General features: G+C 35.5%; 2 protein-coding genes and 1 pseudogene across 2 annotated transcripts in view; all 3 read right to left on the bottom strand.

Moving 5' to 3' along the window:
- Positions 1-17,280: 17,280 nt before the first annotated feature.
- LOC138330727 (sodium- and chloride-dependent glycine transporter 2-like) lies at positions 17,281-37,064 on the bottom strand (annotated as a pseudogene).
- Positions 37,065-45,529: 8,465 nt separating this feature from the next.
- LOC138332148 (uncharacterized) lies at positions 45,530-49,521 on the bottom strand. The gene is made up of 4 exons (XM_069280133.1): positions 49,368-49,521; positions 48,872-49,019; positions 46,590-46,726; positions 45,530-45,699 (listed from the first exon to the last, which is right to left on the bottom strand). The coding sequence occupies exons 1-4, from the start codon at positions 49,408-49,410 to the stop codon at positions 45,611-45,613; spliced, it is 417 nt and encodes a 138-aa protein (XP_069136234.1). The 5' UTR covers positions 49,411-49,521; the 3' UTR covers positions 45,530-45,610.
- Positions 49,522-54,109: 4,588 nt separating this feature from the next.
- Positions 54,110-68,198, bottom strand: part of LOC138332150 (peritrophin-48-like) — a 16,669-nt gene continuing 2,580 nt past the window's right edge. The window contains exons 2-4 of the mRNA XM_069280134.1: positions 57,167-57,314; positions 56,152-56,288; positions 54,110-54,275 (exon numbers count right to left, since the gene is read on the bottom strand). Of these exons, the coding sequence (XP_069136235.1) occupies positions 54,190-54,275; positions 56,152-56,288; positions 57,167-57,314 (371 nt within the window). The 3' untranslated portion in view covers positions 54,110-54,189. The remainder of the gene's footprint in view (positions 54,276-56,151; positions 56,289-57,166; positions 57,315-68,198) is intronic.

Raw genomic sequence — 68,198 nt, 5'->3', positions numbered from 1 at the left:
AGCTCCGAAGGAAGGCGTCGGGACCCTCCCTGAAATAGCTCGTGTTCTGTTGTGGAAATTTAACGCAGAACCTGCGAAATAATCACATAATTCTAGGATGTTTTGTGGTCGTTGTATGTGTAACATTTCCAAAATCAAAATACCGATTTAAAGCAGGAGCCATTATTTAGAGACTTTTTCTATGTAGAGTCTCAGATTGCTAACTTTGTAAGTTATTTCAACTAGGACGAATTAAACAGAAAACTGTGATCGGGAGAAGGTATGCCGATTTTTGCCTGTTTGTCTTGTTGTTTCACTTAAACGGGACCAATTCCATTAGGTTATGAACAAGAGGCCGATGGCCTTAACGGTCATCTTGACTATTGGCACAATACAACACCTCAAAGAATAAAGTAAGTGGCACACAGTTAAGGCAATCCAAAAAAACCTCTTTATTAGAAAAGTCCAGGTCCATGATAGTATTTGATGAATTAGACCATGAATGAAGGTCCCTTGATCCCCACCATGCTGCAAATCCAATTTCCAGTCTCAAGGTAGTCATTCATGTTACAGGCTCAATTCTAATATCAGGTCTCTATAGGCCTTTAAGTTATTCACACGAAGTCGTTTAAAAGATTTTAGCCTATTTGACCTGAATGAAGGTCAAGATAATTTATTTGAACAAACTTGATAGCCCTTCATCCAAGCATGCCGCAGACCCAATATGAGTACCCTGGGCCTTTTGGTTCTTGAGAAGAAGTCGTTTAAAGATTTTAGCATTTTTGACCCCTGTGACCTTGAGTGAAGGTCAAGGTCCTTCATTTGAACAAACTTGGTAGCCATTCATTCTAGCATGCGACAGACCCAATATCAGATCTCTAGGCCTCTTGGTTATTCACAAGAGGTCATTTAAAGATTTTACCCTATTTGACCCCTGTGACCTTGAATGAAGGTCATTGTCCCATTCATTTGAACAAAGTTGGTAGCCATTCATTCTGTGCATGTCACAGGCCCAATATCAGGTCTCTAGGCTACTTAGTTTATTCACATGAAGTCGTTTAAAGATCTTTTAGCCTATTTGACCCCTGTGACCTTGAATGAAAGTCAAGGTCATCTGTTTGAACAAATTTGGTAGCCATTTAATTCCTAGCATGCCACAGACCCCCAATATCAGATTCTCTAGGCCTCTTAGTTATTCACAAGAAGTTGTTTTAAAATTTTTAGCCTATTTGACCCCTGTGACCTTGAATGAAGGTCATTGGTCATTCATTTGAACAAACTTGGTAGCCCTTCATACCTAGCATGCACAGGCCCAATATCAGGTACTCGTGGGCCTTTACTTATTTATGAATGAAAAGTCGTTTAAAGATTTTAGCCTATTTTGACCCAAAGATTAGTGACCTTGAATGAAATGGTCAAGGTCATTCATGTTTGAACAAACTTGGTAGCCATTCATTCTAGCATGGTACAGGGTCAATATCATCTCTACTCTTAAAAATTCACTAGAGAATTAATTTAAAATTTTTATAGCACTATTTGACCCCTGTGACCGATGAATTCAAGGTCATTTATTTTAAACAATTGGTAGTTCATTTATCCCAGCATTCAAGGCAGTTAAAAACCTAAAGGACAATTAATTGAAGTCTTTAAAAGTATTTTGACCCCTACCTTGAATCATTGGTCAATTAATTTATTTGAACAAATTGTATAAGCCATTTTAAGTACATCCTCAATATCAGCATGGTACTATCACGACGTAACTATCCATACCCTGAATATCAATTTTATTTATGAATGAAACATTGGAGCCACTTCAGAAGAAACAAAATGTGACCAATCACAGGCTTGCAGAAATCATTTTTTGGCTACATCCTCCCCCCCATACTCCAGGTCAGTTACTATCACTGACGTAATATCCACCCCATGGACAATATACTCATAGTAAAATTGGATGCAGTTCATGAAGAAAACAAGAGGCCAAAGAGGCCTATGGTCACATGAGTATGATACAGAAAGAAACATTGCAAAGTTGGTTCATCAAATCTTTAAAAATGCATTTTATGAATTAAAAGAAATATTTTACCCAAATCCTCACCCCCTTGGGTATGGACAAATCATGGATTGATTGGTTAATAGGAAACACATTGCCATATCATAGAATGATAATTCTGACAACATTTGACTCATTTTCTTTACATGACTCAATACCCAAAAAATCACTGAGTAATTCCCTATGGACTATCTATAGTAAAACTTGACCCTCCCTGAAGAAAACATGACCCCAGGTCACATATTAATTCATAATTTTGGCTACAGGAATCCTTAAGTACCTTTCCATCTATGAAGAGTATTTGACTATTCTACCATAACCACAATTTTACGATGAAGGTTTTTGAAGTTTAAAAAGCCAATCCTATTTGACCCATTTTACCCCTTTTGGACCCACTCCTCAGGCCCCTGGGGTCAGTCATGGAAAATTTGTTAATAGGATTCAATGACCATATCATACTGATAATTCTGACACATTTGACATTTTCTATTACAAATGACCAAATAATGTTCAAAAAATGTGTTTTACCTATAATAAACTATAGTAAATTGACCCCCTCCCCAGGGATTCCATCTAATGAAGGACCCCTTAGACCTTTCTATCTATGAAGAGTATTTGATTCCACTATTTCCGAATTTTAGAAGAAGATTTTTGAAGTTTTAGCCTAATTGACCCCTTTTGGCCCCAACCCCTCAGGTTCCTAGGGACCATATAATTTGACAATTTTTGATTGACCTTTGGCATTGAAAGGTCTCTGCAAATTTAGATTAGGTCACTTACAAGGTTCATTCAGGTGACCTCAAAAATGAGTTTTCAATATAAACTTCCTTTGACCCCCTCCCAAGTGAAACGTGACACCTGAAAGTATTTGATTCTACCATTTCCGAATTTAGAAACAGGTTCCTTTGAAGTTTTAGCCTATTTGAACCCCTTTGATCCTGACCCTGTGGCCTCTGTTGCCTGCAGTTTCACAATTTTTATTGACCCCCTGATTTTCAGATGTAATATTAGCCAAGGTTCCTAACTACCACAGTAATGTTTTCCTGAGCAATGACGAAAAAAAATGCTTTTACCATTACAGCTGGTCAATGAGTGATAATGTAAAATGCATGGGTAAATTTATTCCAGTGACCTAATAAACCCCTGGCATAACCATGGAGAAGGATTAGGCTATTACTCTGCTATTTTCTTAAATAAAGGGAAGACTTAAAACTTGAATGTGGCATTTTATAATTGTCCCTATGTGACATACAATTAAGCAAGGAGTTCATCATAATTGCTATTGCTGCCTGGAATATGCATTTTCATGAATAATCATGCAAAAGTCTCTGCCAAGCTACCCCAAACATTTTATCAAAAAAACAATGTAAAAAAAAGCTGGTAATAATAGACAATATCGCCTGGCTGGCACTCATATTATGTACAAATACATAACATTTGGCGTAGGAGAACAAGAAATGTTAAACAGTTTTTTACATTAAGAAAAAAATGTAAAAAAATAAATACTACTGCTATAATCAAGTTAAAATAACCATAAATGTATAAATCCATGGAATATGATGTTCATAATAAATGTAAAAGTCTCTGTACTTCATACCATTTTTATCGAAAAACTAAACATACATGTAATAATATACATATATGGTATGTCGGACACTGAATGTGTATATGCCTGTATTATTGTTATGTACTATGTAAAATGTCTTGAAAAATAAAAAAAAAATAAAATAAAAAACTGCTATAATCAAGTTAAAATAACCATAATTCATTTAATAAGGATTATATCGTTTCATTATGACACGGCATCAAAGATTTGAAAAAATATCATGTACTTATACATGTACATCACGAATAATCATGTAAAAGTCTCTGCTACCCCCATTTTATCAATAAGAAACTGTTTTTCTCATGTAGATAAAAAAATGTCAAAATATAGACAATATTGGTCTGACTGAATACTCAATCCATAACAAAACATATATTTCTCTGTTTTCGCAATTCTTTTAGTGATATTGAGCATTTTGCTAGAAAATATACCTTAAAAAATAATAAGCCAATTACCTCCCTTTATCCAATCCCAATGAAAACTGTTCATGTGAACATTTAAAGAATATAAAGTTTTTAATTTAAAACCCACGTACCCTTTTACAAGTAAGTCAGTTGTCATTTTCAACCCTTGATGGTATACATGCATCTGATCATACTTACATAAGATATTTAACAATATAATGCTTTAATCAAGAAATGCCTTGGAAATGTATAATGCTAATTGGAATTTCATGTTGGGCAATTAGGGTAATGGGTTATATTAGGTGCCAATCTTTCTAATTATCATAACATTTATGAGACCTTTTATGAGAACTCTATTCGTGGGGCCACGGTGGCCGAGTGGTAAAGTTGTCCCGACATATTACCACAAGCCGTCCACCTCTGGGTCACAAGTTCGAATCCTATGTGGAGAATTTGCCAGGTACTGACAGCTGGTCGGTGATTTTTCTCCGGGTTCTCCGGCTTTCCTCCACCATCAAACCTGGCACGTCCTTAAATGACCCTGGCTGTTAATAGGACGTTAAACTAATAAATTGGAAAAAAATTAAAGAACTTAAATCCTTGATACTCTGAATTGGATATCGAATTGGAAATAGACATATGGTACCAGGTAATTAAATTATTTTAATACGCATCCTTGATTACTGCTGAATGATATGAAAAAGTTTTGTTTTATTAATCATCACATTATAATCAGCATTTGTAGCTTTTATTCATTGCCATTAAATAGAAATGAATTACTATTAATACATGGTACATTAAACTTTCATAGTATTTTTAAGTTTGTTTTGTTGAATTAATCATATTTAATTTTTATATTGAGGAAGAAATACCTATATATTGATATAATATAGTCTGAGTACTAGTATTTATCAAATAATTACCGTTTCCAAGTGTTATTCATCACAGATTTTAAAAAATGTTTGCAACAGCAAGCAAATCATATATTTAAAAGTCTATACCTTAACCGAAATGACTTTGTCAATTATCATTTTTTTTTTTTAAAATGTTTTTTTGATTTAGAAAAATTTTGAAAACCTTTCTCAAGCTGATGAGGCTGTTACAAGTTTGACATTCACTACTGTATAGTGAGTGTTATAACTAGGTCTCCTTTTACCTAGATATTCTTAAAGGCTCGTATTTTTAAAAAAAACCCAGAAAAACTGTTGTTATTTTGGAAATAAAATGTCAAAATATCCTTAAAGGCTCGTGGTATTTCAAATTTTATAAATTTAAGTTTAATAAATTTCAAATGATGTAGCCATGAGTGTAAGATTCTATTTATCACATAACTAGTATTAATCAAAACATAGTCAAAACTTCAGTGATTCTGACAGGACAGTGGCGTAGGAAGATGAAACGTTAATGTGGGGGGGGGGTCCTCAATAATTTCAAAGGTCCTCAATATCATATAATTTTTTTCATAACACCCCCCCGCCCCCGCGCCCCGCACCCACAGGAGATACTTGATTTACTTTTTTCATATATCATTACATATAATTTATTGAACATTCTTTATTTGAACAATTACCGTCGATTAACTATTGAATCCTTGAGGAATAGCCAGGGTTTAAGCTTGAGTCAAAATTTCAAAATAAAATGTAATTATCAGGCATTGGACGACGATGACATTTCCGGTTAATTTGCTACAGAGATCATTTTCACATTAAATTTCCCCTCAAAAAAATAAGAAAGGATTTTTTTGACGATAGTATAATATTCCTTGCCAGGAAACATTTTTAGTTTGATAGTTCTCCAGTGACTAATGGTTTAAAAAATTTTAACTTGATTATAAATGGCAATTGATTTTTAAATGCATTTTGTGCTAGATCTATTTTTGCCGTAGAAATTTTCGAAATTTTTTTCCGGGGGTCACCAACTTTTTAAAATATTAATTTTGTAATTTTAACCATTAATTTTTAAGCCTTCTTAACATTTTTTTCGATTTAAAGTTACCTGCATTTAGAAATGAAAATTGTGTTCGGTGGTCATCTTACCATTAAAAGGAACATAAGCTTATCTGAACATACCGGATTCACACCATCGGCACATTGTTGTGTAACTCAAAATAATAATCAACTGGATTTAGTCTTTGCTAAGACATATAAACAAATAAATCTTTTAAGAAGCATTTTTTTGAAATACGGTATAATCCCTTGATGGAGTTTTTGCAGTCTAGTTCGTGTGTATTGAATTTTCAATTAAAGGTTTGAACATTACACCACCAATGTTTTAGAAATGTCCAGGTTCGGCAAAATATTTTCTATCAAAGATTCAAAAATTCCTTTACCCTTTTTTTTGTTAAAATTTGATTTTTAGAAATTTTTAAATTTAATGGGGAATTTCCATTGTTTTTGATTAAAAAGTTCTAAAATCTATGCCAACTAGTATCCTTACAAATTTTCAACATTGATTTAATAGCCTTGAGGGCTTAGGGCTCTCTGGGTCAAAATTGGGATTACTTTGTTTAGTTTCAATTTCTGTTTTATGTAAGAGTGGCGAAATCAGGCTTGGATTCGACGTGTCAACCGAGATAATCATACAACATCACAGACGTCATTAATATCTACGACGCCACAATAACGTTCGTCTTACAACATTTATGACATGACCGTATATAACATTGCTAAATGGGTCAGAGTGATATTATACATGTATGCTAATTTTCACAACACGGGTCAATCTGATGATTCCTGTCGGCATCCTAATTAATTACGCAGCAAATGTAGTTGTCTATCACTATACACACAACACAGCAAAATTGTGAAATGAATTTTCATTAATTATTGCCCTCACACCCACCATCTGTACAGTAACTTAAGCCTAAGCAATTATTATGTGTCATGTAAAACTGCAGTGCATACAAATGTCCATATCTACATGTAATAATGTAATCAATCCATTGTCAAACCCACAAACTACATTGTACATTGTTACCATTTTTTTCTGGTTTGTTTTCTTTAGTTGTCTAATATTCAGATTACTTAAAGACGTTTCGGTACCTTCTGAAAGTCATTTCGCCCTGTTCACTTTATGATACCGAAAAGACTTCCGCATGTACCGAAATGACATGTAACGAAGCTAAGCGTTACGTACGTTACATGTGAGCCTACGCACTACCGAAACGACATGTGATATATTGCATGACTTTATGGTTTAACTACTAGCAATTTAATCATATGCTCAAACAATATATTAGGAGATACATATATTCAAAAACGGCATCTGCCTCAAAGTCGGTACAGTTGTCAGTTTACGTGCTGTTAAGCCACGATTTAGAACACATGCATGGTTCTGTTGTCAGACAGTCACTCGCGATGGTGATCATAAACAGACTGTAAACAGTACCTAACGTTATATTTGCAGGCCTACAAAAACAATCAAATATATCTGATAATACTAATATCCACCGATAATGATATTGATGTCTATAACAAGTAAAATGAACAATTACTTACCTGATAATGCCGGATTTAACTTGAACATCAAGGCGGCTTCAACGTTTTTACTCAACCGGATACAAACAATACACATTCCTTATAGGGGGCGCGATAGTCTGCGCCATGATTTTGTGCGTTCGAGACAGTACAAATAGATTCATTTCACTGTTGCACTTGTTGGGCGCATTTTGTAACATAAATTTGATGATTAGTGCATACATTATTTACTCATTTTATAATGTTTAGTCACTTCTACAGAAAATTTCAAAAATATCACTCATTTTTAAATGGTACATTTGCCGGTCCAATCGTTCAGAATAGCTCAGAAGGAAGGCGCCTGGGACCCCGAAATATCTCGTCTGTTGTGGAAATTTACCGAGAACCTGCGAAATACCACCTTTATTCATGGCTGTATTGTGGCCGTTGTATATAACATTTCCAAAAGTAAGAACTACCGTTTTGTTCAGAATTACAAGGACTTTTTATATGTAGACGTTCTAGCTGGTCAGCTTTATTAGTTAATTTACTAGGACAGAATTAAAACAGAATCCCAAGTGGTCAAAATGTCGATATTTGGGAGGTTTTACACCAAAAATATCTCGTCATTTTGAATTTTCACAGCTACATGGTGATTGACTTCATTTATCGATTAGATCACGCCGAGTTTAGCAATTACATTCATAATTTCAGCAAAATAATGCTCGTTGTTTCCTTATTACTCAAATCGCGAAAATAAGCAGGTTGATAGGTTTATTTAGCCGTGTTAACATTTCGTTCTAGAACGAAAACTCTGTTATAAAACAGTATGTTGTCGTCTAGCTTCTCATCTTTATCATGACTAGTTTCATAAAAGTTGGGGCTATTGACACCTGAAGGAGTGTCCGCGGATGAAATGAAGAGAAGAGAAAGGGAAGATAACTCTTGTTGTTACCCTTAAACGGGACCAATTCCATTAGGTTATGAACGAGAGGCCGATGGGCCTTAACGGTCATCTGACTATTGGCACAATACAACACCTCAAAGAATAAAGTAGTGGCACACAGTTATAAGGCAATCCAAAAAAAATTTATTAGAAGAAGTCCAGGTCCTGATATATTTAATGAATTAGACCATGAATGAAGGTCCCTTGATCCCCACCATGCTGCAAATCCAATTTCCAGTCTCAAGGTAGTCATTCATGTTACAGGCTCAATATCAGGTCTCTATAGGCCTTTAAGTTATTCACACGAAGTCGTTAAAAGATTTTAGCCTATTTGACCTGAATGAAGGTCAAGATAATTTATTTGAACAAACTTGATAGCCCTTCATCCAAGCATGCCGCAGACCCAATATGAGTACCCTGGGCCTTTTGGTTCTTGAGAAGAAGTCGTTTAAAGATTTTAGCCTTTTTGACCCCTGTGACCTTGAGTGAAGGTCAAGGTCCTTCATTTGAACAAACTTGGTAGCCATTCATTCTAGCATGCCACAGACCCAATATCAGATCTCTAGGCCTCTTAGTTATTCACAAGAGGTCGTTTAAAGATTTTACCCTATTTGACCCCTGTGACCTTGAATGAAGGTCATTGTCCTTCATTTGAACAAAGTTGGTAGCCATTCATCTCTGCATGTCACAGGCCCAATATCAGGTCTCTAGGCTACTTACTTATTCACATGAAGTCGTTTAAAGATTTTAGCCTATTTGACCCCTGTGACCTTGAATGAAAGTCAAGGTCATCTGTTTGAACAAATTTGGTAGCCATTTCATTCTAGCATGCCACAGACCCAATATCAGATCTCTGAGGCCTCTTAGTTATTCACAAGAGGTTACATTAAGATTTTACCCTATTTGACCCCTGTGACCTTGAATGAAGGTCATTGTCCTTCATTTGAACAAAGTTGGTAGCCATTCATCCCCAGCATGTCACAGGCCCAATATAGGTCTCTGGCTACTTATTTATTCACATGAAGTCATTTAAAGATTTTAGCCTATTTGACCCCTGTGACCTTGAATGAAAGTCAAGGTCATCTGTTTGAACAAATTTGGTTAGCCATTTTTCTAGACATGCCACAGACTACTAATATCAGATAGGCCTCTTAAGTTATTCACAAGAAGTTGTTTAAAATATTTTAGCCTATTTGACCCCTGTGACCTTGAATAAGGTCAAGGTTATTTCATTTGAACAACCTTGGTAAAGCCCATTATATAATGATTATACTGGCATTTAAAGAACCTATTTGAAGAACAATGATAAGTGATTGTCCCTGGGCCTTTAAAGGAATGCCAATTAAATAAAAAATGAAAATCTCATAAGCTACAGAGCCTCAATACTAACTCCATGGGTAACTTCACTGACGTAATATCCACTGACCAACTCATATTAAACTTGGTCAGAGCCACTTCAGAAAGAAACAAACTGACCAATCATCAGGTCAGCAGAAATCATTTTTTGGCTTACATCCTTGAATACTCCAGGGTACTATCCACTGACGTAATATCCACCCATGGACATAATATCTCTTAGTAAAATTGGATGCAGTTCAGAAGAAAACAAGAGGCCAAAGAGGCCTGATGGTCACCTGAGTGCTGATACAGAAAAACATTGCAAAGTTGGTTCAAATCTTTAAAAAGCATTTATGAATTAAAATAAACCCCCTTTTGGACCCAATTCCTCAGGCCCCCTGGTAGTTCATTGTATAATAGTCATGGAAAATTTGTTAATAGAAAGATACAATAATGGCCATATCAAACTGATAATTCTGACAACATTTTGAAAAATTTTCTCTATTACAAATGACCAAATAATGTTCAAAAATATCACTGTTTTCCCTATAAAAAAATAGTAAACTTGACCCCTCCCAGAAGAAACATGAGACCCCAGGTTCATATATAATTCATAATTATTGTAAAGGACATTAAGAACCAAAGAATACTCCGGGGTTACTTTCCATCTATGAAGAGTATTTGATTCTACTACAAGAGGATTTCCAGAACATTTTAGATGAGGTTTTTGAAGTTTAAAAAAAGCCTATCCTAATTTGACCCAAACCCCTTTTGCCCCACCCCTCAGGCCCCTGGGGGTCAGTTATGGAAAATTTGTTAATATGATTCAATGACCATTTCATACTGATAATTCTGATTTGACTCATTTTCTATTACAAATGACCAAATAATGCTCAAAAATGTGTTTTACCTAAATAAACTATAGTAAACTTGACCCCCCTCCCCACGTGATTCCATCTATGAAGAGTATTTGATTCCACTATTTCCTTGAATTTTAGAAGAAGATTGTTGAAGTTTTTAGCCTAATTGACCCCTTTTGGCCCCAACCCTCAGGTTCCCTAGGGGACCATATAATTCACAATTTTGATTGACCTTTGGCCTTGAAAAAATGTCTCTCTGCAAAATTTGATTAGGTCACTGGAGACTTTTTACATCTCAGGTGACCTCAAAACTGATTCCTGCATAGAGTATTTCCTTCCACTAAGATTAACAGAGAAAGTTGAAACCAACACATATGTACAGTGAACCACATTATATAAATTCCTTTGATGTACGTTAAGTATGATCTAATTACCTGTGTCTTCTGTTGCCTGCAGTTTAAATTCATTGACCGAAATGCCAGGTGTAATTATAGCCACGCCTAAAACACCTTTCTCAGGTGAACAAACAATGCGGTTTGATTGACAGCTGGCAAGATTACAGATTTAATGAAAAAGTGCAGGGGTAAATATTATGTCAGTGATAGTAACCCCTGGCGTATGGAGAAGGATTAGGCTATTACTCTGCTATTTTCTTAAATAAAGGGAGACTTAAAACTTGAATGTGGCATTTTATAATTGTCCCTATGACATACAATTAAGCAAGGAGTTCATCATAATTGCTATTGCTGCCTGGAATATGCATTTTCATGAATAATCATGCAAAAGTCTCTGCTAGCTACCCCCATTTTATCGAAAAAAAAAGTAAAAAAATGGTAATAATAGACAATATCGCCTGGCTGGCACTCAATCTCTTACAAATACATACATTTTAGAGAACAAGAAATGTTAAACAGTTTTTTACAGAGAAAAAAAAAACAAAATAAAACTACTGCTATAATCAAGTTAAAATAACCAGAAAATGTATAAATCTATGTAATAGATGTATAAATGTATGTATGTACTTCATATGATTGCAATTACTATACATACATGTATAATGTATATGGTATGTCGGAGTGAATGTGTATATGCCTGTATTATGTTATGTACTATAAAATGTCTTGAAAAATAAAAAAAAAAATATAAAAAAAATAAAATAACCAGAATTCATTTAATATGGATTATATCGTTTCATAATGACACGGCATCAAAGATTTGAAAAATATCATGTAATTATACATGTACATCACGAATAATCATGTAAAAGTCTCTGCTACCCCCATTTTATCAATAAGAAACTGTTTTTCCACATGTAGATAAAAAAAAATGTCAAAATATAGACAATATTGGTCTGACCGAATACTCAATCCAAAACTAAACATACATTTCTCTGTTTTCGCAATTCTTTTAGTGATATTGAGCATTTTGCTAGAAAATATACCTTAAAAAATAATAAGCCAATTACCTCCCTTTATCCAATCCCAATGAAAACTGTTCATATGAACATTTAAAGAATATAAAGTTTTTAATTTAAAACCCACGTACCCTTTTACAAGTAAGTCAGTTGTGTTTGATTTTATACCTGATGGTATACATGCATGATCATATTACTTACATAAGATATTTAACAATATAGTGCTTTAATCAAGAAATGCCTTGGAAATGTATAATGCTAATTCGAATTTCATGTTGGGCAATTAGGGTAATGAGTTATATTAGGTGCCAATCTTTCTAATTATCATAACATTTATGAGACCTTTTATGAGAACTCTATTCGTGGGGCCACGGTGACCAAGTGGTAAAGTTGTCTTAACATATTACCACAAGCCGTCCACCTCTGGGTCACAAGTTCGAATCCAATGTGGAGCAGTTGCCAGGTACTGACGGCTGGTCGGTGATTTTTTCTCCGGGTTCTCCGGCTTTCCTCCACCATCAAACCTGGCACGTCCTTAAATGACCCTGCATGGCTGTTAATAGGACGTTAAACTAATAAAAAAGAGAACTCTATTCTATATCCGAATTGTACATCCTAATTGGAACACATATGGTACCAGGTAATTAAATTAATTTATTTTGCTGAAGGATCCTTGATACTGCAGAAATGATATGAAAATCAGTTTAATAAATCATCATCACATTAAAGGATCTATTTGTAGCTTTTATATATACATACGCAGAAATGAATTACTTAAAAATTGGTACATCTTTCATACTTCAGTCAAGCAAACCATTTTTATTAATCAAAAGGTTTTATTTTTATTTGATGAAATTTTTTTTTATATTGAGGAAGATTACCTACACAACAAACCAGTATATATATATATATATAGTTTGACTAGTATTATTTAAAAATAGTTAATACCGTTTTCCAAGTGTTATTCATGTATCAAAAAAAAAAGTCAACAGCAAGCAAATATATATTTATCATGTTAAAAGTCTATAATTTTGCTCTGTCGGCGGTGGGTCATATGGCCTTAACCGAAATGGCTTTCAATTTTTTCTATCAATTTTTTTTTTTTTTTTTTTTTTGATTAGAAACATTTTGAAAACCTTTCTCAAGCTGATGAGGCTGTTACAAGTTTGACATTCACTACTGTCTAGTGAGTGTTATAACTAGGTCTCCTTTACCTAGATACTGTATGATATTTAAAAAAAAAAACCCAGAAAACTGTTGTTATTTTGGAAATAAAATGTCAAAATATCCTTAAAGGCTCATGGTATTTCAAATTTTATAAATTTAAGTTTAATAAATTTCAAATGATGTAGCCATGAGTGTAAGATTCTATTTATCACATAACTAGTATTAATCAAAACATAGTCAAAACTTCAGTGATTCTGACAGGACAGTGGCGTAGGAAGATGAAACGTAATGTGGGGGGGGGGGGGGGGCAAAGGTCCTCAATATTTCATAATTTTCATAACACCCCCCCCCCCCCCCCCGCCCCGCACCCACAGGAGATACTTGATTTACTTTTTTTTATCATTCATATATCATTACATATATTTATATCCTTGGGGGTCCGAGGGAAAAATTTTATTATTTAGAATGGCAAGAACATACGATGATTCACACCATCGGCACATTGTTGTGGCGCAAAATTTTAATCAACTGATTTGTCTTGCCGAGGGTAAGACAAAAAAAATAAATACGATTTAGAATGGAAGAAAAATTTTACATTTTTTGTATTTTGTTGAATTTGTATAATTCCTTAGACGGATTTTTTGAGGGGGTCCAGGGGTCTCCCCCGGAAAAAGTTAATTACAGTATTTAAATGGTGAGATGAGTTTTACATGGATTTTGTTGAATTTGCATTTTTTAGGAAACGCCCCTGGGAAAAAATATTATTTTTATTTTGAAATTTTTAAAATGTGTTTCGATTTGGAAGTTACCTTTTTTTTTAGAAATGAAAATTGTGAGTGTCAAATGTACCATTATGCAACCCAGCTTTGAACATACCGGATTCACACCATCGGCACATTGTTGTGTAACTCAAAATAATAATCAACTGATTGTCTTGCTAAGACATATAAACAAATAAATCTTTTAAGAAGCATTTTTTGTAATAGTATAATTCCTTGATGGACATTTTTAGTCAGGAAAAAGTGTGTATTGAATTTTCATTATTAAAGGTTTGAACATTACATTTGAATGTTTTAGGAAACACCTTGACGAAATATTTTTTCTAAAAAATGTGACCAAAAATGTCCAGGTGGACACAAATGAAAATAAAGGCTGCAAGAAGATATCAACAACTTCCTTTACAAGGAAAAATCTTACAAATTTTCTTGAACATTGTTTATTTAATTCTAGATCTATTGAATCCTTGAGAGAATAGCCAGGGCTTAAGCTCTGGGTCAAAATTGGGATTACTTTGTTTAGTTTCAATTCTGTTTTATGTAAGAGTGGCGAATCAGGCTTGGATTCGACGTGTCAACCGAGATAATCATACAACATCACAGACGTCATTAATATCTACGACGCCACAATAACGTTCGTCTTACAACATTTATGACATGACCGTATATAACATTGCTAAATGGGTCAGAGTGATATTATACATGTATGCTAATTTTCACAACACGGGTCAATCTGATGATTCCTGTCGGCATCCTAATTATTACGCAGTAGTTGTCTATCACTATACACAACACAGCAAAATTGTGAAATGAATTTTCATTAACATTATTGCCCTCACCCACCCAGTCTGTACAGTAACTTAAGCCTAAGCAATTATTATGTGTCATGTAAAACTGCAGTGCATACAAATGTCCATATCTACATGTAATAATGTTGATCATATCCATTGTCAAACTACATGTAACGTTACATTGTTACCATTTTTTTTTCTGGTTTGTTTTCTTTAGTTGTCTAATATTCAGATTACTCAAAGACGTTTCGGTACCTTCTGAAAGTCATTTCGCCCTGTTCACTTTATGATACCGAAAAGACTTCCGCATGTACCGAAATGACATGTAACGAAGCTAACGTTACGTATGTTACATGTGAGCCTACGCACTACCGAAACGATATGTGCATGACTTTATGGTTTAACTACTAGCAATTTAATCATATGCTCAAACAATATATTAGGAGATACATATATTCAAACGGCATCTGCCTCAAAGTCGGTACAGTTGTCAGTTTACGTGCTGTTAAGCCACGATTTAGAACACATGCATGGTTCTGTTGTCAGACAGTCACTCGCGATGGTGATCATAAACAGACTGTAAACAGTACCTAACGTTATATTTGCAGGCCTACAAAAACAATCAAATATATCTGATAATACTAATATCCACCGATAATGATATTGATGTCTATAACAAGTAAAATGAACAATTACTTACCTGATAATGCCGGATTTAACTTGAACATCAAGGCGGCTTCAACGTTTTTACTCAACCGGATACAAACAATACACATTCCTTATAGGGGGCGCGATAGTCTGCGCCATGATTTTGTGCGTTCGAGACAGTACAAATAGATTCATTTCACTGTTGCACTTGTTGGGCGCATTTTGTAACATAAATTTGATGATTAGTGCATACATTATTTACTCATTTTATAATGTTTAGTCACTTCTACAGAAAATTTCAAAAATATCACTCATTTTTAAATGGTACATTTGCCGGTCCAATCGTTCAGAATAGCTCCGAAGGAAGGCGCCTGGGACCCCGAAATATCTCGTCTGTTGTGGAAATTTACCGAGAACCTGCGAAATACCACCATTATTCATGGCTGTATTGTGGTCATTGTATATAACATTTCCAAAAATAGAAATACCGTTTTGTTCAGAATTACAAGGACTTTTTATATGTAGAGTTCTAGCTTTCTCAGCTTTATTAATTTATTTACTAGGATAGATTAAACAGAAACCAGTGGTCAAAATGCCGATTTTGCCTTTTTACAAAAAATATCTCGTTTAAAGAATTTTCACAGCTACAAGGTGATTATTCAATCGATAGATCACGCTGAGTGATTAGCTTACATTCAAAATTTCAGCAAAAAATATAACGTTTTTTTCCTTATTACCTCAAATCGCGAAAATAAGCGGGTTGATAGGTTTATATTTAATGTGTTAACATTTCGTTCCAGAACGAAAACTCTGATAACAGAGTTGTCGTTCTTACGTCTCATTTTCATTTACTATAAATATAAAAAAGTAATACACTGAGTTTTAAAATTGCCATTAGAAAAAAAATAAAAAATTACTTTGAAAACTGATTTTGAAATTATTTATGTAACTGAAACGTAATAATTATTGTCAGATTTTTTTACAAAGTGATTGCTAGCTAAAAAAAAACATTAAATATCAGGTAAATTTTCTGAAAGATGCCACCCAGATATCGCGAAATTGTGTCCAGTGAATAATTATCAAAAAATGCCACTTCACTTAGAACTCTAATCAGCACATTTAGGTGACAGCCATATTTTACTAATAAGTGTTACTTTCTGTTAGAGTTACCTCCCTTATGAAAACGTAAGGTAAACGTTGAATGATGCATTTTAATATATGCAAATGAGCTGTACCAATGTCGTCCAACACATTGTTTATATAAGAGTAATCACACGGCAGGTTGGGAGGGTGGGTCAGTCAGACTCAAGGTGCCTCAAGTAACACCATTGTACGAACAACATAATCCCCTGGGAATACTACTCAGGTTACCGTTACACCGCCACTAAAATGAATGCGATGAATATTGTACATATTGTCTACCTACAGTGCTATGTAAGGTAGCCGATGAATCCGTATTTGGTGAAAATAAACTTCCACAAAGATAACTCACCATTATTTAGTATATTCATGTATACGCACTAAACACATGTGCGGAGAGGAAACTATATTTCTGAACAGCATTGGAGAAAACAGTGAAATTGAGTGAAATGTATGTTAAATAATAGATATGATAGGATACCAGCAACAACCACTAATTATCCAACCACGCAACCATTTAGGGAAATAAATTCCGAAAGTAGAAAATTTACATTTAAAAGGGGTAAGTCAGGATCTAGAATAGATTATATTTTCGTAGGTAATAAATTGTTTAATGACATGATTATTTCAAAAATAATTACGTGTATATATATATATATAGTGATCACAAAATGGAGAACTGCGGAATTAAAAATAAATAGGCAAATATTGGTCTTGGGGTATGAAAATGAATGCATCAGTTATAGAATCAGAATTTTTAAAAATATTTTTTCCAATCTAATTTTAATACAAATCCTTATAGAGGACCCGAAACGACTACGTACACGAAAATCATTAAGGCAGCTTTTTCAAACTTTAACCTGGACATGACCCCAATCTGATTAAAATACAGATCCTTATAATCACTCCGTTATATAAAGGATCTGACAATATCCCATAGGAGGTCACGTCCAGATGACCTTTATACCACGTGGTCTTCATATAGGATACATTTTCTACACCTGTCACACCCATTGAAAACGATATTTCGTCCCTGTATGAATAAACAATTAGCTTTATTGTGCTCTTTGGGCGAGATGACTACGTAAACCGAAATAATTCTGACAGTTTTTTCAAACTATTTCGTCCCTGAAATTCACCGTCAAAATTTTGCAAGTAGCAATTTGATTGGCCATTTCCAAAGGTCACCTGGACATGACCCCTAATGGGATTTTCTCAGATCCTCTTATCAAACGTAGTGATAATAAGGATTTGTATTTTAATCAGATTGGACATGACCCCAGAATTTTTCGAAACTTTGTGGTCAAACAGGAACACTATGAGTAACCTACAAAATGGTGGGGAATGACAACAATTGAAATAAATGAACTACACATACAAGTTTAGAAAATTATGAATAAGACCGACGGGGTAATAAGAAAAAAGATCAGGAACTTGAAGAAATGATTAAAGTAGGAGACAATCAGTGTCTAATCAAAGCGATTTACTAAGTAACGAGATTAAAGCTCATTATAAACATAATGTTAATGTTTATAAAATAAGGTCTAGAATGGAAAATTTGAGGATAATGAAACGTCTAAATTAAGGTTATTGTAATTTCACTTTTTTCTTAGGTCTCCCTTTACACTCATTGTTTGCCTTCTGCTCAGCGCTCATCCCTCGTCCCTATGTCCCTATCATAGGTTTCGGGTTATGCCCCCTGGCCGAGATACACCAAAGTCTTTAAACGTGGTAGTTCTGTTCCTGCTTAGTACTCAGTAGACAGCAAGTAGGACGACTGGTCAGCCCGCTATCTGTATAATGTGACCGGGTATGGTGTGTTGCTTGGTATCCTCGGTAGAATGATTCAATGATATAGCTCTATAAAAAGGGTATTATTTCCACTAATACTATACAAAAAGACACAACACGAATATACCATAGTTTCCCAAAACACACACCTTGCAATTCTTACACGCATGATACCACATACGGGAGGGCGTCCTTAAATTACTCTGGCTATTAATAGAACGTAAATAAATTAAACTAAACCAAACCAAAGAACATTGATAAAAAGGCACTATTTCATATTCCAAACTCATAGTGGCATAATGAATGATTGTTTACTAAAATGTTTGTCAAGTCTGATCACGTTTTTGATGAGAAAATATATGAATAGTTATATATATTTTATCTTCTACAGCAAAGGTACAGAGTCTCCGCCCTCCTTTATAATAATAAAATGTCATTGTTATTACATTATCTACAACATATACATGTAGGTACAGAGTCTCCGCTCTCCTTTATAATAATACAATGCCGTTTTTATTAGATTATCTACAACATGGGTACAGAGTTTCCACTCTCCTTTATAATAATACCATCACGTCCAGTCAGATTAAACCAGAATAATTGTCTCCAGGTAAATTCCGCGGAAAGTTCCGAGTCTCTGTAAATCTCATCCGCCTTCTCATTGGCTGGTGCCCACAGTGGTGCGTGACGTATAAGATGAGTAATCCGCTAAACATTAAAATATGTTGTAAGTCCGTATGATATTTTGTTGATTCACGACAAGAGTGCGAAAATTCAAATATGATAACGATAACTAAACCTTAGGCCAATAGCATACTAATGACACGCTACCCCCCTCCATTTAGACCATGACAGCCAAGTCACTTTGATTACGCATTGTGCACAGGTAAGAGGGCAATTGCTGTGACGCGTCGCAAGATACTGGTGATACTTCGCGTAATCCGTACTTCGCGGTTTAGTATTAAACGTGATGCATTTAGTCAAGTTTCTAAATATGAAGTATTATATACCAAACGAACCGGAAGGATTCACAGATTTCAAATATGTAACTATTTGACAGATATGAAGAAAATATTTAGGAAAAATTCGTAGAAATTTGTCAACATAACGTCATTTTCTCGTTGTCCCATGTTACATCGCGATTGCACAAATACGCAAGAAAGTCACGGTACTCTCGTAATTTTTCACTCAAAACTGTTAAAATTCGTTCATCTTAAGTACGATATATACTTATTTTGTAGATAACGGCATTTTGGAATCTGAGTCTTTTTTCAGTAGTAAAAGAGTAGAATAGAAAAAGAGCAAAAGTGTCCCATCTAGTATCAAGAAGTAGAACCGCGTTGTTTAGCTACGCTGAAATGTATTAATAAGACGATATAAGTGGACAATAAACAATCATTACAGAGTACAGGTTCAATAAAACTATCTGAGGTAGATATCATATGCAGAAATAAAACGGTATCTTAATTACATTGATTTTGCCGTGTCCAAAGCAAATGTCCCAAATGCAAATATGCCCGACCTTAATCAACAACATTACGTTTATGACGGACTCATACCAAAATCACTTTGTTTTGTGTTGTTGGCTCTATAAGCATATAAAAGTACATTTTGTGTTGTTCATTTTCATATATAACATGACCCAAGTCAGTTGTAAATTATAAAAGACATATCCATTGCCGCATGTTACATAGAAATGTCCCAAGTTCACTTGTACGTCATACGTAAAAACTTGTTTCATCATGACGTCGCCGTTTATCCAACCATAAAACAACATTCACTCATACAACCATATATTGAAAATGTTTCCGTATGATAATACACTAAGTTTAATTAAAATGGGCCCTTCTAAAGACTAGTCGAACAGTAATTATAACAATTAAACTTGTAACCCCCACCCCCTCCGCAACTGATACCCGATACCGATACTAATATCAAGCAAAATTTTATTTGCAAAAGTCATTGACGTTAGACGGCTACCATGTTTTACGGTAATTAATGAAAAAGCTAAGGCTTGCACTAAAGGTGCAAACCCCAACTTCTCCCTACCACCTTCTATATTATCAGTGTTGTGGGCATTTCGATTTCAGTGTTGTGGTCATGATATTACTATCCTATTTATGCTATAGTTTATTTTCTTGTAAACATATTTTTATCTGCAAACTAATGTCCTCAGAATATTGAAATGTTGTTCAAGACATCTGCGTAATAAAATATCAATACAAGCTGTGACAGTATCTGACGGGAACACTTTGGTTAAAATTTCAAGCTATAAACACCGAAAAAATAGATTACACGCATAGGCTTCCGTATCTAACTTATGTGCATGTGTAAATGTATTTCCATTTAATGAATTCATAGGCGACAAGATTACTATACATTGAGAAGTCTCGAGATGTCTTAAGAGAAGTCTCAACAAATGGGAACTACGATAAGTCTGTGACCTTTCACGATAACCTCTTCAAATGAATACTGGTATTGGTATATAATTTATGTGCGTATGCTTACCTGAACATAATACTATACATGCAATACATGTAGCCCAGTATTAAAATTATGCAATATTAATTGTACATTGACTTTTTGGTTTTAGTCATTTTGGTCTTGATCCCGGCCGAACACCAGACATGTCCGGCCGGTGGCCGAGGCTTTCAGGCATAATCGGTGAGGTACCCGAAGATTTTTACTCGAAGTTAAAATCTCTCCGGTGTCTCGTAGATTTTCATAACCGGCAACATATCCTTCCCCCTCGTTTAATATCGTCCGATATTCTTCCGGGAATCGAGTGGCAATCACACTGCCCGACATTCGGCCGGGCCTGGTACAACTACATGTATCGTTCGTTGTCCGTAAGATACTCAAGCGGTATTCGTATGATGTCCGGTGAATAGGCCGGTTATCGCCCGGACATCATATGATAATCGACCGATCAGCATTATATGTTCGGTTGATATTCACTGTCTCACCGGTCCCCTAAAAATTTTCTGTCGAAACAAACGCCATACGATTACCGTACGTACGGCCTCCTTTTTATGTAAATGATGTGCGACAATTTTTGACCGTATTGTCCGATGTCGGAAAAATGGCAAAACCACTGGTACCGGTGTACTCCCGATTACCCTCTAACCCCGGATACCGGTGACCAAAATTAAAGCATAAGCGTCATGTACCGGACACTTTCATCAATTTCTGAACTTTTGAACATTTTTTTTAATATAGACTGGGTTTAATATGGCGTATTTAACGAAAGGTTTCTAACTTTTAGTCTATAAGAAAATCCATATAATTCCAAACTTGCATTGTTATGTTTAGTAAAAGAAACAGGTGGTCGTCAGCGGCACAGTACATGTACACGTACCTTGAAACTGTCAGGGTGTTGTTATTTCATTCAATTAACATCCTTATTATAACATATTAATTGGCTGCGCACAAAGGTAGGTGGAAAAGTAAAAGCATCAAAAGTAAAAACATCGACCTGTGGTCACTACATGTTATATGTAATTGTCCCACATTGGTTTCCAACTCATGACCCAGAGATGGGCGGTTAGTGATACTACACCGGGTTATCTTTATCACTCTATTATTGCACCAACCACCAATCATTCCCCTACCCCAATCAGAATAAGTTTAAAAGGTTGATACATGTATACTAGTAATCGTTGGTCTCTTATTGTGTTGTCATCGTCAGGAAGCATGTGGCTACAAAATTGAGCGTTTCACGAATTAAGTATATCTAAATCACCTATACTTTTTGTTGATACATGTATATTGTATTGTTCAGTAAAACCTTTGACCGTTTACGATGCTATCTTTAGTGCCCTTTTGCCGGGGTCGTAGAATTAGAGAACATTATGATCAAAAATTTGAGTCAAGCATTTTTTTGTTAAAATATTCATATAGTGAGTTCAACTTAGTCTTTATCGATCTGTATTTATCATGGTACTCTATTTTATTTACAGGAAATACTACTGTACTGATGCCAAATAACAAATATCGTAACGTTAACGCGTACGTTGCCTTATGAAAATACAATCGCCGTATTTGACTTCTAAACCGAGAACGGCTTAACTGCATGATCTTAACTGCAGCTTTGTGTACAAGATTAGCATTTTATACCGTTATTATACATATGTACATTTTGGAAGTAAAATAAAGATAAAATATGATTTTAGTCCTCAACATGAATATTGGAAACTCCATTCAAGCACAAGAGAAACATTGCAGGTATCTTTAATTCGATTAAAATCAAAGAAAAGTCAGATACAGACACAATATACAGATGTATATACATACATTTTATATACATGGTCTTATAGGTCATATCAAAAGGATTCGATACATATATAACTTTTGTATTTCTATATTCGAAATTTCTTTAAATGCCATTTTTAATCCATGCCGTTGTCCTTATTTAACGCCGTTCGACGTCACGCTAGTGTAACGTTAAGTATCACCAGTATCTTGCGACGCGTCTGTGTCAAAGGCGTCTGAAAGGGTAGTCTTTGCTTTTGAGTGCAAATGTGTGTTAAAATAGTCAGAGAGCAGACCATAGTACGTGCTCTATTTTTATGAATTAAGATTTGAACGAACTTAAATGATAGGTAAGAGTTTACCAAAAATATCGATCTTTAGTATGTAGACATTTCTTTCAAAAACATAATAGGCCTGATTGAACATATTAGAATGTACAGTGAAATTGAATTAAATAATGTAAGTTAAGCAAACTGATAAAATCAGATACCTGTCCATATGTCCCGTGCGCTTTAGCTAACATCCAACCACAGTAGCCTAGAGCTGGTAGTAAGGACGAGAGCGTAAAACACCAGCCTATCGCCCTGGCATACACGGGGTAGGTGTACTCTCCAAAGGACGGCGGTTTGTAGGTAAATATACTGATCAGAAGGAGGCACTGTCAACATCAAAAACAGCGTTAGCATTACTCATAACCAGAAATGAAGTGTGTCAAACACCAAATTATTGTCTCACAGGGAGGAGTAACGTCACAAAATATAAATATTGTTGTTTTAAATTCTACATTATTATAGCTGAAATTATGTCGTAAAATGTTTTAAAATACTCGATAATAATACGGTATAAGCGTAAAGTATTCCGTACTTTACCTCTAACGTGTGTTTAATTATATATATTACACTGTTTGCTGGTTAGATATACCGTCCTTTTAAATTTAACGTAGTCTTAAGGACGGCCTCCTCTGTATTTCACTATATTGTGTGTATGCGGGCTAATGTTTTGCTTTTTGTTTTGTTTTCGGAGGCAGCATATTCGTGTATTTGTATCTTTCAATAGATAAACTTTGTTCTTTTTATGGTGTTATATCACTAAAACATAGAGAGCTGAATAATAGAGGACCGATGTCAACAATAAAGACCTAACAATGTGATTGTTTGATTATATAAATACATGACTAAAATCCTTACCGTGAGAGAAACTGGCATGACAAATGCTGTACTAATACGGACCATGGCGGGTAGTGGTCTGTTCAGCATTAGGCGGATATCACGGTCTATTCTATGTGCACCTAATTATAATTAAATATAACAAAATTATGCTCTCAAACTGTTTATCTCATACTAGAAAATAAGCATTGATAGAAACGTTTTGAACCACCTATATATTATAGTTTCATGTTCTAAAAGAGAGTTAATTGAGCAGTTGCAATTCAAGTCAGTCAATTATCAGGGAGGAATGTTACGTCACAATAAAACAAACACATTGCCAATATTTTACATTTTAGTTTTAAAATATAAAAATATACCAAAGGTTCGTGACATAAAAGTATGGTTTGATAGCAATATTTTGTTTTTAACTCTTTACCGTATATCCAGGCGAAGACGATGCACTCAGCCATACATATCAACATGACCGTCCATGCTCCGGTGTACCAGTTCACGAGTAAGAAAATATAAACCCTAGCCTGACATTACACAATAGTACACATTAATGTGAAATATGAACAAACCATTATCACAGAATTTTATTACATTATTACACCGGGAGTTTCAGTCACGTGTGTATATCAAGGTAAGTTATTTCAATTGTACAACTCACATATTAGGGAAATAATTCCACCACGTTGGCCTTGGCATGGAACTAATCAAATGTGGTCTTACAATCAGATTAAAACATGATATAGTTGTTGACTGGGATTGAGGGCAACAGATGATTTGTTGGACCCGAGGACAAACTTTTGTTGCCCGATGCCGAAGACCGAGGGCAACAGTTTGTTTGAGGGTCCAACAAATCATCTGTTGCCCGAAAACAGCTGTTTTTGTTATACCCATTGACTCAAAACAATACATTGACGTCACGAATGGTAGGTGTGACGTCACTCCGGTCCAACAGCACATTTTACGCTGCATATAAATACATAATTATACTTCTTAGTTGTAACTAAATATACAAACAAGATTAATAACTATTACAGACACTTTCGTATAGCACCCTAGCGCACCAAAACATAACTAAATTATCTTATAACATTCGGTTGTACAATACCTGTGTAGCGAGCGGCAGACCAAGAAGGAACATAGCCACGCTCACGATAGGTAACAAAGGAAGCCTTCGATTGGTCAATTTCTTGGGGAACATTTCCTCAAAAACCATTAAAAATGGCTCTGTAAGAATTGCCTGTAAACAATAGAAATACGAAACTATTAGTATTTTTAACTGAAAATACTCCTACATACATTAATAAAAATAGTTTACATATTACTACATACATTAATAAAAATAGTTTACATATTACACAAGTTATTCTATAATGGACGCTAAATATTTCGAACTTGTATTTTACAATAATTGTAAATATTTTCATTTCAACTCGATACATCATTTCCGCACAATACTTGAAAGTAAATATTTTGTAGGGTAAATGTTACCATAGCATCCAAGCCGGGGAGAAGAATGAGAAGGTAAAATATGGCACACCACAGTTGGGGGTAAAGGGAAATAACTCAAAGCCTTTGGATAGGCTATAAATCCTATCGAAAATCCACCTACAAATGAATCAATATTTTAAAAGTAGTAGACCAATATCGAACAATAACGTTTGTAAAATCATTAAAGAAGTAATATACATGAAATAGTACCACAAATTTTCTTATTTACAAAAGTGGAAATCAATGACAATAAATTAGCCGTTGGATTGGACGGAATAAAGACTGACCTGAGGTCAATAAATCTGTGATGGGAACTTTAATTTCCTCGGACATCACACCAAGCACAGAGAAGACAGCTATGGAATTGACCAGTCCGAAGGTCAAGGTCGCTGTTGTCGCAATCACAGAAAATCTGTACGAAATATTTTTCAAAATAGTACATATAAAACATAAGCATGTCCATTTATGGTGAATATGTAACTTTGGTGATGATTGATAAATATGTTTTCCTCAAAAAGATTAAAGAGTACACGTCACAAATGGTTGTACATTTTGTTTTCTGTTAATGCACACCATCTACTCTGTTAGTTTGGTCATTGTGATATTATAAACCAACATAATTATCACATTTAAATAAATTATTCAGAGAGTTAAGAATACCAGAGAATATGACTACAGTTTATACATACATAGTATTGTTATATATGTGTTCATTTAAGTTTTTAAAAATGTAAAAAAACGTTGCTAAGTATCCTAGGAATTACATACTTAAAGCAGTCTGTCCGGAACTCATTATGTGCACCTATCATCATCAGGCCACCCCAGCCAGGCCCCAGAGTCGAAAAGGTTTGGAATAAGGCTTCAATCCACAGCTTCAACAATACATGACACGTTTTAGGCATTATACATATATCTTCATATATTTTGCGAGGCTAAGAACATGTATATCGACATAGGGTCACGTTAGAGGTCAGACAAAGGGTCACAGAAAAGACATCTCGATGATTTTCTATATACCGGTGTGATAACCAATTATTTTATTCAACATTCAAAAACTTTCATCTCGTCATTTCAATTGATTCCAATATAAATATGTTCCCAACCATTCATCCATGCAATAACTGAAATTTGTGACTTAAGCTATCAATTTTGATGGAATTTAGGTATCTTACTTGTGGATCGGCAAACTTTGTAAAGTCATTCGATATGAAATACAGCATCCCCTTGGTAGCCCCAGGAAGTGTTAGGGTTCGTACCCATATCATCAGGATCAGGAGCACGGGCAGCAGAGCTGTCGCGTACAGCATCTACAAGGTACTGATAGTTTGGCAAAAGAAAGGAGGGAAAATAACGATGAATATATGAAACGTTTATTATAAAAACTGCAAGATGTTTTATTAGATAATTTTGTTAAGGTTAAGATGTCATTGAATAAAAATTAAGACGAGCTTTTTGTATATCAATTTAAGTTATATCAATTTAATCAAAATCAGAGTTGTAACTGTGCTCCATTACTTGCTCTACGATTTGCTACAATATAAGATCTAACAATTCCCCATAATTTTCCACTATAGGCAATGATCTATTTTTCAAATTACTTTATCGCATGTACTATCGTGAGTTGATATGAAATAAGGATTATAAACAAAAATGAAAGTTGATACCTTTCCCATACTTTCCACACTTTTAACAATACTTATTGCAGCTAACAGCCTCATTGCAAACAGGTAAACCACAAATATAGCACTGATAGTTCCTAGATTGTCAATTCCATCAGATATCCTCAGTATCCTATGTCTGAATAGAAAAAAAACATAAAAATCAGCCGTTAATACAGAATAGCACTTCAGTTTGCGTTGTCCATATTTCGTAGTTGTGTAAGCTGAACTTATTTGTAGGTTTTAACTTTCGTAGAACGCCAACTAATGATGGAAATGTTAGTAATATAATCTGCGCATTTAGTTTTGAGCATAATCGTATGAGAAACGGAATAATTTTGAGAAAATGGTACACATTTGTCAGTTTGTGTACATGTTGTATAAGAAAAACCTCGATGATTATATGATAATAATAGGAGAGGAACAAAACTTTTTATTTTGCTAGTATAGTAACACCTCTTTAACTCGAACAGCCAGGGACCAGTTAAAAGTTCGAGGAATACGAGTATTTGACTCACCAGAGGTTAGTCATTCCAGTGAAAAACAATTATCCCAAAATTTGACAAATCATGACATTTGAATTTCTGTGTTTTATGATTCAGTACAGCTGTAAAAATGATTTTCAACCAATATAATTATTTTGTTCAATTACAAGAAATGGATATCAATTCACATTGTATTTTTGATTTTGCGGAATAAAGTAAAACCGCAATAATAGCGAAAACAAATCTCCATCGACTCGCTATACAGTATATGAAAATAACAATATACATTGTTAATCTACACTAATCAAAGTATGTAGTAATAATTTGCAGATTTGAGAGCTGCTTCACTGACACATGTGTTATACAACACGAGTCTTCTTGGTTGTCGGGAAAGGGAAAGTGTTTAACAAACGTCTCCCTTGAAACCACCTCAATTTTTGCCATGTCTTGAGCGCTCGCCCCTTTGAGAAAGGCTGTGGTAGTTTCTGTTTCCTATTAGAACTCAGCAAAAAGGGAGTAGGACGACTGGTTCGCCCGTTGTTAGTATAATATGACCGGGTTAGGTGTGTTGCTTGGGGTCTTCGGCGGCATGTTTTAGTGATGTAGCACTTTATCATATACTTACTACTAAACACTGGCAAATACCATTGACGATATAGTAATGACTTTGCTAGTCATATCATTCTTACCTTTATCGTACTCCTTTTATCGCATGATTTATCCCATCCCTTTATCATACTCCTCAGGAATACCGAACGGAATCCTCAGGATTTTACGTTTACTCCATATATACGGAAGTCAAGATATGTTGATCGGGATGACAGGAGGTGGAAGGGAGATGGATATAGTGGCAAACAGACAGGTTGAGTTAGATGAATTGATCGATAACCGAGACAGAGAGACTGATACAGTCCATGTGGCAATTACAGATGCATCTGATCATGATTCACCGGTTACATGCAAGTTTGTGTCTCAGCCAATCAGGCGGATTGACGTTTCAAACGGCGACGCCACTTATCCTGATAGGCTGATAAAACTTAGTTTTGAAGCCAATGCAAATTATCATAGCAAGGAAAATTGAATATTTATATTGTAAACTCACCTACGCAATTAATAATGTAACAGGAGAGGAGAAAATGTAGCGGGCGGACCGAGATTCGAACCCGGGACCCTCCGAACACTAACCAAGTGCTCTACCGACTGAGCTACCTGGTCAACGATGATGGACCCAGTCCAATACCGCTACACTCCTCTAACGTGGGTTATTTAGTTGGGCGCCAATTACAGTCGAGACTGTCTGAGCGACCCCCTGTATGTAGCGACTCCCTGTCTTATGTGACCTTACTTGAGACCCCCAACGTATTTTGCTATATAATGGGTCTGTTTTCAGCGACTCTCTGTCTTACGTGACAAGCGACCATGTTTTTACAACCCAAACATCATAAAAAGTCTGTCTTGAGCGACTTTGCATTCGTCTGAGGCCATAATTATGATAGATAAAGAGGTGTGAACATCGAACTAAACATCGACTGTTGACTACGATAAGAGTACATTACTGTGTAACCAGTTTTGACAGATCATGAAAGATCGTTTTTTCCCACAAAAAATTGCCTTCAACTATTAAAAAGGCTAGAAAAAATATCATTCAGATATCTCTCAATACTAAACAATGGTAAACATTGACAATTAATAACGGAACACATTAGATAAATCGGCATGTTTTAGTTTGCCTACCGTATCATCCTATGGCTTGGCGTGGGTGACTCTCTTCTTGTTTTGTACATGGCATTTACGACCAAACATAATTTCATTCTTTGATATGAGTAAACAGTCATTATAACTGCCATCCCATAGTCAGAAACTCTATTTTTTCTTCAAAAGTTTCTCATAACACCAAAATGTCTTGTAAAAACAAATGCACACGACTTGGGCTTCTGAAATGGCCGCCATTTGGTAGCAGTGTACGGTAGATTTGTAAAATTCAGCAAAATAAAGCCCATGTTTTAAAATGGTACCTCTACTGTACAGTAGTAATGTTTTATAATTTACACAACATCTGCAATTGTTTTGCAATGGTTGTTTTCTGACAAGTGTGATTTTTGTATTTTTTTCTTCAAGTCTGAAAAACCATGACACACAAATATTTTTTATTGCAAAAAAATGAGGATTTTTAACCCAAAATTGCACCCCCTCCAGATAGAATTTTTTTCTTGAACAAAGTTTAAAACCAAGCATCAATGTATGTCTGCTTGTAATTTATAACTAGATCTAAATGATTTTTAATTAAAAAAAAAAAAAAAAAAAAATTCATTTTTTTTTATTATTATTAGGTCATCTGATCCGAAGGGTCAGGATGACCTATTGTCATCATGCACCGTCCGTCGTCGTGCGCCGTGCGCCGTGCGCCGTGCGCCGTGCGTAAAACTTTTTATTCAAACGACTTCTTCTCAAGAACCAGAAGGCCCAGGGTACTCATATTTGGCGTGTATGTTGCTGGGATGGAGGGCTACCAAGTTTGTTCAAATGAATGACCTTGACCTTCATTCAAGGTCACAGGGGTCAAAAAGGCTAAAAATTTTAAACAACTTCTTCTCAAGAACCAGAAGGCCCAGGGTACTGATATTTGCCCTGTAGGATGCTGGGATGAAGGGCTACCAAGTTTGTTCAAATAAATGACCTTGACCTTCATTCAAGGTCACGAGGGTCAAAAAGGCTAAAATCTTTAAACAACTTCTTCTCAAGAACCAGAAGGCCAGGGTACTGATATTTGCCCTGTAGGATGCTGGGATGAAGGGCTACCAAGTTTGTTCAAATAAATGACCTTGACCTTCATTCAAGGTCACAGGGGTCAAATAGGCTAAAATCCTTTAAATAACTTCTTGTGAATAACTAAGAGGCCTAGAGACCTGATATTAGGCCTGTGGCATGCTGGGATGAAGGGCTACCAAGTTTGTTCAAATAAATGACCTTGACCTTCATTCAAGGTCACGAGGGTCAAATAGGCTAAAATCTTTAAACAACTTCTTCTCAAGAACCAGAAGGCCCAGGGTACTGATATTTGCCCTGTAGGATGCTGGGATGAAGGGCTACCAAGTTTGTTCAAATAAATGACCTTGACCTTCATTCAAGGTCACAGGGGTCAAATAGGCTAAAATCCTTTAAATAACTTCTTGTGAATAACTAAGAGGCCTAGAGACCTGATATTAGGCCTGTGGCATGCTGGGATGAAGGGCTACTAAGTTTGTTCAAATAAATGACCTTGACCTTCATTCAAGGTCACGAGGGTCAAATAGGCTAAAATCTTTAAACAACTTCTTCTCAAGAACCAGAAGGCCCAGGGTACTGATATTGGGCCTGTGACATGCTTGGGATGAAGGGCTACCAAGTTTGTTCAAATGAATGACCTTGACCTTCAATCAAGGTCACAGGGGTCAAAAAGGCTAAAATCTTTAAAACAACTTCTTCTCAAGAACCAGAAGGCCCAGGGTACTGATATTTGCCCTGTAGGATGCTGGGATGAAGGGCTACCAAGTTTGTTCAAATAAATGACCTTGACCTTCATTCAAGGTCACACTGGTCAAATAGGCTAAAATCTTTAAATAACTTCTTGTGAATAACTAAGAGGCCTAGAGACCTGATATTTAGGCCTGTGGCATGCTGGGATGAAGGGCTACCAAGTTTGTTCAAATAAATGACCTTGACCTTCATTCAAGGTCACGAGGGTCAAATAGGCTAAAATCTTTAAACAACTTCTTCTCAAGAACCAGAAGGCCCAGGGTACTGATATTTGCCCTGTAGGATGCTGGGATGAAGGGCTACCAAGTTTGTTCAAATAAATGACCTTGACCTTCATTCAAGGTCACGAGGGTCAAAAAGGCTAAAATCTTTAAACAACTTCTTCTCAAGAACCAGAAGGCCCAGGGTACTGATATTTGCCCTGTAGGATGCTGGGATGAAGGGCTACCAAGTTTGTTCAAATAAATGACCTTGACCTTCATTCAAGGTCACGAGGGTCAAATAGGCTAAAATCTTTAAACGACTTCTTCTCAAGAACCAGAAGGCCCAGGGTACTGATATTGGGACTGTGACATGCTTGGATGAAGGGCTACCAAGTTTGTTCGAATAAATGACCTTGACCTTCATTCAAGGTCACAGGGGTCAAATAGGCTAAAATCCTTTAAACAACTGCTTATGAATAACTAAGAGGCCTAGAGACCTGATATTAGGCCTGTGGCATGCTGGGATGAAGGGCTACCAAGTTTGTTCAAATAAATGACCTTGACCTTCATTCAAGGTCACGAGGGTCAAAAAGGCTAAAATCTTTAAACAACTTCTTCTCAAGAACCAGAAGGCCCAGGGTACTGATATTTGCCCTGTAGGATGCTGGGATGAAGGGCTACCAAGTTTGTTCAAATAAATGACCTTGACCTTCATTCAAGGTCACGAGGGTCAAATAGGCTAAAATCTTTAAACGACTTCTTCTCAAGAACCAGAAGGCCCAGGGTACTGATATTGGGACTGTGACATGCTTGGATGAAGGGCTACCAAGTTTGTTCAAATGAATGACCTTAACCTTCATTCAAGGTCACGGGGGTCAAAAAGGCTAAAATCTTTAAACGACTTCTTCTCAAGAACCAGAAGGCCCAGGGTACTGATATTTGGCCTGTAGGATGCTGGGATGAAGGGCTACCAAGTTAGTTCAAATAAATGACCTTGACCTTCATTCAAGGTCACAGGGGTCAAATAGGCTAAAATCATTTAAACAAATTCTTGTGAATAACTATGAGGCCTAGAGACCTGATATTAGGCCTGTGGCATGCTGGGATGAAGGGCTACCAAGTTTGTCCAAATGAATGACCTTGATCTTCATTCAAGGTCACAGGGGTCAAATAGGCTAAAATCTTTAAATGAATTCTTCTTAAGAACCAGAAGGCCCAGGGTACTGATATTGGGCATGTAGCATGCTGGGATGAAGGACTACCAAGTTTGTTCAAATGAATTACCTTGACCTTCAATCAAGGTCACAGTGGTCAAATAGGCTAAAATCTTTAAACGATTATGTTGTATTGTACTAATAGTCAGATGACCGTTAAGGCCCATGGGCCTCTTGTTTTTTATTTATTTTTTTTTAAAAAATCAGGTAATTGATATATCTATAATGAAGAATTTTACAGACAATTAAATACAGATTTTTGTACAGTGATGTTTCGGATGATCTTGGACTGCTATAAGTGACTCCCTGTCTTATGTGACTTTTTTGTGATGATCCCTTGGAAAGTCACATAAGACAGTCTCGACTGTATGTAACAGGAGATGAGAAAATGTAGTAGTTAGACCAGGATTGGAACCCGGGACCCTCCGTATACTAGCCGAATACTATACTACTATATCATATTACCTCAAATACATATAGTCATTGAAATCTTGACTGTGTCATTTAACACGTCCTTGCGAAACTTACAGCCAGATCTCATCAGCAGAATCGACTTGATGAAGTATGGTCGTATTCCTTTCTGCTGCCATCGGCCGGGATGTCATGTTCTAAAACAGAATATATGTCAACTGTATAAATCTTCAGTTTTCACGTAGAAACAAGATATCTAAACGGAACTAGCAGTACAATAAATAATTATATACCAAGTGACTGTAGACGGTCAAATTGGAGATGAATATTGATGTATTTCGGGGATATGTATGTGCACCCTCCCTATAACATGCCGGGGTGTTCCATTCATTGCCACAGGTGGTCCAGGGAAGGACTGCTTTGAAAGAGTTAACGAAATACTCAAATGTCCATGTTGTTAGGATGGCAGTGTTTATAGACGATACACCATTGACGACTGCTATAGCGATCCCAATCCCTGTAAATGAATGATGCATCAATATAGCATGGGTTAAATATAATTCAGTACATGTATATTAATTGTTTGTTAGGATATATTTTAAGACCTAAGTGCATGTCATAAAATATTGTTATAAACGTTACTGTCAGGTTCAAAAAATTAATAAATTAATGATATATATGAAATATACCCTGAACGTCTAGGTCTCGTTTAAAAATATCATATGACATGAACAAAAACGTTTTAGGTCACCTGACCATAGGTCATTGTGACCTATTTCGATAGTTTTTTGTCCGTCATCTGTCGTTAACATTTCCTTGTGAACGAGATAACTTGAGTAAAAATAATTAAACCGAGCTTAATGAAACTTTGTATGTAGATGAACATTTAAAAGATCTCGGTTGAGTTCGAAAATCAGCTTGATACGACAGTTTATGGAGTTATTGTCCTTTGCATTAAATTTTTATTGGACCTTGTGAACACGATAACTTGAGTAAATATGCACCAAGCTTAATGAAACTTTGTATGTAGTCTAACATTGGAAAGATCTCAGACGAGTTCGAAAATTGGACATTGTGAACATGATAACTTGACTAAATATGCACTCAGCTTATTGAAACTTGGTATGTAGACCTATTAGATCTATGTTCCTTTTTCGTGAACAAACCACATCAGTTGTCTAGTAAATGACATAGCTAATTTTTATCAATTATCATGTGACCGTTCAAGGGACAATTTAGTCTAAGAGTACATTAAAATTTACAAAATATCGGAAATTAGATTAGTTAGTTTTAGTTGTGATATGCCAGAAAAGCCCACTGAAGTGAAATGTATGTACATTGTTCAAACTAGCTTGCTATCCGCCATTAAATATTATGGTCGGACGGCTTGTATGCCTAACCCTGGCTCTTGCCAGTGTAGTAAAGAAAGTTTTGTCTAGAAATACTCAAATTGCTCTAACAGTAGTGTGATAACGTTATTACATGCATGTTCTTGTCTAAATATAATTTCACCAACTCCTCAGTGGTTATGTCTTGCATTTGTTTAACTTACGTGACCTCGACTAGGGCATGTGTATACAAATGTAGCATTCATGTTATACCTGCTTAATCGCATTGATAAACGATTGTGAATTTCAACGTTATCAATTAAAATACTTAATAATGTCGTGTAATTTGTCAATATTTCTTGTTGTTGTTGCCTACATGTTTCATAAGGAATGTAGAACAATACATTTACGTCATGTTTTTCTTCGTGGTTATATTACAGAATTAGCCTCATTGAATTATCCCTTGAAGGCCCATGAGCCTCTTGATATTATATATTAATTACAAAACCTACATAGTATATTATGAACAGATATATAAAACTATGTTGCAAACACTGCCCTTATATTTTTGACCTTACATAGAACCATTGTGAATAATTGTCGCTAGATAACTATCTAAGGCTGGATAGCATTTATGTTTAGCTTAATCGTTCGATACTTGGCGCAGATAGTGCATTTCATATATAAAGCCAACCCTCTGCTACTTTGGCCTCAATGCAGGGACTCGGCTATAGTACTTTGCAATTCTTGCAAAGGAATTGTTACAACTCATGTGAACTCGAGGACGAGTTATTTCCTGGACGGGAAGTATGCAGCCCTGGTGAATATGAATCGCAATATGCCTTTCAGCTTGAGATGCAGTGACAAATTTTGTGATTTGTTATATAGTATTACTACAGAACGTCAATAAATTGTACAACAAGGTTAAAGCGCCATTGATTTGCTAAGAATGCCAAGGGAAATACAGGTAGATTAACAAAAATGCCTTGGAAGAAATGTGCCCATAACAGCTATGATGAATCTATCGAGGACAGGCGGAAACGATAAATGCTATTATTTCTTTAGTTGCGTGTTCAAATACAAATACACTGTTTAAACCTTAGCACTATCTTATATCACGTGTTTCGGATATCAATATGTCGTATGGTATCAATGAGAAGTATTAACTATAGTTGTAATTTGAAACAAATATACGCTTTGTCCTATTGTGTGATACCGTTAATTGGGATATTTTGGATGTGGTCACGTTTTGGCTTATTTGGCGTTTGATAAGAATGCGCCAAAACTAACACACCAAAATTTGACATCATAAACGTTAAGTATCGAAACTAACACCAGACAGCCATCTTTGATTTTGATAGTTAAAGTTTGTTACCGCTATTTCTATTTGGGACTGATCAGTCAACAAGATGACCGCCAGGCCGCTAAAGTGTTACTGCTATTTGCTGATGGGACCGTACTCAAATTTCACATGTAAATTTCCCTATGGCCCTAGTTGTGCATATTGCCGTTTTGGACGTATCGGTCAACAAGATGGCCGCCAGGAGCAGCCATTTTGGATTTTGATAGTTAAAGTTTGTTACTGCTATTTCTCTTTCTCTGAAAGCACTGAATGGATGGTTCTAAAATTCCATTTGTAGGTGCATCTAGGGCCTTTGTTAGGCATATTGCATTTCGGGACTGATCGGTCAACAAGATCGCCACCAAGCGATAACGATATATCTCAGAAAGTGCTGAACAGATCGTTCTCAAATTTTATATGTATGTTTCCCTTAGGCCCAGTTGTGCAAATTGCATTTTGATATAGATCGGTCTACAAGATGGTCGACAGACAGCCATCTTAAATTCTGATAGTTGAAGTTTGAAAAGCAGAGAAAAGATCACTCTTTCGATTGTCAGACATATCAATCTTTAGTGGACGCCAATATCCCAGAGGGATCTCTTGTTTTGTTTAGATCAAAGTTATGCATCAAAAAATTAAAGACCACGTGGAAATGCCAAATTTAAACAGCAACATCTAACCACCCCAAAAAAAATCCAAATTTACTGTATTACCAAGATGTGCATTAAAATGATTTTTTTTCTTATCTATACATCATGCATTAATTTCAGCATTATTCTATTATCATTTTCCTTTACTTCCACTTACAATGGACGGTTGCCGTAACACTTCGGTTGTTAAGTTACACGTCCATAAATGACTATCTGTTAAAAGTTAAACCTAACAAAACTTAACAAATCAAAAAGCTTACCCCTCAACAATGGGTAAATATCCCAAAACGCCCAATGTCCTTTCGATGAGAACTGAGACATAGCTAGCTCCAGAAAGTACAATGGAAGTCCACATAAAAATACCAATAAGATGTAGGCGATGACAAAAGGACCTGGAAATGACATATTCAATAGACACGAAAATGTTAAGAATACAATTAAAGAATATCTCCAATCAATGCCAAATATAGATGTATACGTTGTTCGTTGTAAAAATATATATAGTATAATTGTTAAAGGTTTTACATTTTAAAACTTTATTTATCATAGTATGTGCATTTAATCAATATGGTTAAATGTCAATAAATTTCCAGTATGTTTGGTACGGAACCCTCCAGAGTTACCAATAATACACGCCTCCCCCATTCCTATATATATGGTAAGGAACCCTTCACAGTTACCCCTCATACATACATTACCTCCCACAGTTCTATAGGTGAAGTACGGACCCTCCAGAGTTATCCCTAATACAACCACCCCCATTACTGTATATAAGGTACGGAACCTTTCAGAGTTACCCCTAATACATACCTCCCCCAGTTCTATAGGTTAAGTTCGGACCCACCAGAATTATCCCACATACATACCTCCCCCATTCCTGTAGATAAGGAACGGAACCCTCCAAAATTCCGGCATACCAATGGAATACCCCAGTAGCGCCACAACATATTCTACACGGGAGTTTCACTTTACACTGACAGCACTGTTCTCCATTGTATCTGCGGTTTCTGGTAATTAGTTAAAGAAACAACAACATCATTCAAAATGTGTCAATTAGGTCATAATTTTAAATAATGATGAGGATCACGGGCAATACAACACCTATCTTATACTTTGTCTCGATGTTTAGGTCATCTGACCGAAGGGTGACCTATTGTCATCGTGTGCCGTGCGTAAGACTATTTATACAAAGCCTCCTCAACCCCAGGGACTGAGGGGTAGGGCCCCAAAAGGGAGGATTTTTCTTAATTTAAGCTTTAAAATCATACTCCTTCATCCTTGGATGAGTTTTATCCATATGTGGAGTGAAAGATGGAGACGGACAATCATTTTTATATAAATGAGACCTGGTTCGAATCCTAGGGGCTGAGTGATGGGGCCCCAAAGGGTAAATGGTCTTAATCTTAGCTTTAAAATCCTACTTCTTCATCCTTGTATGTATTTTATCCATATTTTGTGTGGAACATCATGGGGGAAGGACAATCATATATTATATAAACGAGTTAGGTCTGACCCCTGGGTGGAGTTAAGACCCATGGGGATAGAACGGCGGTGGTTCAAAATGGGAGCTTTGCTGAACTTTGGCTTTAAAATCTGACTCCTCCTTAATCCTTGAATGGGTTACAACCATATAGGGATTGGATTTCGTTTTTATGTTAACCATGCTTGTATGGAGCAATTCCTCTAAGAATATATTCTATGGGGCGCGTTATATATATTCTTAGAGGAATTGCTCCATACAAGCATGGTTAACATAAAAACGAAATCCAATCCCTATATTTACACTCACACGACTTTTTATTTATATTTTATGCAATAAAATCGTCATTTGAAAGTGACGTAATTATTCAATAAAAGTCGGTCAAAAGTGGGAGGAGCTTATTAAATTGAACAGCGAATGATGACGCTGCACGTAAGGTAGAATTATTCATCCGCGACGACAAAAAAGTTCAATATTTTAGTGTAAAATAAACATGACAAACAAAGTAAATTTCAGAGATAATTTTATTTAATCAGATCAGAACTTTAAGTAGGTATTAAATTTTGCAAAAAGTTCATATATAGCGTAATAACATAAAGTATTTGGTCTCGGCCCGAGTGTGAACTCGGTGACCGTTATTGTGCAGCGAGGCGAGGCTGACGCACGCTTACACAGTGGAGTTTTCCGAAGTTGTCAAAACACCAGTGTTCAAGTAGCTAAATTTGTTTGAGATTGTCGTCTGACTTGACGATATTACATCCTTCGGAGCCATGTGATTATATATAATCTACGCTTATATCCATCGCCATCTAGGCTATAGATGGAACAACTTCACTTGTGTTCGATGGATACAATGTATTTGTGGTGACGCGGAACTGTCAACACGTGGATTACTAGCGGTTCATGTTTTATAATACACATGATTAAATTCTCAAAGAACAAAGACAAGAGGATATGTTTATAACTGACCTCTATCAGAAGGTCTCACGCCCGTCCACCCAAAAAGACTCGATCGTATGACGAACACAGACACAGAGGTAATGTTTACATTTGACACCCATCATTTTTAACAAAAATGAAAGCATGTCGCCCCGGTCGGGATATTTTTCCGTTTCTTTATACAATTGTTAATTTAAAAATTGTTTGAATCATATATAAATATAAAACATGTATTTATTGTTTACATTTTTCCAAAATTCTATGAAAAACAACAATATACACGTAATGTTGCATCAAAATGTAAACAAAGCCATGTGTTTGTTTAAAAAAGTAGTCCTTTTACGTTGCATAGAACATTTTCTTACCAAGTTCAAAGTTCAATGTTACCATGCAGTTATGGTAAACAAAATCGGCTAGTATTAGCGTATAGTGACCAAGCATAGCAAGTGTAAATATATATGGATGAAGGTGACTACCAAGTTTGTTCAACAAATGACCATTACTTATTTCAGAACTTTATACTGTAACTTTGCTGTTTTGAATCATGAGTCAGATGACCGTTAAGACCCATGGGCCTCTCGTTATGTCGAGTTATGAATAAAATCCGTTGTGATTACAGCTGATATTATCATCAACCACCCATCGAGGAATATCTGTATGAAATCGAAATAACTGAATAGTCTCGGGTGTCTTAAAATATACAAAATATGGTCCAGATAGAACTAGATTTGGCATAGTCATCATGCACCGTCCGTCGGCGTCCGCCGTGCACCGTGCGTAAACTTTTCATTTAAACAACTTCTTCTCAATAACCATAAGGCCCAGAGTACTCATATTTGGCTTGTAGCATGCTGGGATGAAGGGCTACCAAAGTTGTGAAAATTAATGACCTTGACCTACTTTCAAGGTCACAGGGGTCAAATAGGCTGAAATCTTTGAACGACTTCTTCTCAATAACCATAAGGCCCAGAGTACTCATATTTGGCCTGTAGCATGCGCGGATGAAGGGCTATAAAAGTTGTGAAAATAAATGACATTGACCTACTTTCAAGGTCACAGGGGTCAAATAGGCTGAAATCTTTGAATGACTTCTTCTCAATAACCATAAGGACCAGGTACTCATATTTGGCCTGTTGCATGCGCGGATGAAGGGCTATAAAAGTTGTGAAAATAAATGACATTGACCTACTTTCAAGGTCACAGGGGCAAATAGGCTAAAATCTTTCAACGACTTCTCCTCAATAACCATAAGGCCCAGAGTACTCATATTTGGCCAGTACCATGCGAAGGAAAAGGGCTACCAAAGTTATGAAAATTATGACCTTCACCTGCTGTCAAGGTCACAAGGGTCAAATAGGCTACACTCTTTGAATGACTTTTTCTCAATAACCATTAGGCCCAGAGTACTCATATTTGGCCTATAGTATGCGGGGATGAATGGCTACCAAAGTTGTGAAAATTAATGACCTTGACCTACTTTCAAGGTCACAGGGGTCAAATAGGCTAAAATCTTTGAATGACTTCTTCTAAATAACCAAAAGGTCCAGGGTACTCATATTTGGCCTGTGGCATGCTGGGATGAAGGGTTATCAAAGTTGTGAAAATAAATGACCTTGACCAACTATCAAGGTCAGGGGGTCAAATATTCTAAAATCTTGAATTTTGAACTTCTCAAATTCTGCCAGTGTGATTTAGCTGATACTTGCATGAAATGATCCTTGTCATGGTCGTGACCAACTGTTTTTATATCTTATGTTGATCTAAAATCCAAGATGGACACCACTCCCTCCATCTTGAAAATATAGTTTGAACCTATTCTCAAGTTCTACCAGTGGGATTTTGCTGGAACTTGTCTGAATAATTTTAAGGATACTGACATTGTCCCAACAAAGTGTTGTTATTTGTTGGGTTGACCCGAAAACCAAGATGACCACCAAAGCCTCCGTCTTGAAAACACATTTTGAACTTCTTTAAGTTCTACCAATGCAGTTTGACTGAAACTTGCATTAAATGATCCTTACATGGTCATGACCAAGTGTGTTTTTATTTTTTAACCGTGACACCATATCTAATTAATTTCCTATACAGATATTGCCAAGGTAGGCAGATGACCGTTAAGGCCCTTGGGCCTCTTGTTTTTAATTCAATTCAAATATTTTTCGAATATGTCCATTTTTGACGTGTACCTAATAATGTTAAATTTAAATGCGATTCTACTTGAAATTGGGAAAATGAATATCTCACCCCGTTTCCCCTCCATTCTACCCCCATATTACATTGCCATGAGGTTCAAAATAATACCGTTTATAATCTACGCGTCATGCGATTTACGATTAGGTTTACTTCAAGAGAAAACAGTACATGTATATATGTCTCGATATATTAACGTCTATTATTCTGTTACTCAAATAACTTTTATTATTAACAATGAGTTAAATAAACATCCGGTGTATAAACATCATGATATGTTATATCCACTCGATCACACAAGATTATTGTGGAACCGATTTTCGGATTTAGTATGAAAGCAAGTAATAAACAAAAAGCCGCAAAGCGTGGCATAAAACCCAAATACATCAAGGTCGAAGATTAGTACGATGTATTAGTCCATATTTACCCATGGAAGGCAAATTGATATTTTTAAACTCGTGTTTAACTCTCATTTTTAACTAAACATGGGATTACGCTCATAATGCAATGGAAGCATCCTGATAGTGTGGGGATTCAAAATTGTGCAAATGGTGGGGCAGACCCCGGGGAGTGTGTGTGTGTGTGTGGGGGGGGGGGGGGGGTTCTTGAGGAAAAGGTTCAAAATAGCTGTTACCATATAAACGACCTCTTCTCTGTGCAACTAAGCATGGAAGAGAACTCATAATACAATGGTAGCATCCTTATAAGGTGGGGATTTTAAATTGTACAAATGATGGGATTGACCCCCCCGGGGGGTTGAGGGACGGGGTCAAAAGGGATCAATTTGGCTACTATTTTCATATAAATTACTTCCTCTCTGAACCTATGTATTTGATAGCATATTTGTATGGTATCTATAACATCATTATATGGTTGGGATTCAAAATTGAACAAATTGAGTCAATTTTGCCATGTTTTTTTTTCTAATTGTAAGAGTCTTTGTGATAATTACTAAAAAAAAGGTTAGCTATACAGGCCCTCTGGGCCTCTTATATATCTCATAAGCAAGTTTCAGGAAATAAAGTGCAACATTGTCGCCCGTAATTTTGCATTATCTCAACATAATCCATCTTTACCTTCGTATCTTTGAAAGCATTGAACACCTTATCAATGGATGCTAACAATGTTATTACTCACCAACTATTAAATTTGTTAGGTTAATTTAAATCAGTGAATATATTATTCATGATGTTTCGACAAGAACATTTTTAGATTGTATAACAATACCACTACTGACATTAATTAAGAATACTACTATGTTGCTGTCATATGTAAAGATAATTTTAAACGTCAATCTTATTTACGTATTTTTCAGTTAATAGCATCAGCTGACAACTAATGGTGTTCATGATATACCACGACATAGGAGATTAGAAATGACACAAGAGGTCGTGAGGGACTAACGTTTCTTAAAGCAAACAATATTGTAATAACAGGTTAGGTATTTATTTCATTATTTAAAGAATCACTTCAACTCTAATTTCTCCCATTGGACCCCGCCCACGCCGCTCCCAGGGCGAGCATTGATGTTAGATTTTTAATTAAAGTATCTGTCCAGCATATGCAGTTTACACACCAGTAAACAAAAAATAAACATCTTTCCTAATATTTACATTTAAACAACTATTTCTTTCAAATTTAGTGTTCCAATAAAAAAATTGTTTTCATAACGTTATATGATTAATGTAACAATAGGTAAAATTGATAGAATTCCAGACAGCTGGCTCCAATTTGGAAGGAAATGTTGTCAAGTTCAGAAAGTACAAAAAATAAAGTTCGACAATAACACTATCTTGTTCATTCCATTGGTGCAATAGTTCTCAAATATTTTATTTTCTGAAATATAATTTTATATATTCATTACATTCAAATTGTTTAATTGAAGAATTAAAAAGACATAAACAATATAAGACAAATCTGATGCGCATTAATACTACTTACGTAAGTCTCTCTTCCGGCATACGTATTCTCGCGCGACAACCTGTTGCATTTACACAAATGTAAACGATTTCCCAGTTGATAGTTAACATAGCAAAGAAAAAACTGAAATGCACATATATCGATATAACGTCGTTTTTGTGTGATTTTTAGGAACATTATACTAGACTGTGTTGAGCGTACTAGAAAAACGTGTAATTTTTAAAGGATTGCGAAACGCATTGTGAGCGTTAAAATCCTTTAGAAGTCGAGAGACTATCCAATAATGCATGAGTGATGGTAATGGACCATGATGGTCACATTTATCCAGATAAAAAATAGGTAGAAAAGATCGAATCCTTATCTGACTGTATAAACCACTTATCATGAACCAATTAATTCAACTTAAAAATAAGGATTTTTATGAACCAATTAAATCAATCTTTAAAACTAAATTTTATAATGCTTAGTTGCTAGTTATAATTTGTAAGCTTTGTTTAGACTTACAGCCTTCACTTACCGTAAGGGGACTGGTTCCGTTTTACGTATGCTCAGTATGTTGATCAAACAACTAGTGTTATGATGATTTGCCTTGTGACCTAGTTTGAAGCAATCTGATTAAAATACAGATCCCTATTATCACTACGTTGGATAAGAGGATCTGACAATATCCCATAAGGGGTCACGTCCAGATGACCTTTATACCACGTGTACTTCAGAGCAAATGCAGTTTCTACAATTTACAACATCAATCGCCCCAGTATACATATACAATTAGCTTTGTTGTGCACTTCGGGCGAGATGACTACATACAAGAAAATAATTTGGACAGCTTTTTCAAACTATTTCGTCCCCAGTCAAGATTCTGGCAGTGCCAATTTGATTGGCCATTTCAAAAGGTCATCTTGACGTGACCCCTAATGCGATGTTCTCAGATCCTCTTATCCAACGTAGTGATAATAAGGATCTGTATTTTAATCAGATTAAGTTTGAAGCTAATTATGCATTCCATCAACATGTATTATCCAGTACGCTATTTACAATGGCTGCATAAAATAGGGATTTTAATATACAGACTAAGAGTATAAATTAGCATACCTTCTTGATTTAAATTGGATAATTCGCCAAGATAAAAGTGCACTTTTAATCGTATTCAAACGGAAGGCTAACTGTAGTCATAATAAGGCTGAATGAATTACCATATATGGAAGAGACAAAACGTCTTATTTCTTTGTGGTTTTACTCGTTATTAAAGTCACACTTTATATACGTAACTATCAACAAAAAGTCATGTAAGATTCAACCCAGATATTTAGATATAAAAATTGAAATAACTAAACTATCTTGGATGTTTGTTTAAACTGTTTTTAAAACTATTGATTAAAAATATTTATTGTGCGAATACGCCGCATTTCGGGTAACAGCGTGCGTTGAAAATGTTTAACATAATGTAATCATCCAATGGTGGGTTATTCAAATCGCCTTTCGTACGTGGTCGGTCGTCCGTCCATAAACTGTGCTTGTTACCATTATTTCTCATAAAACACTGAAGTGAGTGATCTGTCTCAAATTTCATATGTAGGTCCCCCTAGGAGTGTCATGCTGATTTAAAGACTGATTGGAAAATTAATATGGTCGTCAGGCAGCCATCTTAGATTTTGTAGTTGATGTGTGAAAATACTGAAAAATACTGAATGGATCTGTCTCATATTTCATCTGTTGGTTTTTCTTAGGGCCCTAGGAGTGTCATGCTGATTTTGGGACAGATCGGTAAACAAGATTGCCGCTAGGCAGCCATCTTGGATTTTGATAATTGAGGTTTGTTACCACTATTTCTCAGAAAGTACTGAAGGGATCGTTTCAAATTTCATATGTAGGTTCCCCTAAGGCCTTAGTTCTGTCTATTGTTTGTTTGATTAATTAACGTCCTATTAACAGTTATGGTCATATAAGGACGGCTCCCATGGATGCGGTGTGTTGCTTGACATAGTGCGAGGTGCGTGTTTTGGGAGACTGCCGTATATATATGTTGTGTCTTCGTGCATAGTGGAACTGTTGCCGTTTTTATAGTGCTATATTACTGAAGCATGCCGCCGAAGACACCAAGCAACACACCCCACCCGGTCACATTATACTGACAACGGGCGAACCAGTCGTCCCACTCCCTGTTTGCTGAGCGCTAAGCAGGAGCAGAAACTACATGCGTTCAACAAGATGGCCGACCACCATCTTGGATTTTGATAGTTTAAAGTTTGGAATGCAGAAGAAAGAAGTTTAGGTTTAAAAAGCAGAGAAAAGATCCTTCTTTGATTTGTCAGACATATATCATTTTTTGATTGGTGCCAAGATCCCTCTGGGGATTGCGCGTTTTTAAATTAAATGAATTAGAACACAACACGTTGACATTCTGTTCGGTATTTTATCACAAACCGGGTGCGAAACGAATGTTTTCTTTCTGAGACGGGGTCCGGAAAGAATACAAAATACGTGATAATGTTTTGATTACATCTAAATATTCATTATCATCAAGAAATATATGTGCTTAAATAAACTAAATGCATGAGATTTGTGTCATATAAATCAAATGAATTTATATCATGTTTGAAATAATTACATGTAGAGAAGATATCTTTACAAAATAAAATTGTTTTACCAGATGCAGCATTATTTAGTAGCATTTCGAACTCTTTATACATAGAAAATGACTGGTTAGTATCTTACAATGCAAAGTGCGAATGTATTTCGCTATGAAATGGGATAAGCGTAATCACATATTTAAGCAATGGAAACTATTATTTTGCGCAGTAAAACGAAAATAAATATTAAAAGGTTTATGGAAAATCTGATTTACGGAAGATTTGATAGAATATTGATTATGTACAAGGGGAAAAGTTAGTATGGATTCTTAGTACATAGACACAAAAAGCTGATATTTACTGAGCATACGTCTTTATATGGTAATTGACATATTTCGATTCTGATGAACACACATTGACTGGAGATGTATTGAGGATCAGCCGACGACGATAGGGGCAGTTCCGCATGGCTGGGCCACATTATGGGGCCAGTTACAAAACTGACTACTTTCATCGAATACCAAACCTGCGAAAGGAAGTATGAAATATTTCTATCTACAAATCCGTATACCTGTATATGCAAATGTGTCAGTTGTTCAACTATTCTGAAGTATTGGTTTTTTTATTTGCCGCAGCCTTTTAATATAAAAATTCAAAACTCGTAGCTGGGAAAATAGTTAAATAATTATAATAGCAACTTGACAACTTTCACCCTACATGATATCATGTTATGTTAAATTTACCAATAAGTTCAAAATATTAAACAAACGTTGACATATTGACGAACGTTTGTCTGTCGACTTGTATGCACACCAATAACACAATGTACCACAAATATCCGCTCTAAATTGACACGTTTTCAATGTTGAGTAAAGTAAATGGTTACAATCCGTCAGACATGTTTTACTACAAATTAATACTTTATACACAAAATTATCTTTATTATATAAAAACACAAGAGTATATACAATAAGAAGGAACTGTTATTGTTAGAAAAAAGGCTAGAGGCATGAGGTTATAACCGTGTTTTACTGTAAATGGACTTCACCGATATTCGATGACAATGATCTGTTCTGTATAGATGTGCATTATCTTTATGTTAACAAGATACCTACGTCATTTTAGAGTGATGCTCCTTTATTAGAAAAGTAGGGACGAGATAAACGTTGGCCTCTTCGACTACAGTAAGTAACTCATATATATACACTTTTTAACATCAACAATGAAAATGAAAAATAACTAAGCGATGGAGCAACTTTAAGGAAACACTACATCTTAACTAAGATATTTTCGGGAAGGTGAATATGCTTAAATCATCATTTTGCTTTTAAATATTTATATTCAGTATAATTCAATTACTATTTACAATTCGTTCAGTCAATTGAAGAAGGTAAACAGAAAGTGTGTAATACATACCAGGATTACAGAAGTTATGTCCATAAAAAATGTTATTCTGACAGGTGTAGTATGTCCGGCAATTCGTTTCTAAGTCTGGGTATCGTTTATCAGGCAAGGTGCCACAGCTGCGTATGATGTTACATGGAGAACTGGACCTGGAAAATTTCAATCAAACGAGCTTGTTTGTTTGATTAATTAACGTCCTATTAAACATCAAGGGTCATGTAAGGACGGCCTCCCATATACGATGTGTAGTGTGTATGAAGTGCAAGGTGCATGGTTTGAGAGACTGTGGTATGTTTGTGTTATGTCTTCTTGTATAGTGAAACTCTTGTCCTTTTTACAGTGATATATTACTGAAGCATGCTGCTGAAGACACAAAGCAACACACCCAACCCGGCCACATTATACTGACAACGGGCGAACAAGTCGTCCTTCCCCTTGTATGGTGAGCGCTATGCAGGAGCAGAAAGTACCAATTTTGTAGACTTTGGTGTGTCTCGGCCAGAACCTACCTCAAAGGGCCAAGCGCTCAACAGAAGGCTAAAAGTGAGGCGATGTCAAGGAAGAATAAAGTCAGTTAGGAAGAAGAGAAAAATAGATGATCTTAAATTAAATCGCCTTTTACGATAGGGGTAGCAGGTACAATTCTGACGCCCTACCTACAGGGCTCTCAAACGAGCTAGATATGAAGAAAATCCTAGATATAACAATTTTGTATGTCTATCCGTTAGGTTCATGCCAAACAATCTAGAATAAAACTTTCACGTTAAGCTCAAAGAAATATATAATAACATAATTTTAGATTAATTATGGAATATGTCGACGGAGTATGCTATTAATAAAGTATACTTATGGCGACAATACGATGCCTGTTGTTTACTAATATGATAGATATTGTATCTACAATTGTAGATGGATAGCTATGGACATTATCATTCCATGTGATGTGACAATGTTTCCCTGTTCGCCAAGTGTTTCGGCGACCCTTCCAAAAGGGATATCGGTGAACTATTTTGACCCCTCGTTTAATTGTGCTGGTATAGTGTATTGATAGAGCATAGGGGTTATGGCTTCTTATCTGGTTGTGGTTTGCCTTTTCAAAACTTGTTTCATATAAAATAAAATACACCATTTCCACCGGCCCTGTGAGAAAGGCTCTGGGGTCTGTCCCGTGGCCGAGACAAACCAAAGTCTATAAAAAGTGGTAGTTTCTGCTCCTGCTTGACGCTCAGCATACAGGGAGTGGGACGACTGGTTCGCCCGTTGTCAGTATAATGTGACCGGGTATGGTGTGTTGAATATACTGCAGTCTCCCAAAACACGCACCTCGCACAATATACACGCAACACACCGCATACATGTTCTTAGCTGTTAATAGGACGTTAATTAATCTAACAAACAAACAAAACATTCGAAGATGAAAAAAATACGACGTGTAATCACATCCAGTCACAGTCTGGGAGTACTATTACAGGCAATATAAACATAATGTCATGGCTGTTTGGTGATAAAATGTGTTCCGAATCTGTTGGACTTTTTTTTCAGCAACTTTCACAAGATACATATCACATAGTGTGGTCAACATAATATCTAAAGGTAGCCACGAGACATACGCACTTTTAATAGTCAACTTAGCTCTGTATGTATACACTTATGATATTTACCTCTAAAGGAGATAATAGCGCGCTAGCTTTAAACAATTTTTCAGTTTCGTTGCTTTTAGAAGTTGTTTTAAGCATTGGTTATCATATTTTTGACATGCATTGGTGTGTAATATACATTGGGTGTTCTAGTTTTCCATAAGAGTCATATTAGAACACCCAATGTATGTTAAACACCAATGCATGTCAAAATATGCAAACCAATAGTTATATTTACATTTTAAGTAGTCATTATCATTTAACAAAAATAAGGAAAAAAAGTAAAGTATGCAAATAAAACTTATACGTCTATTGTATAGAGAAAAATATCAGTCGATGGAACAGCCTAAGATTTGGCGGGAAATACTGGGCAGCTCTAGTTTCCATTCTGTTGTCCTGAACAGCCGACTAAATAATAGCAGTGGATGAAATAGTCCTATCGATAAACCAAATATACATAGAAATATAAATATAATACTTAAATTCATTTTAAATATTTCAAATAGAAGATATTTTCATATCGATCAATTTTAAGACTATTTTGTTCACTGAATTCTCACACTGACTAAAACCCAAAGCCTAACTAACAATGTTAATATTGGAAAATAACATGCATTGGGCTTTATGTAAATATTATACAATAAAACACGAACTCACCCGCCACATGTTTGGGACACCATGTTATACATCTGATTTTCCGGACAGGTATGTAACGTACCTATACCGTTAGAACAATGGGTGTACGAGTGGCATGTTATTTCGTAATTCCCGTTAGTCTTTCCATTACAGTCAACCACACAGTCAACTACAATTAAAACAAAAGTTTTATTGATTACCCACTGTCTTATCACATCCATTTAATTATACTGTATACATGTTCTTTGTGTTGTTATATGCGTATTTGTCCTATAAATCATGCGCCAAACTACTCACTGATAGATGTAGAAGTTCTTGCCCAACTCGATAAAATACAACTATTATTCATTAAGAAACATATCCTCTTCATACCGACTTACATCGATTATTATGCCTACGTAGCCAACACACATTCAAACTTCCCACACGGCTGTTTTAGAAGAAGACGAGTATTGTTTTAGGGCAAATGTGAGCAAAACAGAGCACTTAACATTTATTTGAAAATCAAGCTTCTTACCGAATCCCTGAGAAACGATGATCAGTATACATAGGAGAAACATCACTACTGCTGTTAAACGTCCGACTTGGTCAACCAATAATGTAATCAAGCCAGTCAAGGAAGTACAAATACAGAGATAACCTTTAGTCACCTTCTTTGAGATAACAACAAGTGCGCAATATGACGGTGTCAACAAAATATGAAGATAAGTTTTTCAGACATCGTCTCCTTTTTGTAAAGACTGAATTTGGTTTAGCTTCACGACTTTTAAACGTGAGCTTTTAACAAGCGTGTTTTAGAGCATCACGTTCCCCTATTGTTTGCTTTCAGACGTATGGCCTCTTCGGCATTATATTTTTAATTTATATTTGTGCTGCCTTTAATGCCTCCAGAGAGATACATTATTCGTTTATATTCCCCCTTTGAAGCAGAGCGGAAAGATAATCATATACATTTGGTAAATTTGTTAACTGCAAGGGCCGCCATTTAAGAACGTGCCAGGTTTATTGGTGGAATGATGTCGGAGTATTCTGAGAAAAGCCAGCGGGCAGAACTTGACAACTGTCCAACATGGAATTCGGACTGGCGACCCAGAGGTAGAGTGTTTGTGGTAATTTGTTGGGACATATTAACCACTGCGCTCAGCTTTGCTCCCATTTCATTTCCCTACTAATAGAGCGATTATGAATTCAGTTAGAAGCTATTGATAACGGAGTTAACCTTGAATATCGGATTCCAATATTATAGAAAAATAAGATGGAAATAATTGATGAATAAAGCACAGAAAATGAATTTTCTGAATATTGATGTAAAATGTAGTTTGCCACAATTGAAATATACATGACGTAATTAGGTCTATCTCCCAGAAATTGAAAATAAAATCATCTCGCTGACATTGAAATTAAACTGAAGTTATGCAATTTAATATCTAGTTAGATAGTCATGTGAGGTACCGACCGTAGGTTGGAGGAGTTTTTCTGGTACTCCGGTGGCTCTCCTTCAACACCGAAACCTGACACTTTAAATGACCTTGAGTAAGATGTTTTAAGAGGCTTAAAGAATAGCGACATATTTTCACAGATATCTGATTTAAACTGAAATATCACAATAATTGTACATACGAGTACAAATTTCTTTATCTTTATATTTAACACTTTACAACTCAATATCAGAGGTATATGTTTCATTTCTTGTCCTGTTGACTTCAAAGACATTGGTATCGGCGTAAAGACCAACACAGATTGGTGTATAGAAACCGGATGAATTGTTTGTTTGATTGATTTATGCCTTATTAACAGTAAAAAAGTTGTGAATCTGTATTTTCGAAAGATATTAAATGCATTCCTATATGAACCACGACGGTAGGAGTTTAGAATGTAAACATTACAATGAGATATTGACATTGAAATCTTGTATCATACATGTAGTATGCCGAGTGCGGAATACTTTATTTGTTTGTTTATTTTAACGTCCTATTAACAGCTAAAGTCGGCCTCCCATGTATGCAGTGTGTAGCGTGTGTGAAGTGCGAGGTGCGTGTTTTTGGAGACTGTGGTATGTTAGTGTTGTGTCTTCTTGTATAGTAGAACTGTTGCCCTTTTTATAGTGCTATATCACTGAAGAATGCCATTTCCTACAGTTCCACTATACTATATCCTGTATTAGGATTATTTCGAATTGACGTAGGAAATATATAAATCGCTAATTTGGTTAAAGATGCTCCACCGCTGACAAATGGTATTTTTTCACTATCAAAACCAGGAGCAGACGATTTAGTATTTGTCTTCAGTTACAAAAGTTACTTACTTTACACCATTACCACCATTGGAAAGTTTGAGCTTGTAATTTTACTTTAAAGATGCTCCACCGCTGACAAATGGTATTTTTTCACTATCAAAAACAGGAGCTGACGATTTAGTATTTTTCTTCAGTTACAAAAGTTACTTACCTTACACCATTACCACCATTGAAAAGTTTGAGCTTCTTATTTTACTTCAAGATAAAAATATGAAAAATAATCAATTGCATCCCGAAAAAAATCCGCAGCACTATATCCTATATGGAACGAAGTACTGAATGAGCACGCACCAAAGGCGAAACAAACTATTTTATATTATTTTTTGTGTTAATTAGGCATATATATACACGATTAAACACCAATTATTGTTCAAATGATGAATATGATTTATGTTCTGTCGGCGGTGGAGCATCTTTAAGTTAAAATTACAAAAAATAATTATTTGCATCCCGAAAAAATTCCGTAGCACTATATTCTATATGGAATGAAGTACTGATTGCGCATGCACCAAATGCAAAATAAATTATTTATATTATTTTTTGTGTTAATTAGACACATACATACACGATTAAACACCAATTACTGTTCAAGTGATGAATATCATTTTTGCTCTGTCGGCGGTGGAGCATCTTTAATTGTATTGTTATAATATCTTTGTATTGAAGTTGTGAGTATGAAGGTTTGGAGTTGTCAAGTATTATGTTATGTGTATTTAAAGCTTTCTACGACGGAGTGGAGTTCCTGTGTGTACCATCAGGACACTGCGACCTCAGCTTCGGTAACAGGACCAGTTAGAAACTTCGGTCAGCCACAGGAAGTTTGAGGTTATAAACAGGCGGGTCAAGATGCCACAGGATGACGTCACGACCATCAATATTTATATGACAATGATGTGATAAGCGCCGGGAAAGACGTTCTGGCATTGTCGCCAGTTGTTGAGAAACGGCAGCTTATATGAACAGTCAGCGCCGATTCCTATTTATACTTACATGCGGGAAAGTGTCCAGTGTCCATAGACGTATACTAACTGTATGACGGGCGCGAGTGACATGCGCGGTGTAGACCTGGGCTGCGGTTCAGGAGGTGCTCAAAATGTCTGGCGTCGTGGGGAGTCCTTATACTGGTGTACTGTAAATGTCCGGATTACCTTTGCAGAGACTGTCAACTGTGTATTGAACTTCCATAGCTCGTGAGCGAGGGTACTAGCGAGGGTGAATGTGTGTCAATTGTTTTGTCAATTCCATCTACTCAACTCGTCGCTTGTCTTACGTTACAGAACCATTGTTTGATTATCACTTTGCTTTAGTTTTGTGAAAACAGTTATAGTTTCACCCAATTGTTTTTTTTTATTTGTTTTGCTGTTTTTTAAGTCAACTTAGACGAAGTCTCAAGTGACCTATTCTAATCGCCTTTTGTGTGTCGTCGTCCGTCGTGCGTCGTATGTCCGTAAACAATTTACATTTTCGACTCCAAAACTGCCGAAGTAATTTCAATGAAATTTTACACAAACCTTCTATGGCATAAGGCCAATCAAAATTGTGAATTGTATGGTCCCCACCCCCAGGGGGATGTCGGAGGGGCCAAAAGGGGTAAAATTGACTAAAATTTCAAAAAATCTTCTTCTCAACTCAAGATGTGGTGGAACTTTGAGCATTATTTGGTCATTTGTAAAAGGAAATTAGTCAAATGTTGTCAGACTTATCAGTATAAGATGATCATTGAATCCTTTAAACAAATTTTCCATGACTGACCCCCATGGGCCTTAGGGCGGGGTCAAAAGGGATCAAATAGTCTTAAACTTCCAATCTGATTAAAATACAGATCCTTATAACCACTCCGTTATATAAAGGATCTGACAATATCCCATAGAGGGTCACGTCCAGATGACCTTTATACCACGTGGTCTTCATATACATGTAAGATATATTTTCAACACCTTGTCACATCCATTGAAAACGATATTTCGTCCCAGCGTACATATACAATTAGCTTTATTGTGCTCTTTGGGCGAGATGAATACGTAAACCAAAATAATTCTGACAGTTTTTTTCAAACTATTTCGTCCATGAAATTCACTGTTAAATTTTTGCAATTAGCAATTTGATTGGCCATTTCCAAAGGTCACCTGGACATGACCCCTAATGGGATTTTCTCAGATCCTCTTATCAAACGTAGTGATAATAAGGATCTGTATTTTAATAAGATTGAAACTTCTAAACTCTTTTTCTGAAATTCTGGATATGGCGGAATCAAATACTCTTCATATCTGGAAGGTCTTATGGTCCTTTATAAAATTATATGACCCTGGGGTCTCATATTTTCACCTGGGGAGTTGTTCAAGTTTACTATAGTTTACATTTATGTATAGGGAAAACACGTTTATGAGCATTTTTGTTCAATTTGCATTAATAAGTCAAACTTATTTATAATTATTAGCCTAAGATAGCATTTTTTCTAAAATTCTGTAAATGGTAGAATCAAATATTTTTTAAAGATGGAAAGTTCCTTTTACAAAATTTGTGAATTAAACGACTCTGGGATCTCCCGTTTCCCCCTGGGGCGGGAGTCAAGTTTACTTTAGTTAAGATATGAAAAAACACATTTATGAACATTATCTGCTCAATTTTCATAGGAAATGAGTCAAACTTGATTAGAATTATTAGCCTGAGATTTAGATTTTTAACATCTATATCAGTCCTCGCTGACCCCCTGGGGGACCAGAGGGGCGGGGCCAAACAGGGTCAAAATGACTTAAAATTTCAAAAAATCATCTGAGATCACAGGTTTGATGGAAGGAAAGACTCTTCATAGATTAAAAAGTTATTTTGTAATCACTGACAGAAATCAAGAGTCAATATGTAAGTGTTTATATGTTTTTGTTCATTTTAAACAAATTTAAACTCAGGTGACCGTTAAAACCCATGGCCTGCCTTTTGTTGTATACATATTTATAATAAATTAATTTACCAAATATACAAGCTTTATTAACATACATTTCAGTTAAAAGCATTCATAAGGCATATACTGGTGTAGTGTTGTAGATCAGCCGACAAGAAGTTTCGTTCCGCATGGCGCTGGCACATTATATGGCCAATTACAAATCTGTTCTTCTTCATGGAATACCAAACCTATATAACAAAATGACATAATAAGCAACCATAAATTCAAATTTATGTTTAATTAATTTGAATTAGCCGTTTGTGAATATACCGAAATACAAAGTATTTGTTTGTACTGTATTAAGTTTTGTACATATTATTTTTAGCGCTTTTTGACCCCTAAAGTAATTGACTTTTCGTTGTATATCGTTATAACTAAAGCTGCAATATTGGACAATATTAGAAAATGTCATTTTCGAATATTGTCCAATGTTGCAGCTTTAGATTTAACGATAGGATATACGCTTAAATTTATGGAATTTTGACATTTGTTGCCAATTGGTTTATGTAATGTTTGTCTAAGAAACGATGGTTTCTAAATGAATTTGTTTATATGATTACATTAACGTAATATTAACAGCAAAAGTCATGTAAGTACGGCCTCCCGTGTATGTTGTGTGTTGCGAGAGGCCCAATTGGCTTTAAAGGCTATTTGCCAATATATGATAGAACTGAAATACAGTTGTACGCTTAAAGACTGAAACATATTTGATCCCCGTGACATTAAATGAAGGTCAAAGTCTTTAATTTACACAATTTTTGTAGTGCTTCATTCCAGCATGTCACAGGTCCAATATCAGGTATCTAGGCCTCATAGTTAATCACAAGAATTTTTTTTAGTGTTTTAAGTCATTTAAACCCGTGTGACCTTGAATGAAGGTTAAAGTAATTAATTTGAACACATTTGGTAGCACTACATCCAAGCAGGCTACTACTGACTCAACAACAGTACTTAGGGCCTGTTAGTTATTGAAAAGTAGTTTAAAGAGTTTAGCCTTTTTTGCCCCTGTGACCTTGAATGAAGGTCAATGAAATTCATTTGAACAAACTTGGTAGCGCTTTAAACTAGCATCCTGCAAACCCAATATCAGACCTCTAGTTTCGTTGTTTGATTAATTAACGTCCCATTAACAACCAGTATCATATGAGGAAGGCCTCCCATGTATGCGTGTGTTGCGTGTGTGAGAAGCGGATGTGTATTTTGGGAGACTGCATTATATTCGTGTTGCGTCATCTTGTATAATGGAATTGTTGTTTATAGTGCTTTATCCCTGAATCATGCCGCCGAAGACACCAAGCAACTCATCCCGCCCGGTAACATGCCAACGGGCGAACCAGTCGTCCCATTCCCTTTATGCTGAGCGTTAATTTGTTTGTTTGATTAATTGACGTCATATTAATAGCTATGGTCATGTAATAACGGCCTCCCATGTATGCGGTGTGTTGCGAAGTGCAGTTATGAGAGACTGCGGTATATTCATGTTGTGTCTTGTATAGTGGAACTGTATGTTGAGCGTTAAGCAGGAGCAGAAACTACCATTTTTTGTAGATTAGGGTGTGTCTCGGCCAGGGGACAGAATCCAAAACCTTCCTCGCAGGGGGTAAACAATGGTTTTCCAGTATTATAAAATAAAGCAATGTCATTAATTAACTTTTAAGCCCATGTACCCTTTGCAATTTGTTTAATTCAACATTTTGTCATTTTTTAGTGATTCTCCATACCCACTACAGCAATTCCAATTCAAAATCATTGTAGAAATCAACGACAGTTGACAGACAACATTGCACAAAAACCTTAACATTGTATTTCCAACGCCAACGCCAAAGTAAATCTTTGAGGCGAGCGAACGAGTATTTCATGTAAACTAAGTTATATCAGACTTATTATCAGTAGACGTGCCTAGTCACATATGAAGGCGAACTAATTTCTCGATTTAGACGCAAGGAGTTTTATATGACTCGTAGTAGAATCCTTTTTTGTGGTGAATAATGTTAGCATATATGCATTATAAAATGCACAAATGAAAATTATAACATTTTAATAATAGTGCACTTATATACATACCGGGACTACAGAAGTTATGTCCAAAATAGGTACCAGCAGAGCAGGTATAATAGGACTGGCAATTCGTTTCATGGTCGGGGTAGCTTTTGCTATCTAAGCCGCTACAGTCACGGTCAATGTTGCATGGAGGACTCGACCTTAAAGCAGGAACTTTATAATAATGTTAGTCGTATGTGATATTAACGAAAATAATATATGTTTTACAATACATGACAAACTATGTCAACCCTCTTATCGGTTGACGCTTTTATACGATTCATATGATTAGATATTAAATGTTTTTCAGTAAGCTTGGACATTAAACCTGAATCTTTACAGGGATGTGATTGGTATTATCATAATAGGGAGGACATATTTCGACCTTACCCCTGTAGTGTTCCAAAAGGTCACATCTGACATTATTGGCTTCTCGTAAATAATTGTTCAATTATAGGAAATTTCTAAAACGAGGAAGAATCACAAACCTGAGATTGAGCCGTACGAATCGAAAGAGAAAGATAATTTATACTAATTTAGTATTACAAAATGAAATTTAAACAAACATTACATCAAAAGATACGTACGGTGTTACAAATGTCATTTCTGTCTGTTATTTATAATAAAGCATATATAAACGTCTAAGTTTGTAAACATCATTTCACGATCACTATACACCAAATAAAAATCGTTTATAATAATAATTAAGTAGGAACTGCTCTTTTACAAGAAAACCATAAATTATGTACGTTACTGTCAACTCGTTTAGGAAACAATTGCATGACGGTAAGGCAATAAGGTATTATAGATTTTACTGTGATATCAGATTGTAACAATTTGAAAGACTCCTAAAATCGATATAGGTGACATAACAAGGTTGTTAATGCTTTAACGTTGTGTCAATGTTTGTAGCAGCACGAAAAACTACACGTGTATCATCTCATATCCAGTGAGTACATGAAATAATGCCTAGTTCGTTTATATATCATTGTTTTCGTATTCAAAGCTGGCTTGTTAATAAAAAGTAACATAAACCCACCCGCCACATCGTTTGGATGTCATGTTGTACATCTGATCACCGGTACAGTTGTGAACAGTTTTCACTCCGTTCGAACATTCGATATAGGATTTGCATGTTATTTCATAATTCCCGTCAGCCATTCCAGTACAGCCAACATCACAATCGACTAAAAGTAAAGCAAATGTTATATAATTTGCTAGCGACGGAAGCATTATTAATTGATATACTGACCTGAATATTAGAGTAATACTTCATAATCAAATAATAAACCTCCATATAGTGAAAAAATCTCTTTAACAAATCGATCTGGATCGAGGTTAGCTGAAATGATTATATCAGGAACCCTTCATTACGTTAACAATGGAAAGTGGATAGGTCACAATCTGACAATAACCATTTTATATATATCTAACATCATGCGTTTAAAACCTTTGCTACTCGTCGCGGACACCATCTAGATCTAATATTACATTGTCAATCCAATATTATGTATTCATTCATTTCTTTATTCTTCCAGATTGAAGAGAAACATAAATAAAACAATAATGAACAAGGTAAAGAAGACAAGAAAGCAAATGTGGAAGATACATATAAAAGGAAAACAAACAAACAAAAAAAGACAAAACTCATCTATGTACATGTATTGCTCACATTCACAAAAAGTGGAATAGATATACATCTGTACGCGCAACAAGGTTGGGTTAACGACGGACAAAGAATTAACTTTAGATAGCTTTAACATACCCAAATCCTATATTTAAATAAATAAATAAATGTTCCTGTCAGGTCATTACCAATAGAAATATTCATTTATTAATGAATTGGTCTTACATGGCCTATATTGCATAGATACTTGATTGTCTGAATTTCTATATACATATATCTACAAGAATTTCTTTTAATCATACACATACATGAAGGGTTATTTTTTTACATGTGCAGTATGTCAGTATATACAAATATTGTATGATTATGTGTCTAGTTTATTTATAATATATCCATGTATACAATAATAATATACAGTGGCCTTAGAAGTTAACGATGTACTAAGGAAAATGGGACTTGTGTAAGACTACACATCATATCACATATGACGTTATACGTCACAACTCGACTCGCTTACGTCACAGATATTATAAAACAGAATGTAATTTTATTCTGGAAATATTACCCACTTCAAACTACATTTCTTGTTCCTAAAATACGATAACAACGATGTTCACAATTTTATCAAGAAATAAAGATTATTTATACTTTTATTTTAGTAGCATTGATTTAAGAAAAATATATTTGAATTTAGATTAAAACTTATTGATTTCGGCGTATTTCTTTTCCGGCATTTCGTTGTTTCGGCAAGTATGCCATGACCTGAAGTGCACGACGATTGTACTCGGTAGACGATCAATGAATTGGACGTTTATGGAATCTGCACGGTAATTTGTGAGTGATATAACAGACATTATATAGTTAATATAATACTTTTTTCAGTTATTCAAAAATCTTCGTTAAATATCGATGGCCATAAGTACTGCAGTGTAGACTGAAATGGAATGCCGAACTGTCGCATTCGCAGCGGTCTGTATCGTGGTCGTTTTCGTTTACGAAATACGGAACAACCAGTTTGACCGGTTGTGAAAGACATTATTTAGGCCTAAGTATAAATGCTGACGGACTTAAAGTTTGTTATACAAGGCTACTGTCACGTAAGAACTTTTACAAAGTTCGTCTGGAAATAATGAACAACCATAGCCAGGCTACTGTACATGTGCAGTACTGATCGAAAGTCGAAAATGGAAGACGTCCCGGGTTTCAATTTTACTAGAAGCATAGGCCTTCATTTATATGCTACATATAAAAGCATTATGATTCTAAATTTGGCCTGGTTATAATGAGAATACATTTTTTTACAGTGAGTAACTTGTACATTTACAGTACTGTACTAAAAAAATATAAGTAGGACCCACATGTATAGGCCTGTTTTACGATACGAGCGTACTGTTACATGTTTACGTAATCAGTAAAACACGTTTATAACAAACACGCTTACAAAGTTTCCCTTGATATATCTACATTATCTGTTTTGCGAACTTTGCTAATAACGAAGTGATTCTTCGGCTCTAGGGGTTCATTATAACTGTGTTTTAGTGTAACTCAACTGTACATTACGAATGTGTATACACCGAGTATATACTGAAATATTTAGGTCTGTTTTACATTGAGTGTACATGTTTATACAGCGACATTTATGAAATGAATGAAGGTTCAAAGAATTAACTGATACATCATCCCTAGCCTTAGCCCGATAATTCAGGGGTATAAATAACCGCAAGTCCGTCGGCCCGGGGCTATTAAATTTCATAAAGGGCCAATTGGTTGTTGATACTTTAACCGAAAGAGTGTCCTTAAAAATCAAAATTAAACCCTAACTATTGTAATTATATAACTAATTGTTCGTAGATAATTGGCTTGTTACAAATAAAAAAAAAACATTAAAAAAACACCAGTTTCAAATACTGAATTTTAGGTTAAACATAGAAAAGCAACAAAGGGTTTCTACATTTTAATTTTTTTCCCGGTCCCAAAATCAGGGCCCTTTAAATCACAAAAGGGCCAGTATATATTGGGCAAGCCCTTTGGTCCAGCTAAAAACATCCTTATTTCTACCCCTGCGAGATACCCTTACCTTGACAAAAGACTTACACATTTTGGCATCTACAACATGTATCTGTCATATTCTCAAGAATGTATATGTGCGTCTTTGTAATATGTCTAAACTGTTAAGTCTGGTGTTGGATGTGTATCCAGCCCTGGACTATATATATCTTAAAGGGACAATTCAATCTAAGACAACATTAAAATTTGTACATATATCGGGGAAAAACCGGTTCTAATGGAAATTAGATCAGACGGTTTTACTGTGATATGCTTGAAAAGCCCATGGTGGTGAAATGTGTGTGAAACTTTCAAACTCGCTCGCTGTCCGCCATTACACATTGTGGTCGAACATCTTGTATGCCGAACCCTGTCCCTTGCTCGTAGAGTAATGCAACTTTTGTCTAGAACTGCTCAAATCGCTCTGACAGTAGATGTTTACCTTATTAGATGAATTGTCTTGCCTAAGAATCATTTTATTACCTCCTCAGTTGTTATTTAGTTCATATGTTTAACGTGCGTGACATTGGCTCAGGAATGGGTACTGAGTACATACTGTACCTACTTAATCGTATTGATCAACGATTTGTAGTTACAACGGTATCAATTAAAATACTTAAAAATAATGTGGAATTTGTCAATATATTGAGTTAAATGTTTCATAAGAAATGTAGAAGAATACATTTATGCCATACTTTGCTTCTTGGTTATGTAAAAGAATTAGCCTGAATGAATTGTCCCTTTAATAGTAAAATTAGAGGCAACATCCACTGTTTTTAATTATATTTTGGTTCATCTGGTGCTTTTGAAGTTCAGAACCTAAACCATGAACTATAAGAGATTTTGCAGAGGCGACTATACAATACATGTGTCTCACAAGACACTATGAATACTAAGAAGCCAGAAGGTAATGTATGATCATGTAAAATATATAATATAAGATGTGAAATTTAGTGGAAGTAGGTGATAAACATATTGTACAATCATAATTTATGCCATATTTTGCTTCTTGGTTATGTAAAAGAATTAGCCTGAATGAATTGTCCCTTTAATAGTAAAATTAGAGGCAACATCCACTGTTTTTAATTATATTTTGGTTCATCTGGTGCTTTTGAAGTTCAGAACCTAAACCATGAACTATAAGAGATTTTGCAGAGGCGACTATACTATACATGTGTCTCACAGGACACTATGAATACTAAGAAGCCAGAAGGTAATGTATGATCATGTAAAATATATAATATAAGATGTGAAATTTAGTGAAGTAGGTGATAAACATATTGTACAATCATAATTTATGCCATATTTTGCTTCTTGGTTATGTAAAAGAATTAGCCTGAATGAATTGTCCCTTTAATAGTAAAATTAGAGGCAACATCCACTGTTTTTAATTATATTTTGGTTCATCTGGTGCTTTTGAAGTTCAGAACCTAAACCATGAACTATAAGAGATTTTGCAGAGGCGACTATACTATACATGTGTCTCACAGGACACTATGAATACTAAGAAGCCAGAAGGTAATGTATGATCATGTAAAATATATAATATAAGATGTGAAATTTAGTGAAGTAGGTGATAAACATATTGTACAATCATAATTTATCTATATGTCTTACACAAACATAATTCTAATTACTTGCTGTTCTAATTACTTGACCCATGCGGTACTTAAAATAAACTTGTTAAAGTTGTTCCACCGCTCACAAATGGTATTTTTTCACTTTCAAAAACAGGAGCGGGCGATTTTGTATTTTCTTCAGTTACAAAAGTTTCTTATTTTACACAATGACCACAATTGAAAAGTTTGAGCTTCTAATTTTACTTCAAGTTGAAAATATGAAAAATAATTAATTGCATCCCGAAAAAATTCCGTGCCACTTTATCTTATATAGAATGACGTAATGATTGTGCATACACCAAAGGCAAAATGAATTATTTTTTATGTTTTTTTGTGTTTATTAGGCATATATAATCATGCTTAAACACCAATTATTGTTCAAATGATGAATATGTTTGTTTGTTTGTTTGATTAATTAACGTCCTATTAACAGCTATGGTCATGTAAGGACGGCCTCCCATGTATGCGGTGTGTGCGTGTTTTGGGAGACTGTGGTATATTCATGTGGTGTCTTCTTGTATAGTGGAACTGTTGCCCTTTGCTATATCACTGAAACATGCCGCCGAAGACACCAAGCAACACATTCCACCCGGTCACATTATACTGACAACGGGTGAACCAGTCGTCCCACTCCCTGTATGCTGAGCGCTAGACTTGTTAAACTACTTCTGAAACAGTTAAGGGAACAACCAACTAAATAAAAAAGACCTTCGAAATGGCCCCTGTGTATACATGATTGAGCCCAGGATAGATTTTTAACCCGGCTGCTGATTGGCTGGCTAATTATGAATTTCAAAACTAAAAATGTTTTCTGACAGGTAATTATTCCTAGATAACCATGATATAAATTTGGAAATTCATATTTGAGATTTAGGTTCAAAATATCAATTTTGATAATGAATAGGTAAAAACATTAGAATTTCAGGATTTTTTAGTGCAAAATGCGCCTGATTTCAATAAAGCTACCCTGGTTGGAATTTGAGCAGGACCCAAACTTTTTTTCTATCTAGTGTTATATGAGAACCTAGACTTTAATATTATAGAACACGATAGCTAACTAATATTCCTCTGTTTTAATAATACAGTAAAATACGTAAAGAAAGTTTAACTCTGTGATCTATAAAAAAATATTTAGTTGGTTGCTCTCTTTAACAATTTAGCATACAAGAAACGGTTACATGCAGCTAAGTTTTATCCTGCATTTTCACATCCTTTTTACAGGTACAAAGAAATGCTTACCAAAGATGCAGGAATTTAAAGGATCGGTGGATATTAGATACGTGAATGCAGTTCAGAAATATCAATTTCCCGTGTGTAATTTAAAACAATACCTAACAATACCTAACTTGGTATCATCAAACTTGTGATGGCGATGGCTGTGTTCCGATGACCGTGTTCCTTTGGCTTGAATGATATAAAATTGTTAGTCCAGGCTCCTGACAATATAGTACATGTACATACAGAGTATTTTAATGGTGATGATTGGTGTAAGTGTAATTTGAATATGTACCATCACAGAATGATTTCGGTATAAGGTATAAGGTTGAAGTATACCTAAGTGGTTAATACAAGGTAAATATAGATGTGCCTGAACAAGGCTTGCCTATATACGTCAGTTGATAATAACTTACGGTAGAGTTGAGATCGGAGATTGACGTGCCTGAATAAGGCTTTCCTCCTCCGCGTTATATACTCTGGAGAGTAAGTTGTAAACTGAGCCTTGGGATTGCTCGTTGAATGATTACGTTTACATGAATACACATGATCAGTGAAATTGATTCTTTTGCAAACTTTCTTACTGGTACTAGATCTAGATATTGTCAATTCCTTCAATTTTCCCACATATTTTGATATCTGTTCTGCCACTGACTGACGTCGCAAAGCTGATGGTGGTGTTTTGGCTGGACGTTTAAGTATTGGGAAAGAACCTGACATGAATTTTGAAATCGAGGAAGTTAAATTGTCCCTAAATGTTACAGCTGTTGAAACAAACTTATGGCACGGATCACAAATAACAGATGAATCGAGAAATACGTCACATATTTCCACAGGGCTCATAAAACGTTGTATATTTTGTCTACAGTTCAACAAGCGTGCCCTATTGCCATTCAGTGGTATATGCCTTTTTTTACCTATATCACAAAAACAACAAACCCTCTCACTGGAGGCCGCCATCTTTTAAAGAAGATCCAACATGGCTTCCAATATGGTGGCCTCTGATATACTCCAGAGGTGTTTTTCCGAAGATATGACGGGAAGGCCCGAGTGGTTTTCCGATTGAGCCTCACTCTGTTGAGCGCTCACCCCTTTAAGATGTGCTCTGGGCTCTGTCCCTTGACCCAGATACACCAAAGTATATAAAAGTGGTAGTTGTGCGCCTGCTTAACGCTCAACATACCGGCAGTGGGACGACTGGTTCGCCCCTTGTCAGTATAATTTGATCAGGTGAAGTGTGTTGCTTGGGTGTCTTCGGCGACACGCTTCAGCGATATAGCACTATGAAAAAGGCAATGGTTAAGCTATACAAAAATACACCACACGAATATACCAGTCTCCCAAAACACGCACCTCGCACTAATATTATTGATATTGTGCATGTAAAGATTTAAAGTTTTAGACCCTGTTTAAACCAATGCTATTTTGTTTATTATTTCTTATGGGACAAAGAAGTAATTTAAACCGTGTGGACAGACAAAAAATACGTCAAATTTTCAAGGCGATCTTCCCTTTTATCACGACACACAAAACGAACAGGATTACATCGCACGAAAAGTTAAACGGGACAATGACAAAAATTTAACAGCACAATGGAGCGCAGTTAACCCTTCGGCGAGTGGCAGCAGAAGGCCGGATCTATAATAACTTCTTAGGTATACTTGAACACAACATAATTAATAAGACGTTTGTATGCATCAGGCCTAACCTTAGATATTACTGTTGACTCGAAGATAGTTTCAGTTTAGTAAGTCTACAGGGTGCGGTAATTATTTCTGTCACCAAATAACCTTGAGCGAGTTCTACTAAAGGTCGTTGACTTTAATTGAGTTTTACGACAGGGTGTAAATAAGCACGTAAACGTAGGAGCAGACGTAAAACTTACGTGTGAATATCATTTTGTAACGCGAAATTTGATTGGTTAAAGACACTTGGCAGATGGCCAAAGTAGACTGAGTTTACATTTCGTAATTGTCGTAGCTTTTATTAAAAGTCAAATTATTAAAAAAAAAACATACTAGTAATTTAGATATTATATCTAGCGTAATGTACATTGATAGTTAAAATGGGGGATGCCGTTTTTTCCTCTCCATTTTCATACAATACAAAACGTTTTCAAAGAACATGTACATGTATAAAGCATGCATTGAAGATACGTCAACAAATAATATATATTGATATATTCTGATTGTATGTGCTTTTTTATTTCAAATATAAATAAGTTTTCTTTATGTTGCGTCACATCCTCCAACGGCAGGCATTTGCGTGTTTCGCATCAATAGGCAGATAAAGGCTGATTTTTAATAACTGTTTCGGAATTTTCTGAATATACCGGAACTAAATTTTAGACAATTAAAAATATAGAATGTACCTCAAATAACACTCGGCGATTTTCAGGATATCCAATCTTCTGACTTCAGATATACATACATGTTCATCTAGTATACATTAAGCATATAAATGTATCTATTTCATGAAATAAGGAATATATTCTATGATATTTACTTAAACCTATTTTGAAACCCCGGTTTGTTCACTTAGAGATGTTATTAATTTGTTTTATTGGTTTACATAAAAAGACGGATTCATAATGTATATATTTGCCGGGTATGGTACATGTACTTATTTGTGACGGCGACTGACAAAATGGGCCCAGATGCGGCGATTATGACGTCGGAATAAATGACGTTATAAAGTTACGCACATTTTTTGCCGACGTCACCACGTGTATTTGCGGAAACTCTCAATAAACAACGTTTCATTAAGCTCGCATTTTAGGTATAAATTTAACTACCTGTACAGTATCAATAGATAATATGAAGGGTAGACTGGTAAGTATCAGGTGATCAGTATATACATGTAGGTACTTTCTAACAAAAATATAAATAAATGAATAAATAAAGCTGCAAACAGCACATTAGAAAAAAAAATATTTAGATTGTTTATCTCTTCGTTAGTGGAGATAGCAATTAATATATTCATGGCAAATCAATCAAAGATAAGAGTGAAACAAATCCTGATTTATCTCAATCAGTAGTTAATGCAGTTATTCGACTGAAATTCCAATATGTCACATGTCAGGGGATCCGGACAAAAATATTTATAAATAAATTTAATACAGTTTAACATTTTTTAATCTTATCTAGCAATATTGTTTCTTCACAGATATTCTTGAAATTCCACAGGCTTTGCTCTTTCACAAGTTGATAATATTTTGCAATACGTCGTAACATATTTAAAATAAAAGTCGTAAAAGTCACTGAAATTATACCGACTACATCGATATACATGTAGCAAACATATCACAAGTGCGGAATCTTAAAATTCAAACCACGGGATGTTGTTTTAAAGACAAAAATAAAGGCAAGAAAATTGTGTTAGAAGTATTCCTTCTGAATTGTAAGAGGACAAGGAGGCAGATTTCATCAGCTGATAATTGAATTCTGTAGATGAACCACAGGTGTTTGGCTTTATACATATTGTTTTCTCTTTGCATGTAAACATACGTAAATCGAGTAGATAGAGATAGAAAAAAAAATATCTATAGAACCAAACACCTGTGGATGATCTTTAATTTTGTATGAGAATAAGTTAAGTTTCTGATCAGTGCAAATGATGTCTATTTTCTTGTAGAACTATGCGACGGTGTGAAAACAAGGAATGCAGTATTTATAGTGGACGTCGGTATAGTTCAGTACTTATGCTTTGGTCACATCCTCTTCCGATTAGTCTTAAGATTTACTCCTGGCATGAATTTTTGCCTGGTCTCCGGACGGACACCAGCCATGGCCGACCGGTGGACGGGACTCTCAGACAGCATATGGGACGTGCCCGAAGTGTTTTTAATTCGAAGTTACGGTGTCCCGTAGAATTTCATAATCGGCCACATATCATTTCACATATCGTTTAAAAGCATCGTCCGATATCCGGCCTCGGGAATCGAACGGCAATCACATGTACATCGTCCAACATTTGGCCGGGCCTGGGATACAAGTGTCCTTCGTTGTCCGTAATCTACTAAGGCGATATCCGTACGATGTCCAGTGAATATGTCGGTTATATCGCTCGGACATCATATGATAAATCGGCCAATTTAACATTAGATATGTAAGGTCGATATTCACTGCCTCACCAGCCCCCAAAAAAATTATCTATGGAAACAGACGTCGTATGATTACCTCACAGCCTCCTTTTAATGTAAATTATGTCGGACAAATTTTTTTTGACCGGTGTTGTCCAGTGTCGGAAAATGGCCCAAAACCAGCGGTGTACTCCCGATTACCCCCTATCTCCGGATACCGACCGATCATTGTGACCAAAGCATTAATTTTGATGACATTATACAGTACATGGTGCAGGGAGTGGTCAAGGTACGAAGATGATTTATATACTTTGTACAGGTTTGTGAGGATCCCGCACAACAACCCTACCCGGTCTTGTTAAATCACTCATCAATGCTGATATCTTAGGGTAAAAACATTATTTTTCATTTCATCTACACTATCTAGAAAGAGCTTTATGTACAAATAAAACTATTTTAGAAACCACAGGGGTCTGAGAATTAGTTACAAATTATATATCAATTTTTATCTGTGTACCAGAGTGTACATATATCGGTTTTAGGGGTCTTATAATCAAGATAAAAAAACGTGTGGAACTTTTGATCCAGTGCATTAGAACCTCTATAGTGATCTATTGGCAATGTGGTGGGTTCAAATTGATGTAAATTGTTACTAATTCTCAAAACCCTCAGTTTGAAACGTGTTTTGAGTCTTTATTTTCTATCGTGTGTTTTGCAATTTCTCTTCACGTTTTTTATCCGAAATATATATAAAGTAGAACTCTAAAAACTGGGTTTAGTTCTTGAGTTGTCTAGCAGATATATTTGAAAGGAAAGAGTCTGAAATGTAAATGCGATCAATCCTTTCTTAAATTTCATCACTTCATCCACAGGTTTTTGTTTTATGTGCCATATTGGGTCAGTATACTAAATCCAGTAGTATATCTACATGATATAAAATTTAAAATGTGTGAATCGGAGAACTACGAACACTTCCTGATTCACAATTTAAGAAATCTAAATAGTTGACTTAAAACACACATTTAACAGAAAAAACAGTAAAATACATACATCGTTTTAGTGTTTTAAATGTTGATCTGATTAAGAAACACAACAGTTATTAAACTGAATTGCCTTTGTTTACCATAATTACTTCCTTTCCCACCACCATTTCCTGAGTGCTATATATATATATTGTGACCACTTTGCTCGATCCCGAGTGCATGCATAAACTGTCCACGTCATATCGTTTAAAAAAAATAACAAAACCAGCACACTACAATCAGATTAATAACAACTGATACAAAAACAAGACAGATCTCGAATGTATAGATAATTAATAACCATATAGATCCGTAACAATTAGTATATACAGTAATTAATAAATCCGTATTTTGAGACTAGAGTATAGATCGACAATTATTCCGGATCAAACGGAAAGGATAAATAAGAGAACTTTGAAAATATAGTGATTACTCGGGTAACCATCGCTCAATCAGCTACC

The sequence above is a fragment of the Argopecten irradians genome, chromosome 9 (genome assembly GCF_041381155.1).
Source record: "Argopecten irradians isolate NY chromosome 9, Ai_NY, whole genome shotgun sequence".
Classification (NCBI taxonomy): Eukaryota; Metazoa; Mollusca; class Bivalvia; order Pectinida; family Pectinidae; genus Argopecten; species Argopecten irradians.
Note: the sequence above shows the minus strand (reverse complement) of the source record. Positions and strands in the feature narration are given on the sequence as shown.

Coding starts and splice junctions, on each gene's coding strand:
- LOC138332148 (XM_069280133.1), bottom strand. CDS start 49,410: ATGTTTCTCCTATGTATACTGATCATCGTTTCTCAGGGATTCG. Junction 49,020..49,367: donor CATCGTTTCTCAGGGATTCG/GTAAGAAGCTTG, acceptor TTTTAATTGTAG/TTGACTGTGTGGTTGACTGT. Junction 45,700..46,589: donor ACATAACTTCTGTAATCCTG/GTATGTATTACA, acceptor TTCCTTTCGCAG/GTTTGGTATTCGATGAAAGT.